Raw genomic sequence first — 71380 nt, 5'->3', positions numbered from 1 at the left:
GCATAGAGAAGCCTAGAGCAGTGGTTCTCAAACTTCCTAATGCCACAACCCTTTCATACAGTTCCTCATGTTGTGGTGACCTCCACAACCATAAAAAATATTCTCATTGCTACTTCATAACTGTAATTTTGTTACAGTCACCCTGTGCAAGGGTCCCACAGGTTGAGAACCATTGGTCTAGAGAGCTCTGCACTGATGCATTGAGTCACTATGAGTTGGACTGGACTAGAAGGTTCCTAACAAAAACACCAACAATCCTTTTTTACCATGACCTTGTTAACTCAAAAAGATTAATAAGCAAATTCACAAATGAGGACATCCAGTTGCCCCTCCAAACTAGAGAAGCATGAGTTAAATGGTGACCCTGACCCCACGGTGTCCTCCAGCTGGTGCCATGCTGCCTTTATTCCTTCTGCCTCTCAGTTCTGTGGAAAAGAAGGGGAAAGGGAGGGAAAGAAAAAGAAAGAAATGAAAAGATAATTTTTCCAGCTTCTTCACATCACTGAATTGAACTTTACTTTTAGTAAAAGTATTATGAAATGGAAATGGTGCTTTCACTATTTTGCTTTTAGGTTATATTCAGAGACATGGTGCTGGTAATTATTTGAGCCAGGGAGGTTAGTGTGCAGATTTTCTGAATATGGTTGAGCCAGCATGCCCCCTTCCAGCCCTAGCATTTCCCTGGGCTATGAGAAGTTATAGACAGTCTACCCTCTTCTTCCTCTGACTTCGCTGCAAACCATGGACACACTGGTTCTGACTTGACCTGGCTCCAGTACAGAAAAAAATATCCTCCTTGCATAATTGTAGTGCTTGCATTGGAAGCCACCCAGAGACAAATCTCTCTTCTGGTGGCATAATGGGTTATGTGTTGGGCTATTAACTGCAAGGTCAGCAGTTGGAATTCACCAGTCGCTCCTTTGGAGAAAGATGAGGCTTTCTTCTCCCATAAAGAGTTATAGCCTTAGATGAGTATAAAAACTCAAAATGCATTGGCAGAGATTCCACAGAGAAAAAGCCTCCATTAAATCCCCTGGGACCATTCACCAGGGATGGGATTAAACCCTGCTCACCGTCAGTACATCAGAAAGTGTATTGTTGCAGATATGATTAGGTTAAAAATTAACATCTTATCATTTGTCTTTACTCTTGACACGTTTTTCATTTGTTCTTTTTTTTAATTTTCTGCTTTCCTTTTTATTGAAAAAAGTAACTAATATCACTAAACAAGTAGAGAATTTGTTAAATGAAAATCTAATCGGTTATGTAAACTTTCACTGAAAACATAACACACTTTTATTTTTACAAAGAGTTATAGCCTTGGAAACCCAGGAGGCCGGAGTATTTTCTCTCGATTGGATTGTTATGCACCCAATGGCAATGAGTGTTGTTGGATTTTGTTTCTTTATTGTTTTCTGTAGCTATGGTGGGGTATAGGGGTTATGTGTTGGGCTGCTGAACGCAATGTCTGAAATGGCAAATTTGAAATCCCCAGCCACTCCAAGGGAGAAAGATGAGGCTTTCTACTCCCCTAAAGAGTTCCAGTCTCAGAGCAGCCAGTCCACAAAGAGAACAACATGGCTGGCCCCACTATGAGACATGATGCCCCTCAGTGACCAAGGGTGATACAGGGGACAGCACTGGAGACACAGTGTGCGAATTGCACCTAACCTGATTCCACCACACCGAGGCAAAGTGTGGTGGAGTGCAGTGGAACATCAAGGGAATGGAGTGGCAAGGTCCCCAGGAAATGCTGAAAGTGGACTTTGGGGCCTGGTTGTGGTGCCTCAACAGACTGGATTGGAAAACACTCCTAAGGTCCAACAAATGATCCTTGAACTAACTACAAGCTCTTCTTTCTTGATGTGTTTTGTTTTGTTCTTTGTCAGTGGTTTGTTTTTGTTGTTTTGTTGTCTGGTTGTATACTGTTGCTTTGTTTTCCTCTGTCTTGTTTTCGTGCATGTTAGTGTCTCCACAGGTCTATCTAAATAAGAAAGGCTGGATGAACTATCTGGAGGAAAAATAACAGGACCGACAGTTCCGGGGGCACTTGGGATAGGGGGAGGTGCGGGGGGATAAGGAAGTGGTGTTAACAAACACAGGGACAAAGGAACAACATGGGACTCAAAATGGTAGTGAGGGGGAAGTGGCAGGCCTGGTAGGGAATGATCAAGGGTAAGGTTACGTAAAGAAGAGGTATAGCTGTAACCCAGATGAGGACGGAGCATAGTAGTGGGAGAGGAGGAAAGTCAAGGGAGATGGAGGAAAGAGCTAGGAGTCAAAGTGCATTTATAGAGGTCTAGACAAAGACATGTACATGCAAATATAAATATCATACAGTTTCCTTTGTAGTGGTAGACCCCCAATCATAAATTTATATTCTTTGCTACTTCGTAACTCTCGTTTTGTTACAAGTTATGGATAGTGCCACCCTGTAAAGGGTTCGTCTAAGCCCCAAAGGGGTCACGACCCACATGGTGAGAACCGCTGCTCTAAATTTAGAGGAGTTTCTCTTAAGGTCTATTTCACCATACTGTTAGAAGCTCAAGTCCATTTGTTGTTGATGTTAGGTGCCGTCGAGTGGGTATGTCTCATAGCAACTCTACGCACAATATAATGAAACGCCGCCCTGTCCTGTGACATCCTCACAGTGGTTCTCTGCTTGCGCTCATTGTTGCAGCCACTGTGCTAATGCATCTTGTTGGGGACCGCCTCCCTTTTCCTGCCCTTTCATACCAAGATTTGGGACTTCCTCTAGAGCAGTGGTTCTCAACTTTCCTAATGCCATGATATTTTCATACCGATTCTCATTTAGTGGTGACCCCCCCAACCATAAAAATGATTTCATTGCAGCTTCATAACTGTAATTTTGTTACTGTTATGAGTCACGACACCCCTGTGAAATTTTCATTCCATACCCACAAAGGGGTCGCGACACACAGGTGAAGATCCCCTGCTCTAAACTAAGAGGAGATTCTCTTAAGATAGAATTCAGCATACTGGTAGATGCACAAGTTCTGTTGTTATTGGTGTTAGGTACCATCGAGTGGGTTTTGGCTCATAGTAACTCTATGCACAATATAATGAAACACTTTCCCATCCTATGCCATCCTCAAAGTGGTTCTTTTGCTTGTGCTCATTGTTGCAGCCACTGTGCTAATCCAACTTTTGGGTAGCTGCCTTTTTTTTGTGGCCTTTCAACTGTACCAAGACTTGTGTCTTCCTCTAGGGCAGTGGTTGTCAAATTTCCTAATGCCATGACCCTTTCACACAGTTCCTCATGTAGTGGTGACCTCCATCATAACATTATTGTTACTTCGTAACTGTAATTTTCCTACAGTTATGAATCATTTCACACCTGTGAAAGGGTCATTCGATCGCCAAAAGTGGTCGCGAACCACAGGTTAAAAACCGCTGGTCTAAACTAAGAGGAGTTTCTCTTAATATCTACTTCACCCTATTGTCAGAAGCACAAATCCTATAGTTATTTTTAGATTCTGTTGTGTAGCTTTCGACGCCTAGCAACTCTAAGCACAATATGATGGAAAGGTGTCCTCTCCTGCGCCATCCTCCCAGTGGTTCTTTTGCTTGCGCGGATTGTTGCAGCCACTGTTGTATTCCACCGTGCTGTGGGCTGCCTCTTTTTGCTGCCCTTCTACTGTACCCAGATTTTTGTCTCCCTCTAGGGCAGTGGTTCTCAACCTTCCTAATGTCATGACTCTTTCACACCATTCCTCATGTACTAGTGACCCCCCCCCAATCATAAAATTATTTTCCTTGTTACTCCATAACTATAAATTTGCTATTTTATGAATCAGGTCACCCATGTGAAATGCTCATTGTTCCCTCCTAAGACGTCGTGACCCACAGTTAGAGAACTGTTACTCTACACTAAGAGTTTATTTTAAAGTCTTCTTCAGCATATTGTTAGAGGCACAAATCCTGTTGTTTGGTGCCTTCGAATGGGTTTAGGCTCATGCCAACTCTATGCACCATGTAATGAAATGCTTTCCCATCCTGTGCCTTCCATACAGTGGTTCTTTAGCTCACACTCATTTTTGCAGCCACTGTGCTAATCCATCTTGTTGGGCACTGCCTCTCTTTTCCTGCCCTTCTGTACCGAGATATGTGTCTTCCTCTAGAGCAGTGGTTCTCAACTTTCCAAATGCCACAACCACTTCACACCATTCCTCGTGTTGTGGTGACATCCAACCATAAAATATTTGCATTGCTACATCATCATTGTAATTTTGCTTCTGTTATGGATCAGGCCACCCATGTGAAAGGTTCGTTAGTCTCCTCAAAGGCGTCTCGACACACAGTTGGAGAACCAATGGTCTAAACGAATAGGAGTTTCTCTTAATGTCTACTTCAGAATATTCTTAGAAGCCCAAGTTCTTTTTATTATTGTTTGGTGCCTTTGATTGTGTGTTGGCTCATAGCAACTGTATGCACAATATAATGAAACTCGGCCCCATCTCGTGCCATTTCACTGTGGTCCTTTGCTTGCGCTCACTGCTGCATCTATTCCATCTTGTAGGGGCTGCCTGACTTTTGCAGCCCTTCTGCTGTACCAACATTTGTGTCTTCCTCTAGGACAATGTTTCTCATACATCCTAATTCTGCGGCCCTTTCGTACAGTTCCCAATGTAGTGGTGGACCCCAAACATAAAATTATAAAATTATATTCATTGATATTTCATAACTGTACTTTTGCTACTGTTATGAATCAGGCCATCACTGTGAAGGGGTGTTTCGAAACACCCCCCACCTGAAAGTGTTCACGACCCAATGTTGAGAACCCTGCTGTAAACTAAGAAGAGTTGCTCTTAAGATTTACTTCAGCATATTGTTAAACACACAAGCCCTGTTGTTATTGTTGTTAAGTTCCGCGGAGGGGGTTTTGGCTCATCGCATCTCTGCACAATATCATGAAATGCTTCCCAGACCTGTGCCATCCTGACAGTGGTTGTTTGCTAGTGCTCATTGTTGGAGCCATATTGGGGGGGGGGGGGGCTGGCTATTTTTTGTTACCCTTCTACTCTACCAAGATTTATGTCTTCCTTTAGGGCAGTGGTTCTCAACCTTCCTAATGCCACAACATTTTCATACCGTTCCTCATATAGTGCTGACTGCCAAATCATAAAATTATTTTCATTGCAACTTTGTAACTCTAATTTTTCTACTGTTATGACTGGGCAACCACTATGAAAGGTTCATTCATCCCCCAACAGGGCTCGTGACCCAAAAGTTGAGAACCGCTGCACTAAACTAATAGGAGTTTCTCTTAAGGTCTACTTCAGCACATTATAAGAAACACAAGTCCTGTTGTTTTGTTGTCAGGTGCAGTCGAGTGGGTTCTGACTCATAGCAACTCTATGCTCCATATAATGTAACGCTGCCCCATCTTGTGCCATCCTCACAGTGTTCCCTTAGCTTGAGCTCATTGCTGCAGCCACTGTGCTATTCCATCTATTTGGGGGCTGACTCTATATTGCGGCCCTTCAACTGTATCAAGACTTGTGTCTTCCTGTAGGACTGTGGTTTTCAGCAATCCTAATGCCACGACCCTTTCATACAGTGCCTCGTGTAGTAATGACCCCCCAACCAAAAAAATTATACTGTTGCTACTTCATAACTGTAATTTTGCTACTGTTACGTATCGGCCCACGCCTATGGGAGGGTCATTTGAACACCCCCAAAGGATTTACCACTCACAAGTTGAGAACGGCTGCTCTAAACTAAGAGCAGTTTCTCTCAAGGTTTAGTTGAGCATATTGTTAGATGTATGATTCCTCCTGTTATTGATGTTCGGGCCGTGGAGAGGGTTTCGGCTCATAGCAACCCTGTGCACAATATAATACAGGCCTGCCCAGACTTGCATCATCCTCACAGTGGTTCTTTGCTTGCGCTCATTGTTGCAGCCACCGTGCAAATCCGTCTTGTAGGGACTTCCTCTCTTCTGCTGCCCTTCTACTGTACTTGCGTCTTCCTCTAGGACAGTGTTTCTCACCTTTCCTATTTCTACGACCTTTCCATACACTTCCCAATGTGTAGTGGTGGTCCCCAAAGCATAAAGGTTTTTTCTACTGTTTTTCCATAACTGTAATTTTGCAAGTCTTATGAATCTAGTCACCCTGTGAAAGGGTTGTTCAACCAACCAAAGTGGTCACAAATCACAGGTTGAGAACCGCTGTTCTAAATTAAGAGGAGTTTCTCCTGTGGTCTAGCTCAGTATATTATTACACGCACGAGTCCTGTTCTTATTGTTGTTAGGGGCTGTCGAGTGGGTTTGGCTCATAGTTGGCTCATAACAACTCTATGCACAGTATCATGAAACACTGTTCCATCCTCTAACACCCTCACACTTTTCTTTTGTTTTCGCTCATTGTTGCAGTCTCTGTGCTAATCCATCTTTTGGGGGACTGCCTCTCATTTGCTGACCTTCTACTGTACCCAGATTTGTGTCTTCCTCTAGGGCAGTGGTTCTCAAACTTCCTAATGCACGACTCTCTCACACCATTCCTCATGTATTGGTGACCCCCCCCCCAATCATAAAATTACTTTCCTTGTTACTTTATAACTAAAATTATGCTACTGTTATGAATCAGGCCACCATGTGATATAGTCATTCTCTCCCCCACCCCCCAAAAGGCATCACGACCCACAGTTTGAGAACTGCTATTCTACACTAAGAGGAGTTTCTTTTTAAGGTATGTTTCAGCATATTGTTAGGAGCACAAATCCTGTTCTTGTTTTTGGCTGCCTTCGAGTGGGTTTTGGCTCATACCAACTCTATGCACAATGTCATGAAACGTTGTCCTGCCCTGTGGATCCTCACAGTGGTTCTTCTGTTTGCGCTCATTGTTGCGGCCACTGTGGTAATCCATCTTGTTAGGGACTACCTCTCTTTTCCTGCCCTTCCGTACCAAGATTTGTGTCTTCCTCAAGAATAGTGGTTCTCAACTTTCTGAATGCCACTACTATTTCATACCAGTCCTCATGTAGTGGTGACACCCCAACCATAAAATATTTTCATTGCTACATCATAACTGTAATTTCGCTTCTGTTATGGATCAGGCCACCCATGTGAAAGGTTCATTAGTCTTCTAAAGGCACTGTGACACAGTTTGAGAACCACTGGTCTAAACTAAGGGGAGTTTCTCTTAAGGTCTACTTCAGCATATTCATAGAAGCACAGTCCTGTTGTTTTTGTTTGGTGCCTTTGAGTGTGTGCTGGCTCATAGCAACTCTATACACAAGATAATGAAACGTGACCCCGTCTCGTGCCACCCTCACAGTGGTTATTTTGCTTGTTGTCATTGTTGCAGCCATGGGCTAATCCAACTTTTGGGGGGCTCCCTCTCTTTTGCTGCCCCTCTACTGCCCTTTCATTCATTTCCTCAGGTAGTGATGAACCCCCAATCATAAAATTATTTTCATTGCTACTTCGTAACTTTAATTTTGCTACAGTTATGAATCAGGCCTCCACTGTGAAAGGGTCATTTGACCCCCCCAAAGGGCTAGCGACCCACAGGTTGAGAACCACTGCTCTATACTAAGAGGAGTTTCTCTTAGGATCTACAGCACCATATTGTGAAAAGCATGAGTCCTACAGTGATTGTTGTTAGGTGTTTCCCAGTGGGTTTCAACTCTCAGCAACTCTACGCACAAGATAATGAAACGCTGCCCTGTCCTGTGCCATCCTCACAGTGGTTTCTTGTCTGCACTCATTGTTGCAGCCACTGCGCTAATCTATCATCTGGGGGTCTGCCTCTCATTTTCTGCCTTTCTGCTCTGCCAAGATTTCTGTCTTGCTCGAGGACAGTGGCTCTCAACCTTCCTATAATGCCACAGGCCTTTTATACCACTCCTCATGTAGTGGGTACAATCCCAGTCATAAATTTATCTTCATTGCTACTTCATAACTGTAATGAAGCTACTGCTATGAATGGGGCCACCCCTGTGCAAGGGTAGTTCATCACCCTAATGGAGTCGTGACCCACAGGTTGAGAATCTCTGCTCCAAACTATGAAGAATGTCTCTTAAGATATATTTCAGCACATTGTTAGAAGCAAAAGTCCTGTTGTTATTGTATTTAGGTGCCTTCAAGTGGGTTTTGGCTCATAGCAACTCTATGCAAAATATAACGAAACGCTCCCCCATCCTGTGCATTCCTCACAGTGGTTCTTTGCTTGCGCTGGTTGTTTCAGCCACTGAGCTATTCCAACTTGGAGGGGCTGCCTCTCCTTTGCTGCCCTTCTACTCTACCAACATTTGTGTCTTCCTCTCGGACAGTGGTTCTCAATCTTCCTAATTCCACGACACTTTCATGCAGTTCCCAATATAGTGGTGGACCCCCAGTCATACAAAATTTTCACTGATATTTCATTACTGTAATTTTGCTAATCTTATGAATCAGGCAACCCTTGTGAAAGGGTCATTCAACCCACTCACTCCCCAAAAGGGTTCGTGATTCATAGGTTGAGAACCCTGCTCTAAACTAAGAGGAGTTTCTCTTAAGATCTACATCAGCATATTGTTAGAAGCTCAAGTCCTTTTTGTGTTGCTGTTAGTTGCCGTCGAGTGGGTTTTGACTCTCAGCAACTCTACGCACAATATAATGAAACGCTGCCCCGTCCTGTGCCATCCTCACAGTGGTTTGTTGATGGCACTCATTGTTGCAGCCACTGAGCTATTCCATCTTGTAGGGTCTGCCTCTCACTTGCTGCCCTTCTGCAGTACCACGTTTTGTGTATTCCTCTTGGGCAGTGTTTCTGAACCTTCTTAATGGCATGGCTCCTTTATACAATTCTTAATGTTGTGGTGATCCTCCAACAGTAATTTTTTTTCATTGTTACTCCATTACTGTGATTTTTCTACTGTTATGAATTGGGCAACACCTGTGAGAGGCTCGTCTGAAACCCCATAGGGGTCGCGACCCACAAGTTAAGAACCACTACTCTAAATTTAGAGGAGTTTCTCTTAAGATCTAGTTCAGCATATTGTTAGAAGTACACGTCCTGTAGTTATTGTCGTTAAGTTCCGTCGAGTGGGTTTTGACTCTTAGCAACTCTATGCACAATATAATGAAACGCTGCCCTGTCCTGTGCCACCCTCACCGTGCTTGTGTGCTTGGCCTCAGTGTTGCAGCCACTGTGCTAATCCAACTTGTTGGAGACTGCCGCTCTCTTCCTTCCCATCTGTACCAAATTTGTGTCTTGCCCTAGAGAAGTGGTTCTTAACCTTCCTAATGCCACTACCCTTTCATATCGATTCTCATTTAGTGGGGACCCACAACCATAAAATTATTTTCATTGGTACTTTGTCACTGTAATTGTACTACAGTTATGAATTGGGCCACCCCTGAGAAAGGGTCATTCTACCCTCCCAAGGGGCGCGACCCACAGGTTGAGAACTGCTGCTCTAAAGTTAAAGGACTTTCTCTTAAGTCCTACTTCACCATATTGTTAGAAGCACAAGTCCTGTAGTTATTTTTGTTGAGTGCTGTTGAGTGGGTTTCTGGTCACAAGAACTCTATACACAATATAATGAAATGCTGCCCAGTCCCGTGCCATGCTCAGAGTTGTTCATTTGCTTGTGCTCATTGTTGCAGCCACTGGGCTAATCAATCTTGTAGGGGCTGCCTCTCCTTTGCTGCCCTTCTACTCTACCAAGAATTCTGTCTTCCTCTAGGGAAGTGGTTCTCAACCTTCCTAATGCCACGACTCTTTCATACCATTCCTCATGTAGTGGTGACTGCCAAATCATGAAATTATTTTCATTGCTACATCATAACTCTAATTTTTCCACTTTAATGAACGGCCCACTGCCGTAAAAGGGTCATTCGTCCCCCAAAAGGGGTCACAACCCTCAGTTTGAGGACCGCTGCGCTAAACTAATAGGAGATTCTCTTAAGGTCTACTTAGGTACATTGTTAGAAAAACAAGTCCTGTTTTTTTTTTTTCTTGTGGGTTTTGACTCATAGCAACTCTATGTCAATATAATGAAACACTGTCCCGTCTTGTGCCAACCTTGCAGTGTTTCTTTGACTTGTGTTTATTGTTGCAGCCACTGTGCTATCCCATCTATATTGGGGCTGACTCTATTTTGTTGCCCTTCAACTGTATCAAGAATTGAGTCTTCCTCTTGGACAGTGGTTTTCAACATTCTTACTCACGACCCTTTCATCTAGTTCCTCATGTAGTCGTGACCAACCAACCATAAAATTATTTTTGTTGCTACATCATAGCTGTAATTTTGCTACTGCTATAATTCAGGCCACCACATGAAAGGGCTGTTTGACCCCCTAAGTAGACACGACCCACAGGTCGAGAGCCGCTGCTCTAAACAAAGGGGAGATTCTCTTAAGGCCTTATTCAGCATATTGTTAGAAGCACAAGTCCTGTTGTTATTGTTGTTGGGTGCAGTCGAGTGGGTTTGGCTCATAGCCACTCTCTGCACAATATAATGAAACTCTGGGGGTCTTAAAGGCTTGAAGGCAAACAGGCTGAAATCTAGCTCAGAAGCAACAAAGCCCACAGAGAAGAAGCACACAAGCCTAAGTGAACACGAAGTGTTGAAGGGATCAGGTAGCAGACACCAAAGAACAAAAATCATTATTGTGTGATCACCTTCCCCACATAAACGCTGAAGATGAATGTGTGCATAAGTAAGTGTGGTGAAGAAGGCTGATGGTGCCCGGCTATCAAGCGATATAGCGTCCCGGGTCTTAAAGGCTTGAAAGTAAACGAGCAGGCCCAGAAGCAACAAAGCCCACATGGAAGCATCACACCAACATGTGTGATCATGAAGGGCTGAGGGGACCAGTTTTCAAGCAACAAAGGCGGGAGGGGGGATTATATCATCGTGAATGAGGGGAGTGCATGACGGGGGACCAATGCCCACCTGTAGACAACTGGACATCCCTTGCGGAGGGGTAGTGGGAAGGAGATGAGTCACTCAGGGTTCAGTGTAGCAATAATGAAACCCACAACCTTCCTCTAGTTATTAAACACTTCCTCCCCCCACCTCTCATGATCCCAATTCTACCTTGCAAACCTGGTTAGACCAGAAGATACACAGCGGTACAGATGGGAACTGGAAACACAGGGAATCCAGGACAGATGAACCCCCCAGGACCAGCGGTGAGAGTGGCGATACTGGGAGGGAAGTGGGTGTAGAAATGGGAAACCGATCACAAAGATCTACATATAACTTCCCCCCTGGGAGATGGGCAACAGAAAATTGGGTGAAGGGAGACACCGCGCAGTGTAAGATAAGAGGAAATAATAATTTATAAATTATTAAGGGTTCATGAAGGAAGAGGAGCAGGGTGAGAGGGGGAGAGGGGAAAGGGGAAATGAGCTGATTCCAGGAACCCAAGAGGAAAGCAAATTTTGAGAATGATGAAGGCAACGAATGTATAAGTGTGCTTTACACAATTGGTGTATGTATGGATTGTGATGAGTTGTATGAGCCCCAATAAAATGATTTTGAAAAAGAAAAAGAAAGAAATGTCTATAAATGAATGAAGGCAAAATATGTACAAAATGCCTGATGCAATCAATATGGATTGCAACAAAAGTTGTAAGAGTCTCAAATAAAAGATTTTTAATAAAAATGTATATATAATAAATATTTTCCTAACTTATATAAATGACTAATAAGAATAAAATTAAGCAGCCTGGGTTTTTTATAGGAAAAAATAATGATAAAAGAACAAATGAGAGATTCAGCAGGAAGCAATGGATAGGAAAATATTATAAGGAAAGTTTTCTCTTATATGGAATGTACATTCTCTTACATGACAACAATCAGAATATGCCGTAAGAACCTCAGACCAAATACTAGAATAAAATAGAGGAAAACATTCCCAACCCTTCAATAAAATGCTATATGCTTTCGATGATTTTCACAAAAGGTCAAATTCTTTAACAAAATATTTTGTTCATTGAAATTTTTAATTATGCATAAATTTATGTCTACTTGCATTACATCTCATAAAAAGGCATAAGAATTGTTTTTTCACTATCTAAAACTAAATAGAAGATAGTGAAGGTGAAAAAATAGCTTTCGTGAATGTTGCTTTGAAATACAAATGGCATTGTCCTAAGAAATTATAATGATTTAATTTTTAAAAATCATTTTATTGGGGGCACATACAACTCTTATCACAATCCATACATACATCAGTTGTGTAAAGCACATCCGTACATTCATTGCCCTCATCATTCTCAAAACATTTGCTCTCCACTTAAGGCCCTGGCATCATGTCCTCATTTTTCTCCGCCCTCCCTGTTCCCCCCTCACTCATGAACCCTTGATAATTTGTCAGATCTTACATATTTTGTCTCCCTTCACCCACTTTTCCGTTGTCCATCCCCCAGGGAGGAAGTTATACGTAGATCCTTGTAACTGAGGTCTCAGAGCAGCTGGGTGTGATGCAGGGGAAGCTCTGGAAGCAGCTGCAGACACTGCGGGAGTTGGCAGCCCAACAGTGAGGGTCACTGCATCCGTGGGTACCAGAAAACTGGCTGGGGTTGCTTATTCCCCTAGATGCTACCCCTGCCTTGAAGAGAACCGTGACAGAGGCCTGTAGACATGTGTCAGGAAAAGATGAGTCCTGCACTGTTTCCTCTTCCCACAAACTTTTGAGGAGAGCCTGCAGGCAGGGGCTCAGCTCCCTGGCTCCAGTCAAATGCCCTTCCCCACAGCCACACCCTCGCCAGCCCCAACTCCCCATGCCCTGGGTTTGCTTCTTGAATCCAGAGGAGCAGCCTGGGCAAAGACCATGAAGAACCTTGTCCTTCAGGCAGCCCCTTTGATTGGGTCTCTTGACCTCCAGAGTGTGGACACATGTACACTAACTGTTGGGGGACTCAGGCTGTCACAACAGGGGCCAGGATCTGAAGAGGTTGCTGGCACTGCAGGGCTTCCTGAGCGAAGCCGAGGACTTGCAGAGCTGGCTGAGCAGCCAGCAGCAGGTGGCTAGAGGAGAGAGGACTATGAGCACACCCTAGTGAGGAAAGGGCTAGGGGCAAGGAAGGTGCCCTGGAGCCGAATGAAGACGGGTAGTGGAGGGGGGCTGCATGCACAAGGGGCTGATGGGGAACATCAGTCAGGACTGAGGACAGCTGTGGCTTCCTATTCCCCTCTCTGCGTAGAGGGGCAAGTTCTGTGGCTGTTCAGTGCTGCCCTGCCCAGTCACTCACTGAGGTGTCTCACAGCCCACCAGCCAGGGCCCCCTGTGACCCCTCTCCTCTCTTCTCAGCTCCTCTTAACCAAGTTTGCAATGTTTCGGCACCAAGTGAAGATGGGTGGCCACCAGGGGGCAGCCTGCCCCACTAGCGGAGAGCCTGCTGGAGTGGCGGCCCAGCACTGCCCCCAGGGCCCAGCAGTGGTGACAGGACCTACAGTGAGTACCAGCAGCCTGGAGCAGGGGTGAGTTGGGGAGGAGGTGCTGGGCATGGGATGAAGAGGCTTCCAGGGAGACCCTTGCTGTGCTGCGGCTCTGCCAAACCACTGTCTCTGGAGAGGGCCCGAGTTCAGGGAACCCATGGCAGCCCCTGCTGTCTGCGGCCTGTGGAGGAGGCAAAGCTGGGTCGGTGGATCAGGGAGCCTGGTCACAAAGCCCACTTAGCAGGGTCACTTTCCCAAGCCACGGGCTCAGTGCACCTGCAGGGGCATTCTGGGAAGAGTTGAGCTGGGCTGAGGATGCCCTGCACAGCCCCAGGCTGACCCAGGTCACAGTACAAGCTACTGCGTTTCCAGCCCAGATGGAGCTTAGGCGAGATCCCGATTTGCCCATGATCCTAGCCCAGAAACTGGCCCGGAGTTCAGGGGCCCGGCATTTGCTGCATGCAAGAACCATGGAGGGGTGCAGCTTCTACCTTTGAAGGGTGTGCAGTCTCCTCCAAACACACAGCATGCCTGGGTGGCACACAACGTGGCTACCTGCCGTGTGCCGGGCTTTAGAATGACCCCACCTGCTGACTCATGGGGATCCTCCAGAGGGTTTGCAAGTCAGTAAATCTTTCCAGGAGCAGGGAACCTCTTATTTCTCCTGAGGAGCAGTTAGTGGGACTGAACCAGGCAACAGCCCAACACTTCCCAAGCAGGCCTCCTAGAGCATCGTTAGAGCAAGGGGTAAACTGCTAGTGATAATGGGCTCCTGGGAGGAGAGTTTGCAGAAAGGCCTAAAGCGCCGAGCAAGATCTCAGGACGGTGGCCCTTTGGGAGCTTAGGACAAATTCTAAACCCAGCCAGGAAGCTGAAGGGTTGACCAGACAGAAGCTGAGGGGGAGGAATGAGCATGTTGGGATAACTGCTGACCCCCGCCTGGGGGCAGGGCTTCCTGGTTGGAGCTGTGGGAGCTGACTCAGGCCAGACCCCACCTGCTCTGAGACGCTGAGGCCACCCTCAAAGTTCACAGCCAACTGTCTCACGTGCTCGTCCGTATCCAGGTGGGTGCCTGGGGGAGGGGGTGGCTTCTGCAAGTGCTGCCACCCCAGGCCCAGAGTCCCACACTCAATGCTCGGGCCCTTGGCCACCATGCTGTCTCAGGAGAAAGCCACAAGCCTCCCAGATGCTGTGTCCCACTGGGTGGAGGCCCCCCTGAGGAGACATGGATCGCACCAATGAATCACACAATCTGCCTCTGACAACTTGAAGCCTCCTCACCCCCCACTATCATCACCCCAGTGCCGCTTCCCACTCTGGACTAGAGTGCATAGGTATTAGCAAGAGATAAAACTCACGACACATGGAACCCAGGAACAGGAATGGGAATAGAGATACCAAAAGGGTAGGGGGAAGGGAGGTAGAGGATGGGAGGAACGGGAACCGATAGCAATGAATGACATATAACCACACACCCCTCTCCGGGAGAGGAGCAACAGAAACCTGAGGATAAAAGAGACAATGGTCGATGTGAGATATGAAAATAATAACAATCTATAATCTATCAAGGAACCATGATTGGGGGAGGAGGAAAAAAAGAGGAGCTGAGCCCAAGGGCTCAATAGAAAGTAAATGTCTAGAAAAGAATGATGGCAATATACGTATGACTATGTCAGATACAATTGGTGTATGGATTGTAACAAGAGTTGTAAGAGCCCCCAATAAAATAAATAAATTTAAATTTTAAAAAAAACCACCAAAAACCTCCATCTGCACAGTGAAGCAGTGAAGGGACAAGAGTCCTGAGTCCCTCGGCTCTCACACAAGGCCACCAAAGGCTACCTCTAAGTGGGGGTCTGGCAAAGTTGTGGATGGGTGGGCAAAGCTATCAAGCGGCCCATGAGGGACTTCATTGGCCCTGGAGAACTGGGTGGGAAGGAGGGGTGGCGGGCAGAGCTGAGGCCGAGTAGACACTTGGTAAGGCTGTGGGATTGAGCGGCAGAGACATGGAGGTTTGGACATGAGTGGTGGTGGACTCAGGCCGGCTTTGACGCTGCCTCGGTACCAGGTCCCCTCACCCCGTGCTCTCCCGTGCTCTCCCAGGCTCCAGGTGCAAGACTATGCGTCCTGGGCAGCCAGTGTGCAGTGAGATTTGCAGGTGGTGGAGGAGCCCCAAGACCCCGGCAGTGGAACCCAAAGCTTCAGTGTCCACCAAGAGCTGCGGGCCAAGCTGGAGGCCCAGAAGGAGCTGCACCAGTGCGCCACCCAGCGGGGACAGCAGGTGTTCCAGGCTACAGGGCCATCCGTCGTGGAAGTCGGCTCCCCTTTCTGGCCCTCCCCCATCCCACTGGACCACCGCACCCTGGCCCCACAGGGCCAAGCACCTTTCTTTTCTATTTTTTTAATCATTTTATTGGGGGCTCGTGCAATTCTTATCACAATTCATACATACATGCATTGTGTCAAGAACATATGTACAGGCTCTTCCTCTAACTGTAGCGGCCTGAGGTGACCTGCTAAAATGGTTCGCTACTCATTTGATCCAGAAAACCCTACAAAATCCTGAAAATACAGAGGGTCGAATCTCCGGGTCCACTTCAAAAACACCCGTGAAACTGCCCAGGCCATCAAAGGCATGCACATCTGGAAAGCCACCAAATACTTGAAAGACGTCACTCTGCATAAGCAGTGTGTGCCTTTCCGACGGGACAATGATGGTGTTGGTAGATGTGCCCAGGCCAAACAGTGGGGTGGGACCCAGAGTTGGTAGCCCAAAAAGAGTGCTGAATTTTTGGTTCACATGCTTAAAAATGCAGAAAGTCATGCTGAACTTAAGGGTTTAGATGTGGATTCTCAGGTCATCGAGCACATCCAGGTGAACAAAGCCCCCAAGATGCACCACCGGACTTACAGAGCTCTTGGCTAGATTAATCCACACAGGAGCTCCCCCTGCCACATTGAAATGATCCTGACTGAGAAGGAACAAATCGTTCCCAAGCCAGAAGAGGAGGTTGCACTGAAGAAAAAGATTTCCCAGAAGAAACTGAAGAAGCAAAAACTCATGGCTTGGGAGTAAATTAAGCTTAAATAATAAAAGGGTTCTTTTTTTTTTTAAAGAACATATGTACATTTGTTGCCATCATCATTCTCAAAACATTTGCCTTCTACTTGAGCCCTTAATATCTGCTGTTCATTTTCCCCCTCCCTCCCCACTCCCCCCTACCTCACGAAACCTTCATCATTCATAAATTAATATTATTTTATCATATGTTGCACTGTCCAAAGTCTCCCCCTTCCTTCTTCTCTGCTGTCCCTCCCCCAGGGAGGAGGCTATTTGTAGATTCTTGTAATCAATTTCCCCTTTCCACCCCACATTCTCTCCACCCTCCAGGCATCGCCACTCTCACCACTGGTCCTGAAGGAGTCATCTGTCCTGCGTTCCCTGTGTTTCCAGTTCCTATCTGTACCTATGTACACCCTCTTATCTAGCCAGATTTGTAAGGTAGAATTGGGATCATGAGAGTGGGGGGAGGAAGCATTTTAGAACTAGAGGAAAGTTACATGTTTCATCGTTGCTACCCTGCACCCTGACTGGCTCATCTCCTCCCCACAACCCTTCAGTAAAGGGTGTCCGGTTGGCTACCAATGGGCTTTGAGTCTCCACTCTGCACTCACCCACATTTTCAATGATATGATTTTTTGTTCTTTGATTCTTGATACCTCATGATCCCGTCGACAGCTTGTGGTCACACAGGCTGGTGTGTTTCTTCCATGTGGGCTTTGTTGCTTCTGAACTAGGTGGCCACTTGTTTATTTTTGAGCCTTAAAGATCCCAGATGCTATATCTTTTGACAACCAGGCACCATCAGCTTTCTTCACCACATTTGCTTATGCACACGTTTGTCTTCACTGATCGTATCAGGAAGGTGGGCACCCACTGATACGATTTTTAGTTCTTTGATGTCTGATAACTGGTCCCTTCTACACCTCGTGGTCAGCCAGGCTGGTGTTCTTCTTCCATGTGGGCTTTGATACTTCTCAGCTAGATGGCCGCTTATTTATCTTCAAGCCTTTAACACCCCAGACGCTATATCTTTTGATAGCCGGGCACCGTCAACTTCCTTCACCACATTTGCTTATGCACACATTTTTCTTCAGCAATCGTGTCGGGAAGGTGTGAATCCTGGAATGCCAATTTAATAGAACAACGTGCTCTTGCATTGAGTAAGTGCTTGAGTGGAGGCCCAATGTCCATCTGCTGCCTTAGTACTAAACCTATAAATATATGCACATAGATCTGTTTCCCTACACTCATATAAATATATTTACATATGTACATTACAGTCTTTGGACCTCTATAAATACCCTTTGTCACCTAGTTCTCTCCTCTATTTCCTTTTACTTTCCTCTTGTCCCACTATCATGCTCAGCCTTCATTTGGGTTTCAGTAATTTCTCTCGGTTACCTTGCCCTTGCTGAATCCCTACCAGACCACTCACACCCTCCTTGCTACTGTTTTTGGATAACTTATAGCTCCCCTGTCCCTGGGTTGGTCAGCACTACCCCTTTGCCCCCTTCTCTCCCACTCCCCTATTCCCCCGGAACTATTGGTCCCCTTGTTTTCTCCTCCAAACTATTCATGCAGTCTATCGTATCTAGATAGGTCTGTAGAGATAATAATATGCACCAAAAATCAAGTCATTGCAAGATAGGCAATGAGTGAGAACACAGCAATGACAACAAAAAGGAAACCAATTACCCATAGAAGAATAAATTAATTTTGGAAGGCAAATGCTTTGAAAATGATGAGGGCAAAGAATGTACAGATGTGCTTTATACAACTGATGTAAGTATGGATTGTGATAAGAGTTGTATGAGTCCCTAATAAAATGCTTTTTTAAGAATAAAATAAAAGAAAAAAATTTTAAAGAAAGAAAAACCTATACATAGATGAAGGTCTGATTTTTAATCTCTAGGTGTGTCCTTCAGTCAGGTCCAATGGGGTACCATGCTTTGGCCCCAGAGTCTGTCCTTTGTACTACCTCAGGGGCTCCCTGCTCTGCTCCCACGGTTGCTCTGCCACACACTTTTAGAGGTTTGCCTCAGTGTCATAGGATCAGTCTGGGCCAGTTCTAACCCTGAGTCTCCAGTGTTGTCCCACTTAGGGCCCTGGGCCATCAATGGACGGTGTGTCTCGTAGTGGGATCAGCCACATTGTCCACTCTGTCCATTGGCTGTTCAGAGCCGGGATATCGTCCTCCAGGCTTGATGGGCCAGGATGTGCTCCACTCTCTCTTTCTCCCCCTTCTTTGCTCCCATTTGCTCTGATCAAACATGCCCCTCTCTCCTAGATGCAGCTTCAGTGCTGTCCTCTGAAGTAAATTCTTCTTGGGGCAGGGGCAGTTGTCCACATAGCTGGTATGGGAGCCCAGCCCTCAGGCCCCTCCACTGGCTCCCCACTCCGTGCGGGCACACTGCATTCATCTGGCACTGGCTTTATATCTGGTCCCTCTTTCCCTGTGGAAACACAAACAATACCCTCCCCTTGGGTGGGACAGTCAGGCACCTTTTCTCTGGAGCTTCCCTCAGCACCACCTTCGGTTGTGTCCATGCCCATGCCCAGGTCCAGGAAAGGCTATGCACCATGCAGGATGCTTGGGAGCAGGTCTTTCAGGCCTGGGAATGGAAGCAAGGGAGACGGCAGGCCATGCACCGCAAGCAGCTCTTCCTCAGACAGTGTGGCATCTGGACAAGATCCTGCAGGCCCAGGAGACAGCTCCCCTCACCACACACAGACACACTGACCCTAGGACCTCCAGTCCTCCTGCAGTACCACCCCAATCCCCCTTGCTTCCTGGATCACTGGCTGCTATTCTGATACGGAGCTAGATAGTGTGTCTTCCCAAGTGGCCAAGGGGACACCTGAGCCTCAGGTCACTCAGGGCCATCTCCTCCCCACACCTGGCCCCGGCCAGCCAAGCCCTACACGGTTTGGTTGGAAATTGATGGGGCTCCTCCCCACCTCGTCAGAAGTTGGGATGTTCCTAACGGCCCCCAGGTTGGAGTGCTCTTCTTCCTCAGGTTCCTTCCCCTCCTGCTCAGCACCCACCTCCCCACCCCCAGCCGCAGGCCCCTTGATGCACCCCCAGAGAGCCCAGGCTGTAAACCAAGGTTCTGGCAGATGTTGCTGTCTAGGGTTCCCTTTGAACTACAATCTGTTCCCCCGATCCCCCCCACCTCTGTGTCACCTCCATGGCTGCCCCAGGTCTCCCAGGAAGCCAGTGCCCTGGAGGGCTCTGTGGAAGAGGTGGAGAGGCTGATCCAGAAGCATGGCACCTTCCAGAGGTGCTGAGCACACAGGACAGGGTGGTGATGGCCAGGACGGTCATGGGCGTGACCCTGATAAGGCCGGGGTATCCAGACTGTTGGGGGCACACGGGTGAGGTGTGTATGCACACCGAACCTGTGCTGGTGGGTGAGGGATTACCAAGGAGCCAGGGGCTCCAATCCAGGCCTGGTGACCAAGCCGAGGTGCCCAAGCACCCAGAAGCGCATGGGGATGGGTTAGGCCACACTCTGGGGACCACAGAGGGCATTTGGATCTGCCCATATCACATGGCCCCTGCTTCCTTCTGCCCAGGAGCCTGGCCAACCCTCAACTGCAGAGCTGTTAGTGAGGGTTAGAGACTTATAGTGAGGGCTATGGGCTGTGAGCCAGCCCCAGCAGGGGTACACTCGGTACTCAGGGCTGGGTCCACCTCCCACCTCCCACTACGCGGGCGGCTGCTCTGAGAGAGCAGGCCAGGGTGCTGCCAGGCCCCTGGGTTCAGGGCCTGCTGGGCACGATACGAGAGCGGCCTTCTTGAGTGGAAGCCCTGGGAGAAGGTCAGCGACACAAGCTTCACACCTCTCTGATTACTGCCGGCTTTCTCATGGCTGCTAGCCAGGTCAGAGGGCACCCCACCTGAACCCCATTTTACCTTTAAAAGTGACCTTCAGCCCCACTAGGTGCCAAGGGGCGGCCTGCGGTGGAACGGGATGTGGAGAGTTTAATGGCTTTTCCAGGGGCAAAGCTAGGACTGGAGCCCAGGGTCCTTGATTCTCAGACCCGTGTGGACACCTGTCATCCTGATGGGCAGAGTAGACAGGGCCCCAGGGGTGGGTGAGGGGCACCCTCCACATGAGAACCCACCCATGGCCCCTGCCCAGCCACTTCCTAGATCTGAAGACTGATGGGCCTGGGCCCTGTCATCTTGGGGGAAAGAAAAATTATTGTGCTGTCCCTGAGCCTGGTCAGCATTTCACTCCTTGGCACAGCCCGAGGGGTAGACGGGGTCACCGCTTGGGGCCAAGGCAGTATGAACATCAGGGCACTCATGTCCCCACCATCACACAGGACGGCGACTGGATCCAGGGGTGGGGTCAGCAGCTGGAATAGCCTGTCCCTCTTGGGGACCACAAAGAGAAGCTGATGCGGTTTCAGAAACACCTGGCCTATGAGACAGAGACCCCATGGAAGGGAGGCAGGAAGGGAATTGACAGGAAGACCTGGGACCCCTGCTAGGTACTGGTTTTCCATCCAGCAGCCTTGTCCCCAACACCCGCAGTGTCACTGTGCAGACACTAATCAGACTCTGTCACCTGCCCGATGCCAAGGCCAAGACCAGCCAGGAAGAAAGGATCGAAGAGAACCCTGGGCAGAAGGGCAGAGGCCAAGCCGATAATGTGCCCGTCCTCCACAGAGTGCCCTTGCTAGAGTCCTGGACCTTGGGAAGGATCTGGAGAGCATGGAGAGGCTGCTGCACAGACACGAGGCCTTGGAGCAGGAGATGGGCCTCCTCCAAGTTCAGGGGCAGGTATGCCACTGGGTCTAGCATCGGGGCCAGGCCAGGGGACCTCTTCTGTGGGACCCTGCAGAGGAAGAGCTGAGCCAGTATACTCCCATGCCAGGGGCCTCTTGAGCACAACCTGATCCCCTTCCTCAGCCTCCGGACATCCCCCATATCCCGGAGCAGAAGGCAGCCTCCTCTGCCAGAGAAGCCTGGGGTCAGCCCGCAGCCTTAGCCACAGGTGCCAACAGTTTATGGACAGCTGGCAACAGCTCCAGAGCAGAGCCCAGAAGTGGTATGGACACCCTTTGGGTCCATTTCTTTACTCCTGCCCCCCTTCAGCAATCAAGTCCCATGCATCTCCTTGACTCCTTGTTTTAGGGTACAAAAGAGACCTTCAGGACAAACAATGTAAAGAAAACATCGATCAAGTCTTAAAAGAGACCACGACCACACAATGACCCAGACACATCATACGTGAAACAAATCCAGGGAGACTCATATGTGTGTAAGAAAGAGGTCTACTGGCGATATCTAAAACAGATGGAAATAGAGTTACCATATGACCCAGCAACCCCCCCACCCTTACTGTGCAAGAAACAAACCAAGATCAGACATCTGTGCTCCAATGTTCATTGTGGCATAGTTCACAATTGCAAGGAATTGGAAACAACCCAAATTTCCATCACCTGACAAATGGATTACAAAGCTGGGGTACCTCTACCAGCGGGGATCAACGATGTAATGTCACACCGGAAGTTCTCGGCGCCCCAGCATGGGTCTCTGGGCTTCCTGCCTCGGAAGCGCAGCAGCCGGCACGGTAGGAAGGTGAAGAGCTTCCCCAAGGATGACACCTCCAAGCCGGTCCACCTGACAGCCTTCATGGGCTACAAGGCCGGCATGACCCACATTGTGCGCGAGGTCGACAGGCCAGGTTCCAAGGTGAACAAGAAGGAAGTGGTGGAGGCCGTGACCATCATGGAGACCCCTCCCATGGTGGTAGTGGGCATCGTGGGCTATGTGGAGACACCTCGCGGCCTCCGGACCTTCAAGACGGTCTTTGCGGAACACATCAGTGACGACGAGTGCAAGCGGTGGTTCTACAAGAACTGGCACAAGTCGAAGAAGAAGGCTTTCACCAAGTACTGCAAGAAGTGGCAGGATGACGAGGGTAAGAAGCAGCTCGAGAAAGACTTTAGCAGCATGAAGAAGTCCTGCCCGGTCATGTGCGCCATCGCCCACACCCAGATGCGCCTGCTCCACCTGACGGAGATGCAGGTGAACGGGGGCTCGCTCCGTGGCTGAGAAGCTGAACTGGGCCCAAGAGAAGCTGGTGCCAGTGAACCAGGTGTTCGGGCAGGATGAAATGATCGACGTCACGGGGGTGACCAAGGGCAAAGGCTACAAAGGGGTCACCAGTCGTTGGCACACCAAGAAGCTACCCCGAAAGACCCAGCGAGGGTTGCGCAAGGTGGCTTGTATCGGGGCCTGGCATCCCGCCCGTGTGGCCTTCTCGATGGCCCGCGCTGGGCAGAAAGGCTACCACCACTGCACAGAGATCAACAAGAAGATCTATAAGATTGGCCAGGGCTACCTCGTCAAGGATGGCAAGCTTATCAAACAACGCCTCCACCGACTACGATCTCTCTGACAAGAGCATCAACCCCCTGGGCGACTTTGTCCACTACGGGGAAGTGATCAATGACTTTGTCATGCTCAAGGGCTGCATGGTGGGCACCAAGAAGCGAGTGCTGACTCTGCACAAGTCCCTGCTGGTGCAGACCAAGTGCCGTGCCCTGGAGAAGATCGTCCTCAAGTTCATCGACACCACCTCCAAGTTGGGCCATGGCCGTTTCCAGACCATGGAAGAGAAAAAAGCTTTCATGGGACCACTCAAGAAAGACCGGATTGCCAAGGAGGAAGGCGCATCACAGATGGTACAGCTGGTGGGATCAGAATAAAGACTTCTTTTTCAGTGGGGGGGGGGGGGAACTGTGGTACATACATACAATGGAGTACTACGCATCGCTAAAAAGTAGTGATGAAAGTTTGAAGCACATCACTGCATGGGAAGAACTGGAGGAAAGCATGCTAAGCGATGTAAACCAAGCACAAAAGGACAAGTACACATTGAGTCCACGGAGGTAAGCTTTAAAAAAAATGCAAAAGGGACATAGAGGAAAAGCTACTGTATGAACATTCCTGGGGTGAGGACCAGGTAATATGGCAGGGACCAGACCAAATTCAAGGATACACATGGTAGACAGATAAAAAAGAGGCGGGGAAAGGAAAAGTAATAATAATAATAAATAAATGGGTAGCGGGGTCACAGGGCACTAACCCGCCCAATGGTGCCACCGTGAACCCGTATATCTCCGATCTGCCTGCATCTGTGCCTTTGCCTGTGCTCACCCTTTCTCTACTTGACTCGGTCCTACACCTGTTCTTTTGTGTCTGGCTTATGTCATTACCAGCAGCCCTGCTGGCGTAGTGGTTACATATTGGACTGTGATCTGCAAGACCGGCAGTTCAAGTCCACCAGCTGCGCCTTGTGAGAAAGATGAAGCTTTCTATGTCTGTAAAAGAGTTACCATCCCCGGAACCCGTGGGGGCAGTTCCACTCTGCCCTTTAGGGTCACCATGAGACAGAGTTGACTGGATGGCAGTGATTTGGGAATTTTATTTATTTCATTCCCAGCATGTCTTTTCAAAGTTCATTTGTGACCTGACATTTATCCCCCTATTTTAATGAAAGGACACCACTCCATTCTAGAACTCGAACTCACTGACTTGGTCCATCCATCTGTCCACGGACTCAAAGGCGGCTTCCACCTTTGGCTGTCGTAACTATAATGCAGTGATGTCCATAATTTAAAAGAACGCGTTTTGACATGATGTTTTTAGGGGACACAGTGAGACCAGAGCATTTGTCCCTGCCGGTGAAGGGACTGGAGGTCAATTCTTTTTTTTCCTTCTTTTTTAAGTGTCTCTATTCCCATCTACAAAAGATGGACCCCACTCAGGACTTTATATGGTTTCTCTCCTTGAAACAAAATAATCCATTGTTGTGCCCATTACATAGAGGGGGGCACGAAGCTTACAAGCTAGTGCCCAGAACCTACAGCCACAAGGCTGGTGGCTGGATGAGGTCTGTGTGCTCACTGTGGCTGCAGGAGGGACAGAGGGGCCTGCAGGGGGGCCACTGGGCCTCAGAGACCTTCCAGGCGAGGCTACAGGAACTGCAGCAGGTCTGGAGCGAGCTGAGGGCCAACTGTAGGAGGAAAGAGGCCACGCTCCAGGAGGCCTGCAAGGTAGGACTGTGCACGCCCTGGGCCAGGTTGGATGGGACCCCAGGTTGCCCAGTGCCCACTGCTCACCCCACGTCCTGCCCCAGGCCCTGCGTACGGGGGAGCATCTGGGAGATGGAGAGCTGGCTGCATCCTGTGGAGGGGGAGCTGCGAGTCCCTGGCAGTGTATAGGACCGTCCTGGGGTGGATGAGCTCCTGGGGGCACAGGCAGACGTGGAGGCAGCAGTGGCTGAGCATGCTCAAAGGGCACGGAGTCTGCTGGCCCGGGCCTGGGCCTTCATTCCTGAAGGGCTCAGCCTCAACGTGGAGGAGCCTGCCCGGCTGCTGCTTCAGAAGTAGATCTGCCTGTGCCCCCTCCTCCTTCCCTGCAGGAATCCCACCCCTGTCCCCAGCACACCCACTCCCAGCGCTCCTGTGACCAGCATGAGGAGCTCACCTTAAGACTGTCAACCCTGCACCACCACCACCCCCTGACCCCCCCACCCCCACCCCTCACCCCCACCCCTCGCACTGACAGCAAGCTAGAGAGCCTGCGGGAGCCCTGAGGCCCGGAGCCTCCTTTCCCAGTTCTGTAGGGACACTGATGAGGAACTGGCCTGGGTGCAGGAAAAACTGGCCCTGGCCACAGCCCAGGACAACGGCCAGAGTCTGAGCGAGGTGCAGCACCTGCAGCAGCAGCACCAGGTGCCAGCCCACCCCAGGATCAGAGGGGAGGGTGTCTTCCCCAGCAGGGAGCAAGCACAGGGCCCTGAGTGACCACTGGAGACTACGAGAAGACACAATGTGGGGCCCAAGGAGGAGCTTCTGCCTCAGCAGGCTTTGGGACATCCTGGGCTCTTTGCTGACCATGGAGACAGGGTCCATGTCTATGGGGCCCCATAAGGCTTCAAGGGAGTCCCCCAAGGAATGGCCTGTTCACATAGCAGCCCTGGAGACCTTGCGTACTCCACAGAACTTGGAGCAAGAGCTGCACAGCCGGTCCTGGCCAGGATGGTGGAGGACACAGGGCACAAGCTGCAGGCCGGCACTTTGCCACCCAAGAGGTGGCAGCCGAGGTGCAGCAGCTGGAGAGCGCTATGCTCTGCCTGTGCGCAGAGGCAGAGCAAAGGAGGCTGAGGCTACAGAAGGCTCAGGAGGCCCAGCAGCTGCAGATAGATAGAGGTGAGGGGCACGAAAAGTGGGGGTCTGCCCGGTGTCCAGGGCTCAAGGGGACTCCTATGGGGGACCCAGACTCTCGATGTGCCTAGCAACTCCTCTAAGCGCTCTCTTGTTCCAAGGCCTCTCTTCCACACGTGTCCAGAGATGAGACCCACTGGGTCCTTTAGCTTTGCTTTCCTACTGAGGCAGAATGGACCCAATGGCAGTGGGTGTGGGGGTGTCTTCTAAGCCGGTGGCTCTTCTCAGTCGGTTATTGCATTCGAATGTCCTGGAACTTTGAAAAGATACGGACATGCAGCCTCCAATCCAGACAAAATCTGAATCTACAGGGGTGGGGCCTAGGCAGAAGCACCTTTTAAAGCTCTCCTGCCAACCCCGCGGGGAGGAGGCAGCACACCCAGGTCCAGTGGGGAAACAGATAAGCCACTCTGGACAACCGTCTGGCCGGAACCACCGTGTTCTTGTGACACGGGAGAACTTCGTGGGAAAGGGAAAAGAAAAGGCCACAGGGCTGCAGGGGACCTCGGGGAAGGAGCTGTCTTGCTTCCTGAGAACCAAGACTGCCTTCAGAGTAAACTGTGGGAAATAAAAAAGAAACAGGGGGCGGGCTTCTAAAGAGCAGCCAGGTGGGCCATTGCACTCCTTCTCAAGGCTGCAAACCCAGTCTGGAGGCCATGGCCTGCCCAGCTGTCACCCCAGCTCCTGGAGGCAGAATCCTGGCTGGCAGAGCAGGGCTGTGCCCTGGATGGCATGAACATGGGCCTCGTGCACCCTGATGCCATGGTTGGAGGCCACCCAGAGCGAGCTGAAAGGGTTCTGCGGGCACCTGGAGGATTTGCAGAACTCAGACAGGTTGGCAGGGGGTGGGAAACCTAGGGAGCAGGGGGTGGGCAGCCAGAGAGGAGAGGGCAGCAATCCCCTGTGACTTTCCTGATGCAGCCCCACAGTGCTGTCCATCTGTGGGCGGTGAGGGAGGTCCACGCAGTACGACTATGGGCAGCGGAGGCCCAGGGGTAGTGCCAACTGGAGGGAGAAGCCCTGCTCCTCCACGCCTGGCTGTACAGCAAGGTGGCCACTGCCGAGTCCCAGGACTGTGGGCAGGACTTGGAGGGTGTGGAAGTGAGTCGTGCCGGGAAAGTGGATGGAGGAACGGAGGGTAGGATAGATGCTGGGTGGGCTGAGGGGGCAGGAGATGCCCTGCGGAGTTCTAGAACCAGGGCTGAGGGATGTGGGAGCTGTTGGGGCCAGCTGGCCCTTTCGTGAGTTTTAGGAGCTGCCTGAACCCTATCCACATTGACCCTCTCCAGCCCCACCTTTGGCAGATGCTGGAACAGAAGTTCAAGGTCTTCCGGGAGAAAGGGCAGAGTGTGGGGCTGCCAGGGTGCAGGCTCTGAGGGAGCTGGCAGGTGTCCTGGAACTCGCCTCCCCCAGCTCCATAGCCCAGAGTCAAGTCCACAGTAGCTGCGTTGAGGCCACATGGGTGAGGCTGGACAAGGCAATGAAAGCCCGCACAGAGGTGGGTGCCTAGAGGGACAGGCCAGCGACAGCCAAGGGGCTCGGGACACAGGGGCCTACCCCAGATGTGTGTGCGTGTGTGTGTGTGCTCATGTGTAGGGGTGGGCATGTGGGTGTGTGCATGCGTACTTCTGTGTGTATTCTCGTGTGTGCATGTGTGTATGAAGGGGCATGGCTGACTCCAGCTCCCAGCATCAATCAGCCTTCCCCGTCCAACCACGCTCCTTCCTGCCCCCAGTTTGGAGTCCTTCAGCGCAGGTCACCCCTTGTGGCAGGAGCACGAAGTGGACTCTCCCAATGCTCCCTGAGCACAGGCCGCAGTTTCGTTGGGGGCACAGGCCCTGCTGGTCTTCTTGCTGACCGCCACTCTTAGAGCTCCCTGCCTCCCCTCCCCATACCCTCCTTTCTCGAGATCTGGTGTCTCAGTGCACTGAGCACCTGACAGGTCCTGCAACCGAAATCCTGGGGCATGGTGACCCCGGGGCCAGCCCTCTCCTCACTGACTGTTGGAGGTGCTACAGGCAGATCCCCTGACAGGCAGCCCACTCGCTCCCTGAGCCGCCATCCTCATGTGCTCAGGGCTCCCCATCTTTTTGCCTTCCACCCAACATGCGTGTCAAGACCCTTTCCTCCCTCGGGCCCTGCCTGTGGCCCCCGGGCCTCATCAGGAACCTGCTGTGATCAGAGGAAACCATCTTCTAACCACCAAAGGGCCAGAAGGCGCGAATGTACAGCGATGATAATAGGTAAAGGTCACGGTAAAGTCACAGAGGACAGGAAAGACAGGGGCGAGAGAATACAATACAGAGTCAGACATGTTTTATTAGGCATGCTCACTTCAGCTCCTCTTGATGGACCACGTGGAACTGGGAGAAGTGGAACCTTTGCTATCTTGGGACGTGTATAGGGAGCCTGGAGACACATCTCTTCAGTAGTGACATGGGTCACAAGGTGGGCGGTATCTATCGTAAGGCCCCTGTACTTGAGCTCACCAAGGTGAGGAAAGCTAATACCTGCATTGGGGGAAGCTACAAAGGGGGCTGGGTGTCACGGTGGGAAGAGAGGGCAAAAGGATCATATCTGCTTCTACACAGAGATACAATCAGCCATGTGCTCACGTTAAGGCAGCCTAGCTGTTAACGGAGAATCCGTGGGAATGATTTTTAAAGTAAGATAATGTACTTGGACTTTACCTCTAACTTACCAAAGTAGAGGCTTTCCTACCGTGGAACACCAGCTTTCCAGATTCTCACTGTTATAAGTTAGGGAATAGAGTCTTCGTCCTATTTCCCTCCGTGTTAACGCCCCACAAATCCCCAAGCCACAGTCTTTGCTCAAAAGGAGGTGGCCCTGTTCTCAGGGAGAAAGTTGCTGGCCCTCCTTCCCGCTGTGCCCTCGACTTCCACAAGGCGGCGCTCGAGCTGTGGGGCCACATGCAGAAGGTGGTCCTGGTGGAGGGTGCTGTCCTTGGCCACGACCTGGCGTCTGTGGAGGTCCTGCAGCGCCAGCACCGCCTCTTGCAGGGAGGGCCCCAGTCCCTCCCCCCCCCCCACGTGAACCCCTCTTTGTAGGCAATGGATGGATGAGGAGCCCTCGCCCCCAGCTGACCTCAGGCAGGACTACAGCCTGCCCCTGCCCCCTCTGCGATGGGGGGTGACGAGCCTGGGCTTGACCTAGGCTGGGGTACAGCCAGGATGGCCTGCAGAGTCCTGGGTGGAGAAGCATTCAGCCTGCTCTTTGCCAGCTGCAGAGGGAGCTGGTGGCTGTGGACGAGGTGGTGGTTCAGATGGGGATGGAGGCCATTCAGGTACACCCTGCGGTCCAGGAGGGCCTGGCCGGGCAGCTGGCTGAGGTGCAGGAGGCCTGGGCCACCTGGACATGAAGGTCTGGGAGCAGGGCCAGCAGCTGGAGTGGGCAGCCCATGGCCATGCCTTCCTCAGGCACTGCCAGGAACTGCTGTATGTGCCACCCCACCTGGATGGGGGCTCGCTCTGTTCCATGCGGGTGGGGGCACCCAGATCTTCCCTGCCTCCTCCCTGTTCTGCCCTCCTGGCCCTAAGACCTGTTCCCATGCCCTGTCCCCCACCCAGCACTCGGGCTCAAGAGAAGCAGGCGCTAGTCTATATCCTCAGAAGGGTCAGCTGGGGCCAAGGAGACACTGGGGCAGGAGCTCTGCCTGAGAGCCCAGGCAGTGCGGCCGGCGGGGTAGCAGCTGCTGGACACCAGCCACGTCATAGCCCCAGAGATGTGCGCACTGAGGGCTAGGGCCAGGGTGGTGCGTGGTCAGAGCCCCCTTTCCTGCTTCTCCCTGCTCCACGGTAACTCAGTCCTGCCCCACCCAGGCGACACCCTGCGCCCCTCCCAACAGCCCTCTGCCCCCCAGGTCACAGCGTCTCCGGGAGCTGAACAGGCAGCTGCAGGAGCTCCGGATGACCTGGGCCCTTCACCAGGAGCACTGCTTGGTGAGCCAGGACCAGGAGGACCTTCGGGGAATGCTGGGTCAGGCTGAGGTCTGGCTGGCCTCCTGAGAGGACCTCCTGCTAGACCCTGACTGTGGGGTGAGCAGGGATCCACCCCTTAGAGGGCCACATGCCTGGCACCAGGACTTGGAAAGGCAGCTGGCGGCCCAGGAGGAGAAGCTCACCCAGCTCCAGATGTAGGTGAGGGTGTGGAGGGCGGGACGGAGGAGGGGTCGAGGGGCCTCCACCTGCGGTGGGGTCTCCAGAGCATTGATCCGCCCTGAGGGGCACCCCTTCGAGGAAACAGCCGCAGGGTCCTGTCCTCCGTGGGCAGTCTGGCTCTGTGGGGTCCATCACAGCTTCTTCTGCCCAACTGCTCCCTCCCCTCCTCCTCCTGGTTTCCCCCTCTGAGAGCTGCCCCCAGAGCAAGCCCTGTGGGACACAGAGGGTCACTATGGGTGGAAACCAATCAATAATCTCATGGGTGCAGAGCACACTCTGAGGAACACAGGGGAGGTGACACTAGCTACAGAGAATCTGAGTGGAGTGAGGGTTTGTAATCCTTGTGTAGGCTGAGGGCGGGGCTGATAGGGGGGGGTTGACACCACAGGATCCTGTGGGACTGAAAGTGAGGACCTGAGGGTGGACGGGCAGAGGGAGTGCCCCATCCTCTGAGGCAGGAAGGTGGTCAGCTAGGGTGAGCACGGAGGAAGATGAGCAGGGGCTCTGCAGTCACACAAATGTCACCTAAGAATCTCACTTTAGTATAAAATGTTTGTCTCCATTGCAAAGCCACCTCTAGCAACTAGGATCCCCTCTCTCCCCATCTGGAGCAGACAAGTGAAGAAAATCAAAAACTGAAGCAAAGCAGTCCACAGGACTAACGGACCACCAACACCACAGCCCTCCATCCTTGTCCTGGAGACCAGGAGAGTTAGATGGTGCCCAGCCACCACCTCAAACTGCTCTGGTTGAGTTCAAACTGGCAACTTGTGCACAGCTTGAAAGCCAATGGAAGTCGACTTCATGAAGAGAGGGCATTACAAGTTTGACAGAGACTGCTGGAACCCCGAGACCAGGGCCCTTCAAATCCAAAACAGAGCCCAGCTCCGGGAATCACCCCTGCCCAAGCAACAGTCGAGCTGATAGGTGAACGCATGGCACCTGTGAGGCACTTGCTTCCCAGAGCAAAGGGGAGCATTTGCCCTCAAAGTTCAGGAGGGAGGGAGGGGCCAGGGAGGAGGCAAGAAGAGTGCTGTTTTATATTATGAGGGCTGCAAACAAAATGTGTAGAAATTGTTAAACTGCTCTGCATGTTTCCACTTAAAAAAACCCTCTATATTAAAATTCATATATATATGTGCATTATATGTGTGTATATATATATTAGTCAAACCCAAGGTCAGAAAAAGGCATGCCCCGGGCTGCTGCTCGTGGCAAGGTCAGTGGTCTGAAACCCATCAGAAAGACGCGGCTCAGCTGTCTGCTCCCGTAGTGACAGCCTCAGAGAGCCGCAGGGGCCATCGTGTGCTGTCCTACAGGGCCTCGATGATAGAAATCGACTCGATGGCAATGATTTGAGTGCTTTGAAGGTCAGAAACTGTAGACAGTGATCTATAAACGTCCTTCTCTCCTATAAGGTGTCTGTAACACAATCAAAGGAAAACAATCGGTCTGCTCTCCAGATCTTCAATGGGACCATTTCCAGGGAGCCAGGCCACACACTGCCAGGCTGTGCCTTCTCAGATCCGCTGGCACTGCTAGGAAGGTTGTGGGCCCTGCAGGGGTGGGGGACTCTCCAGCCTGCTCCCCAGCAATAGAGGCACTAGGCCAAGACTGGAAGAGCCCCGGCGGGGGGAGAGTGGGGAGGTTGAGGCAGTCACTGTGCCCTGCTTCTGACACTCTTCATGTGGCTGCTATGGTCACCCTTGACCTCAGGGAAGGCCAAGGGTCACCAGGGCAGAAAACACTTCCTTTTTACGGTGAGGGCCATATCGGGTCTCAACTCCACTGCTAGTTAGCTGTGGTCTCTAGCAAGTAAGCCAGCCTCTCGGTGCACCCAGTTTCCCCAGTGCTATCTGGAGTCCCCAGAAGGGCCAGGTACAGCCAGGCTGCTTGCAGCTGGGCCAGAACCAGCAGCTGCCCTCACCGTGCCCTGAAGCCAGAAGCCCAGAACTCAAAGGCTGAGCTTTGCTGAAGGTCGTCCGACAAGGCCTCTCAGCTTAAGTAAGGGGTCCCAAGCTCCAGGCTGCACAAGTTGCTCCCTGGAACACGTGGCCCGGGCCCCCAATGTGGGCACACAGAAAGCCAGTTCACCTCTCAGGACAGTGGTGGTGTGACTGGATGTGGACACGCCCGCATCGCCCGCTCGGGGCTCCTGGAGCAGGGTCCCCATCTGCTCTGCACCTCCCGTACCAGACGCCCACTGCCCTGGGACCAAGAGAAGCCTCACCCCCACCCGCCAGGGAAACCCATGGTCCCCGGGCAGCTTCTGGACCATGTCACTCCCTTCCCCAGACTTGACGGCTGTCCCACCCACGGGCTCAGCCCTCTGCACTCATGCCTGTCCATGTGTGCATGTGTGTGTGCGGGCGCACCTGTGATAGATGTTCACGTGTTTTTGGTAGATGCGTGTCCATCGGTGTGGTGTGTGTTCATCCAGGTGTGTTTATGGTATACATGCCTGTGGTATGTCCATCCATGTGTGTGTGTCTGTGTGGTGTGCGTCCATGGGCACACACACACATCTGCAGACCCGTGCGATCCTTCAGCTTCCTGCTGCTGGCTGGTCTGCAGAGAAGAGCAGGCCCTCTCGGAACGCCTTGCCTACTGGAGCAGCACGGGGTTAGGGCAGCCTCTCTTGGCATAGTCCCAGCAAGCTTGCCTGGACTTGGCCTCCTGCAACTGTGCCCTTTGGCCTGCCTTCTCCTCTTCCCTCTCCAAACCAACCTTGGCTCATGGGCAGCCTGCTGCCTCCCCGTCCCTTGCTGTCACAGTCCCCTGCAGCTCTCCCAAGGCACGGGCCCCGTCGCCCTCCAAGGGGAGAAGAGAATCTAGTCAGGGGTCAGAAGGTGGAGGCAGAGAAGGCAGCGCAGGGCAAGGCTCTCTCTCTCTCTCTCTCTCACATGTGCAAGCAGGAGCCCCTGTTCCCCCCTACTCCCACCCCCCAGAATGTGCAGCACCCCTGAGCCCACCACCCTCCACCAGTGGAAACATCTTGGGGCACCATCTCCGCTGTAATTGCCCACCTCCACGCACTCTCCCATGGGGTCCAGTTCATGAATGGGATGAATGGCTGGGGTGAAGCCTCATCCTGGACACAGGGGTACTGAGCAGTCACTCCTGCCCTGACTGTCACTCTGTGCCCAACCTGGGAGTCACTCAGCCATGCATTGGGGGCAAGAGGGAAGGGGAGTGTCATGGGAATCCACGTGGTTACCAATGCTAGAGGAACGTTGGGTATTGTCAGGGAGGTGGTGGTGGGGCAGGTGTGACCCAGGGACCCAACATTCATTCACTGGGCCTCGCTGCTCCTCCACAGGGGTGGGTGGGGCCAGAAGTGACCCTGGGGCTGTAGGTGAGTGGGTGGGCCCAGAAGTGACCCTGGGGCTGTAGGTGAGGACGTGCTCCATCCAGGTCACCACATGGAACCAGCCACAGACTGCCCATGCAGGCTCGCCACAGTCTAGCCAGGCCACCACGCAGCACCCTGGGAACGGGCAGCTCCTGGTAAGAGGCAGCCCTTCCGAGGTCACACCTTCCTAGGCTCTTCCTCAAGGTGCTCTGACCCCCACCCGGCAAAGAGGGCAGCTACTGGCTGGGAGGGTGGGGCAGGGGTGCCCGAAGCAGACACCTCCTACGGGGCTTCCTGCTGGGAAAGGGTGGCACAGCACCAAGAGGCTGGCAACTCTTTGCGGGGCCAGGGAGATGTGTCCTTGTCTTGTTTCCTAAACTGGTCTTTGATGGTGGTACCAAAGGTCTCCCCATTCGTAGCAGCAATGACATCCTCAGACCGTTGGTGGGACGAGTCCTGTAATGTGTGCAGCCCCCGAGTCCCTGCGTACAGCATTCAGAGCCGCAGGGCGGGGGAGCCTGGGACCCTTCCCCCAGTGCCAACACTCTACACCGGGCCCAGCCACCCCGAACCCCAACCCCACCCCATTTGCACCCCGGCTGCCACAGCACCTCTGCACCCCACCTCTCCCGGTGCTTGGAGAAGAGGCCCACTGTGGCCTGCTCCAGGGGCCCAGGGCCCAGGACCAGAGCAGCTGCTGAGCTGTGGCAAGCCCGCAGTCACAGCTTCGGTTCACAGTGCAGATGGCCTCTGTGAGGTGCTGGCAGCTCCTGCCCCGTCTGGGGTACCAGGGCATACTCCCAAGGCTAGGAAGGGTGCCGCTGGGGCCAACCAGGCCCTCCGAGGCCCCAGAACACTGGGGGATGGCTCTCTGAGACTGAGGCATGGCCGGGCAGAGCTGCAGCGCTGTCCCTCCATGGCGTCACTCAGGGCGGGCTGTCAGCGCTGCCTCCTCCTGCGCAGGGCAGCCGGCAGCGGCTCCTGGTTGTTGCAGATGTTGTAGTGGGCCAGGCCCAGAAGCTTGTCCAAGTCCTCCTGGCTATAGGTCACTTTCGGGTAGTGGTAGGGGGAGTCAGACGGAGACAGGTTCACCCGGCCGGCCTCCTGCTCCTCAGGTGTCCTAGGGACCCCTGTGCAGAGAGCACATCGTGGGCATGGAGGGGCAGGGTGCTGGGGTGGAGGGCGGGTCTGCTGGGTCGGGGAGGCTGGGACACCAGGAAGGGGGTGGCAGCGAGCTGGCTCACCAGGGGCCGAGTGGTCCCGGAAGGAGTCGTTGACCAGGGGGAAGTGCAGAATGACTGGGGCCTCAGGCCGGCCGGGGTCGGAGAACTTGTGGCACTCCCGAGGCTGGCGCTCCTCCTCGAGGCTGGGAGAGATGGGCGGGAACGGGATGCCCTGCTCTTGGCACATGCGGCCCACCAGCTGCAGCTGCTGCAGGGGCACAGAGGGCAGGAGAGGGCTAGCCTCGGGCTCCCTTGGTCCTGGACACTGACGTCACACAGGACCAAGCATCAGTCGGAGTGGACAGCCGTGCCGCAGCCCCTCAGAGCTCCACCAAACGGACTGTAGCCATCGCTGAGGCCAGCCATAAAGGGCACACACCTCTCACTAAATTAACACAGAAACTAAACGCTGGGGTGTCGACGGCCTGCAACCAGCCGGGGTGCAGGTGCAGCCAACCAGATTCACCATCACATCCTCTCCCCATTGCAGAGAAAGCCCCCTGAAGGAGCGTGAACGAAACCCCAGTTCTTTTCACAGGGAGCGCTGGTGGTGAAGCAGTTATGTGCTGGGCGAGGTTCTGCAGGGTCAGCACTGGGAAACCACCCGCTGCTCCATGGAGAGAGGGCCGAGCACCACGTTCCTGAACTTGTGTCTCCACGTTGGTAGCCACAGACTCTCCCTTAACAGCCATGCTGCCTTCAAGTGAGCACATGGCTGGTCTGATCTCCCTACAGAGGCAGACATCCTCTGGCTCTCTCTTCCTGCTGTCGCCCAGCCCCCCTCTCAGCTTCCCCCAATGCAGCTGTTAGGTTTCCTCACTTGTGAGCTCAGGACGTTACTGTCGATCCCACCCACCTTGTGGCGTATGTAACTACTGAATATGCATGTCTTAAGGCTACCTGTAACTACCCCAAGATAATACAGATGCTCTCTCTTCCCCCACTTCCACGTGGTCCATCAAGAGGAGCTGAGGTGAGCATGCTATCATAAAACGTGCCTGACTCCTTTATTGTACTCTCACTCCCCTATCTCTCCTAGCCTCTATGACTTTACTAGACCTTTACTATTTTATCGCCATACAATTGTGCCTACTGACCCATTGGTTGTTAGAGGCTGGTTTCCTGTGACAAACTGCTCCGTGGGCATTTTTACTCCCGTAAGCAGTTCGATCTCGGAAACACACCAAGGGGGACCCGGTGAGTCAGCATGGACTCCATGGTGGGGATCCTGGTTTGGTTCTTTTGACATGGTGTGGTGGTTAGATATTATGTCCACTTGGACCTGCGTGAAAGTGCAGGGGTGGAGTCCCACCTGTCACTCAGGTGGAAGCCTGGTAATCCCTCCTTGGAAGGAAGGGGAGATGCTATGAGCCTCTTCCTCCTCACTGGGATTCTGTCTCCAGGGACGGCCCCATGGGGCCACCAGTCTGGAGAGCCGCCGACTCGGCCGTGTTCACGCCAGCCTGGGCATTATCTGCCTGCAGCTACACAGAGGCTGAGGAAGGTTCTGACTAGCATGGTCTTGAATCACACTGGGCTGGGATGCCTTGCTGATCTAAAATGACTTCTTGATCTAAAGCTCTTTCTTTCTACACAGAGGAGTGTTGCTGCTTTTGTTTCTCTGGACAGCTCAGCCCATATCATGTGGGTCCCTGTCTCGTATGGTTGGGAGGAAGCCAGCAAGGCACACACTGTGAAGCCGCCCTAGCATCCTCGGGTGCCACTCATCAGCTCCCCCACCTGAAAGGCGGCATTTAAGTTGTAGTCCAGCGACAGGATGAGGTCCACGTCCCGGGTGGGCTGCAGGAGGGGCGGGCAGCTGGTGTTGATAAAGTAGCCCACGTCCAGCAGGCACAGGCGGGGCTCCCCAGGGGTCAGCTGGTTAGGGAGTCCATCCAGTTTGGTGTCTGGAGAGGTGGGCGGGGTGGGAGGGCAGCCTTGAGCATGGGTGCTGAGGACACCACGCTTGCTCCCCTGGTCAGTGGTAGTCACTGGCTGCTCCTGGAAAAAGACTCCGCCCTCAGGCCCCACCCACCTGGCCCCAGCCCGGAAGCAACCTCCAGCCCCAGGTGAAGGAGAAGGCAGGAAACTCTACTTCCCACATCCCGTGGGGCCACACATGGAAGGCCTGGAGCCAAGGGGTGGGGTGAGGGGCCCAGGAGGGGCCTGGAGCCAAGGCCCACAGCTCTGGGAAGACATCAGGGGTCTGGGCCCCGGTGGGAGAAGCTACCTTTCCAGGAGGAGAAGTGAGGGTGCTGGAAATAGTCTTTGTGGAACTGGAGACCACGCAGAAAGTTGTGGGTGGCCTGGGCAAGCGGGCGCCACGTCAGGAGGCCAGAGAACAACTCCCCGATCCTCCCAGCCAGGCTGGGTGGCACTTCCATCTTCAGCACTGGGACCTGCTCCTTGTCTGCACAGCCAGGGAGTGGGGCGTGGGTGCTAGCCCAGTCTGAGGGCAGTGACCCCGGAGAGGGAAAGAGCTGAGACCAGTGCCCCCACCACCACACACACAGAGCTGGGAGTCACATGCCCACCCCCAGCACCAGCCCCGGAGCCTGGGCACCTACCCAAGCTGGTCAGGGTCTGAGCCCAGCGATCCCAGAACGGACTGGGCTCCGAGGACCAGTATAAGCTGTCTTGGAGGCTGGCTGCATATAGGTTGGTCCAGATACCTGGGAGCGCAGACACAAGGGGACGAGAGCCCCCATTCCTGTCACAGCCTGACCCTTCCCTGCTGCCCGCCTCAGTGATGGGGCTCCCCCAGAAACATCCTCCCCTCCCCCATTCTCTCTCCAAGACCCCCTCACCTTCCAGGAAGCAGATGCGGGACTCAGGCATCCTCTTCATCAGCCGCCCCATGAAGAACTCGGAGCTGAAGAGCTCGGAGGGGATGAAGGCACCTTACTTGGAGAAACCGAGCTCGTAGGGGGAGAAATCACACCACTCTGCGGTGGGAAGGGACCGCTGTTGGCCACCACCCTCCTGCCCACCCGAACCCACGCAGGGCAGCCACAAAGGATGGGGCGACTCCCCTCCAGTCCAAGTGACTCTGGGGTCATGGGTGTCTGGATTCACTCGGGTCCCGGACCAGAGTGTAAGGAGAAGGGCATGAAAAACTGCCTCCCCACACCATCCCAACCACCCCTTCCCCGACCCCTGGCCGCCCGGGGCCTCAACCAGCTGCCTCGACCTGCCTCCAAATTCGAAGGTGGACAGGCCGTGCCCCTTAGTGTTGAGGGCATAGTACATGGGGAGAGGTTTCTGGCCGTGCCTCAGAGCCTGTCGCTGCTCCGAGAGCTGTGGTCATCAGGCTGTAGGGAGATACCTCCGTGTAAACCCATTGCTGCCTGGTCTCTGGAGATCTCCCCTCGCCCTGCTACCCAGCAGGGCTGCCTCCAGGTCCAGGCCCATCCCCGTGGGCCGCCCTTCTGTACCCCATCATGTCGCATGGCCTCATTGATGAGGGCCCAGAGGTTGGTGAAGCAGGCCGGGTGTCCCAGGCGAGCGCGCTCCTCCAGCTCCTGGTAGTACCATTGCAGCTGGCTGGGAGCCAACATGCCCAGCTTGTTCTTGGTTACCTGCGTCTTCAGCAGTACGGTGGCGCCCCCCAGGTCCTTCTGCGACCACTCTGGATCCTTGTAGAGGTTTTCTAAGGTCCTAGGCAAAGCCAGAGGTCGGGGGCAGACAGGTTCCTCTAAGAGTCCCCCGAGATCTCACACCCCTTCGGACCTTCTCTCCCAGGGCAGCAGCCCGCAGGTGCCTTCCAGCTCCATGGAGAGAGCCGAAGCCCATGGGGCACCTTGGGCATATCGCACCTGCCACCTGCCTCCTCGCAGACCTTCCAATCTAGTCAGGGAGGCCAAGGGGGCACTGGAGAAGCCTTACCACAGGCACCCCTGCCTCTGCCCACTCACCCCCAGATCCCACACTCAGCCTGCTCACCAAGTGGAGCCCGAGGCCCCTGTGATGTAGGAGACGCAATCCAAGAGGCCCAGCTCCCTGAGGCCGGTCAGCTGCCCATACAGGGAAGTCATTGTCCGGACCCCTCCACCAGTAGCCATGATTGCCACCACTGGGACCTGGAAGGGCAGAGTACAGCTGGGCTCAAGGGAGGCCCTGCGGGGACTTCCAGTTGGTGGAGGGGAGGTCAGGGTGCGCCGGGCAGTAAAAACCACAGAAGGAGAACACAGCAAGTCAAGTGGCCACTCAGTCCCCTGCCCCTGGCCCCACCACCAAGTTAGCGTAGGTCAGAGTCTGGTGGGGACCCATGGAGCGGGTCTGAGTCAGAGCAGCTGAGGAGAGTCATGTCAGGATAACCTCCTTCAGCAGGGTGGGTCCTTTCGGGTTTTGAAAACTCCAGGGAGCGTACAGGCCACAGGCCTTATCTCCCCATCCCCAGCCTGGGGAGTACGGCGGTCACTTCTTAAAAGACGCAGGCTCACCTCAAAACCCCCAAATCAGCGTCCCTCTCCCTTTGCAAGGAGCTCATTTCCTTAGGAGCCAGCCCAACCAGCAGAGAGGCCTGGCCAGATGTCCACCGAGTTGTCTGAGAGGCCCAGTCTTAAAAGCAGCTCCAGGCCAAGGGCCAACGCCCAGAGAAGGGTAGCTACCCCTGGTGGGGCCCGTGGTTCTGACACTGCTCAGCCGCATCGGGCCCAAGATAACATCAAGAAAGCTCCGGGAAGTACAAGGGGGGTAGGTGGGCAGACGAGAGGCAAACACAAGTCCGCCTTACAACCAACCCTGGTCGGGCAATGGAAGTGTGGAGGCCCACTCAGCTCAACACTCTGCCTGAGACCCCCACACTCCTGCCCAGCCCGACAGACCTCGTCCTCCTGCAGGTCTCCCTCCAGCTGCAGGGCCTGCTGCAGGGCCTTGGCCACCACTTGCTTCCTCCTGCTCAGGAAGGCCTGCTCCTCAGCACACAGCTCGGCCACGGCCAGCTCCCCTGGTCTGGGGGTGGGGTGGGGGGATGGACGGACAGTGAGGCAGTGCTCATCCTCGTCAGAAAAGAGGACACTGGGCCCATCTCCCTGCAAGATCCACATCCATCTCTTCTCTCCCTTCAGCCTGCGTGCTGAAGCTTGGAGAGTGAGGGGGGGATGGTGGGCCCAGAGCCACACCAACACGCCTGGCATGACAGCAAGGCCAGCCGGCAGATGAGGGTGTCCCTGTGGCCAAAGGTGGCCCTGAGTCTCAGCTTCTCCCTCCCCTGCAACGCTGGACCAGGGCTACACTGGGGAGGGGGCACGGGGGCTGGGAAGGAACAAAGGTCTTTAAGTTGGGCTGCTTATGCTCCTAGACACCGAGGGCCAGCAAAAGTTCTTGAAGGCCCAGCCACGTTGCTTCCACCCAAAAGGTTGCTTCCTTCTGGTCTTTGTGCTCCTCAAACCAGGCGTGTTACTCTCCTCAGCCCCCACCTCTCTCCCACCCAGTGAGGCCACACGCAGACTACAAGGCTGAGGAAGGACCCTCTCTGCTCTGAGCACCTTCCCAAGCCTGGGAGCTCCCTGCTGCAGCCACCCGCTTGCTTCCGGTCCTCCAGGCCACCCAGCTGCACGTAGCACCCTCCCTCCCCCGGCTGCTCTCCCCCAGCCCAGCCTCTCACCTGTCTTCTTTTCTCAGCTCCACCTTCATCAGAGGCTCCTGCAAACCAGCAAAACACCACTCAGAAAGGCTGGCACCTCCACCCCAACTCCGGCCCTGGGATGCCCCAGCCATCTCCACAGGGATGCACCCCCACAGCCCAGCCCAGGGGCTTGGCCAAAAAGAAAAGGGAGAGAAGGAGTCACCCCTGCCCCCACCCCCGCACTGGCCTGAGGCCCTGTCCCACCCCCACATCAAGGTCTCTTCCTCTGAGTGAAGAATACCTGGGACGTAGGGAAGACCAGCCTCACGAGCTGGTCTGATGGCAGGGCCCTGAGTGGCACCTTCAGTTGTTCCTGGGGGGCGTTCTGCAAGGGGACCAAAACTGTACACTTACCCGAGTCTCAGAGCAGGGGTACCACCCGGCCCTGTGGGCCTGAATTCCAGGGGGTCAGTAGGGGGAGGGGCACCCTACCTGCAGGTGGATACTCAGCTCCTGCTCCCAGCAGGTGGGGAAATGGAAACGGAAGGAGTCACTGCCTACGGTGGCCTCCTGAGATCCCTCGTAGGACCCGGAGACCACAAGCTGAATTTTTCCCTTTGACTCTGGAGAAAGGAACCGAGGTAGGGGTGGGAGGGGGTTCCCTGCCCGTGAGGTGTCTCCCGCCCCTGTGGCTGGCAGAGGCTGGGAGGAATTACCCCCAGCCCAGCCCCCTCGGAGCAGGGTCATGGGAAAAGACCAGGTCCTGGTAAGCCCGGGCAGTTTCACCCCCAGCCCCTAGCCTTCGGAGGCTAAAGGTGGCTGGCAGCTTCTTCCAGGATGGGCAGCTGAGGAATGGGGAAGACATAGGCTGAGGGCCAGGGCTGTCCTGGTGACCTGGGAGACTCACCCTTCTGGTCCCCGGCCTCCTCCAGCCGCACATGCAAGCGGGAAAGCTCACGGGCCTGTGTTGGGAAGAGAAGATTCATATGCCGCCCCTCCCACGCAAGGATACCTCACCACTACCCTTTCCCCTGCAGCCCGCGGTTCCTGCTCCTCAGTCCCATGTCCTCTGGAAATCATAGCCCCTCCCACTTTGCTCTTTCCTGGTCCAGACAGACTTGAAGCCAGGAGGGCAGGTGAGCAGATGGCCTGAGGGAGGGTGTGTCACTCACCACTACAATCCCAAAGCACTACTATGATCCCAAATCACTACTATGATCCCAAATCACTACTATGATCACAAAGCACTACTATGATCATAAAGCACTACTATGATCACAAATCACTACTATGATCCCAAATCACTACTATGATCACACAGCACTACTAAGATCCCGAATCACTACCATGATCCCGAATTAGTACCATGATCCTAAGTCACCATTACCATCCCAAATCACCACTATGATCCCGAATCACTACTATTATCCTGAATCAATCACTACAATGATCTGACTCATCACTAGGACACCGTTGCTGGTGAGCTGCTCCGCACAGTCTGTCCTGGGAAAAGCCATGAGCGGGGGTCAGGTTCTTGCCCCCAAGGAAGCCTAGGCAGTCCTTCCAACCACAGAGGGTCCCCGGGGAAGGACACCAGCCCTGAGCGCACGAGGCTCTCTCCTTCCAGAAGGGAGAGATTTGACCCAGAGCCCCTCTCCCTACCTCGCAACCCCCAACTCCCCTGACCCCCGCAACCCCCAACTCACACACTCCGCAGGCGGAATTCAACGTCAAACCGCTCCCCACCCTGAAAAAGCAAGTTATAAAGGTAAGACGTGTGCATGTATGTGGGCATGCATGTGAGTGGTTGTGTGCACATGTGAGTGTGTGTGCATGTGTATCCACATGGCTGTGAATGTGTGAGTGTGACAGTGGTTGAGTGCGTGTGCTTGCGTGTGAGTGTACCTGTGTATGTGTGTGAGGCTGCGTGTGGGTGTGAATGTGAGTGTGAGTGTGTGTGCCAGTGTGGGTATGTGCAGATTCCAACCCAGATGCCAGCCAGGGGTGCCAATGCGGGGAGGGCTGCTGTCCATAATGTGGCCCCGAGGAGGGGGCCGCTCCTCGGGAAACAGGTCCTGGTTGACAAGGGCCTCGGGCACCAGGGAAACCTGACCTCATGGTCTGTAAACAAGTTCTTTGAAGAGGGGCATTTAAGCAACATCCTGTTGGTGGTACCGAGGGTGGCCGCCCATGTGGAGTCTTGCCTGCGGGCTCAGCAAGAAGCTCTGGCGGCGGAACTCCCCAGGCAGCAGAGTGCCCACGTCAAACAGCACTGACAGCACGGGGTCGTCGCTGGTCAGCAGGTCCTGGTCAAAGACTTTCAGCTCCACCATGTTCTGGAAGGGGAGCAGCGGGACAGGGCCATGGGGTGGGGGGTGGGGTGGGGGTGGCGCTGGGGGTACGCAGGGCTGGGCTGAGGCAGGCCCACCTTGATCTGGCTGTGCACCCGGAAGTGGAAGCTCTGGTTCCAGACAGGGTTTCTGCAGTTGTTGACCGTGCGCATCTGGAGCCAGTGGTTGCAGGTCGTGGGCAGCCACAGGGTCACATAGAAGTCAGGGTGGGTCACTTGGAGGAGAAGAAATGAGGGCCAATTCTCCCCCAAGCCAGCCACGCAGAGTCCACCACCAGAGGGATCCTTGGGGACGCACCAAGCCCCACCCTCCATCACCAGCCCTTGCCCGTCACTCTTTGCAGCCCCTCCTCCCAGGACCTCGCAGGCCCAGCCCTCCTGCCACCTCCCACCGTCCCTGCCCTGCTCCAATTGCAACCTTAGTTCCCTTCTCCTCTCTCGGTCAACTCACCCACGTCCCTAGCAGGCAGGCTGTGGGCCTGCAGCACACGAATGGTGAGCAGGCAGGTCCTGGGCAACTTGGCCTGCAGAGCAGCGGGGAGGGGACAAGCTTGCTGTGGGATGACATGACCAAAGGCCGCAGGCGATGGAAGGGAGGTTGGGGCACCTGTGAGGGCTCACCCTGCACAAACAGGGCCAAGGCCACCCAGAACCCTGAGTCTAGAAGAGACGGGGCACGTCCATAGGAACTTACACAATGCCCATGACAGGTCTGTCCCTAGGGCTATCCATACATTAACTCAGCCGACTACTACGCTGCCTCACGAGGAGGCGGAGGCATGGAGAGGTGACCCAGCAACTGGCCGGAGACCCAGAGGCAGGATCGCTGTGCTCTCCGCTTCCCTCTCCTGGAACCAGCAGGCTCCCATCTTGCCACCTGTCTGCCCCAGCCCATGCCCTCGCTTACAAAGCTCTGGGTGGGCATACAGAAGGGCATGGAGGGAGCGGCCTGCTAGGACTAAGCTCCTGCTTGCTCACTCGCTCCTCCCTGTGCATCCCACCCCTGGTCAGGGGGCAGTTCTGGAAGCCACCTCTGTGCTGGGGCAGGTGGGAGGTTACCAGGCCAGGCAGCCCATGGGCGCCAAGCCCTGTGCCCTCCAGGTTCTCCGAGGGCAGAGAAACAAAGGACCCCAGGACTCCATCCCAAACCACCCCGGGCTCTGGTCTGAAGCCCTGCCAGGTGTGCTGGGGCCAGGGAGCGTGTGTCAGCACACCCTTTCACTGGCCTCCCAGCTGCCGTTGGAAGTCCCAGCTGCATGCGGCCAGGGGTTCCTGGCAGAGGAAGAACCCGGGAAAGTCACCCATCTCATCAGTCTCAGGCCCCGACAGCCCAGGCAACTGACTCAGAGGGAGCAGGGGAGCAGCCAGGAGCCTCTCCCTGCCTAGAAGCTCTGTGGATCCCCAGCCCAGCCATGCCCCTACCCAAAGCTGGCAAACACGCCCCCTACACCTGAAGACCACCGCGGCCACAGCCCTCCAGAGAAAGCATTAGCCAGGACTCAGGTGGGGAGCAAGGGTCAGAGTGGGTTCCAGTGCCACGCCAGTCTTACCAGAGCCATGAGGCTGGGGGTCCCAGGCGGGGCGAGCAAAGGCAGCAGTAGCCACTGGGCCGAGGACTGTGGGGTTTTAAGCCAAAATCCAAGTATGTCCCAACTGGCCTCCCTAGCCCCTCCCACCTGCATCTTCCGCTCCGCCCAAGCCCCACACCCTGCCCAAGAAATGAGGCACCTCAGCCTATACTGGGGCTACTGACACCCTTCCATGGGCTCAAGGTCCCCCACCCCTGCTGGGTTCCTGGAAAACCCACTTCCCCCAGCAGACACCACCTGGGCCTGCCCAGCCGGGTCCTGCTTCCAGGACAGCTCACCAACCACCCGTGTGAGCAGGACAGGAAGGCATGGCTTGGAGGGGCCACAGGTCTGGGCAGCCGCCAGAGGTAGGGCAAGGGCAGAGTCCCCACCAACAAGGCTTGTAGCAACATCCAGGTACCAGTAGGACAGGAATGCCCAGTCTCCACTGAAGCAGACCCGGAGGAGGGGTGTATCCGGAGCCTATCATCACAGCAGGGGAGTGGCTGTTACTAAAAACAGCTCTTCAAAGCCAGGGCCTGGGCCACCTGGGTCCCCAGAGATGGCCAGGACTGGAGCTCCAGGTGGGCACCCAGGGGAAGGGGGCTCATCTCCCCTTTTGTGGGGGCAGCATGAGAAAGCCAGTTCCTTCTGCAGAGGAGCAGCCCAGGGGTGGGGGTGGGGCAGTTTCTGTCCCCTGGTCCCTGTGCTGGTTAGGAGACACAGGCTCGTCCCCAGGCCACTAACCCCATCGCGAAGCAAACCAGAGTCCCAGTCAACGAGCCCTGGCAGAGAGTTAAAACAGGGTTGGCCTGCCGGCCAGACCGGAGTACAAGCTGTGGTCCCTGGACAGACAGGGAGCTAGCTCCTCTCTCTGATGTTTCCATCTGAACCCTCCCCGCCCTCCCGGAGACACAGAAAGCCACAAGGAGCAGGTACCACATGGAGCCTCCCCGGCTTTATTGAGCATGTCCTTCGAGCGAGTGAGCGGGCCCTTACAGAAACCCTCTCCAGGCCCCAGGGCAGCCAGAAAGGTAGGGACCATCATTATCTCCACTTCACAGCTTTACAGAGGAGGGAGGACGCCGCAGCTGGCCTCCACCCACAGGGCTGCTTCACCTGCGTGGCAGCTTTCTGGGAACCCTGACCTAGACACCTGCCTGGCACTTCCTGGTCCTCCTCCTATCACCCACGATAGTCTCCAGGGTAGGTCCCAACCCAAACGGGGTTATGGGTCAGACAGACTGCAGGGTGTCTCTGTTGGGGCCCATCTGGGGAGGAGCCAGAGTGCCCCCTGAGCTGTGGGGGGGGCACGTTCCCTGGGGGCTCCACTAGTCCAGGCCTGAGGCCTTGGTGAGGGTGTTGAGTAGTTGGAAGTAACTATACTTGAGGTCATACTCCATGTCGTACCAGAAGTTCACTGTGGGGAGAGCAAGCACATGAGTGGGTGGCCCAGCTCTGACCCAGAGCCTCCCCAGCCCACCCGCTGTCCGAGGCCGGCAGCTCCTCACCAGCAATGCAGCCCTGGGACTGCTGCACGTGGTGGAACCACAAGGCTGGCAGGTAGAGCATTTCGCCAGCCTGCATGGTGCAGCGGAGGGCCTGGGCCCCACGGTACTGTGGGTACCGGGACAGATCTGGTGCCAGGGGATCCAGTGGAAGCCAGGGCACCTGGGGACGGAGCAGGACCGGGGAACTCGGCCTTTGGCCTTGCCAACGGTAAGGGCCAAAGGTCCCCCTCCACTCCGCCCTGGGAAGCCAGCCCCAGAAGGCGGGACCTTATGGAGGAAGGGGCCACCTTCCCAGGACCTTTGGGGCCCGCTTGCTCCTCGGAGATGGATGAGCTCGCCCCTCCCTGAGGCCCAGGGCCAAGATGGACACCTTCTCCATGGCCTCTTCATCCACCACCTCAAAGGTGCCCGCCTCAGTGAGTCGGTAGGTTGCTGGGGTGTACAGCTCTGATGCCAGAGAAAAAGGGGGAGCTCAGCAAAGAGTGCTCCCAGCCCCTCACACCTCCTCCCAGCCTCTACTGTTGGCTGCCTGGCCCCAGGGACACAGGCAGGGAAGCCTCGCTACCCTTCCTCTGGTTTAGGGCCCATGCGTAAGGCAGGCCCCAGCCCTACCATAGGGGATGAAGGGTCGGTCGCTGGGCGGGTGTAACAGGAAATGTTTCTCTCCAGAGAGGACACAGTAGAGGTTTTCGTAGTGGTCCTTGTGCACTGCCAACACAAAGAAGGTCCTGGGCAGATTTGGCGGAGCAGGGCACATGAGAGGCAGAACCTGCCCACCCAGAGCCTTGCGCCTCAAGACAGCCAGGGGTGTAAAAACGAGAAAGTCCTGCGAATAAAGATTTCAACCTTCCATCCAAAGTGTCCCCTGATGTCTCCTTTATGCCCAGTAGTAGTTCAACTTAGCCAGTAAAGGATCTCCATCCCTCTGCCATGAGCATGGTGCTCTTTTAAACTCCATCCGGGCTCAGACTGAAAACAGCCTCTTCAAAGAACAGCCAGGATCCTGGAGGACAATGAATTTATAAGGGGGGAGGGGGAATCCCATTATTTTCTACACAGTTTCTGAAGCCCCCTCATTTCCCTCAGGGAGAAGAACTCGGTAAGGGAGGGTGAGAACATTTGAACCAACTAGAGGGACTGAATCAATGTCACTGAGCTGTCGGTGTAGAAGCTTGGTGTGTGCTTTTGCTCTGTGTATTCTCAACGACATAGACAAACCAGACTCCAGGAGATGCCCAGGGGGGGCTGGGGTGGAGGGCATTCCAGATCCCAGCCACCAGGGACTTGGCACTCACCACACCCCCCATGCGGGTCATCTCTCCAAAGAGGTAAATATCCACGCATAGGGTTCTCCCAAGTTCACCTCCGGGGCCAACGTGCCCTCTGAGAGATGTCTAGTGCGCCCGCACACCAAAGTCATCCCACCCACCACGCTGCCACGCCGCTCCTCCTCTCTTCACAGAATTGTAGACCGACCCTCCAGGCCAGCCTCCCACCCTTGGCCCCATCCTGGCTCCTCCCTGTCCCTGCATCCCAGAGACACCTACAGGACTTCACTGCGGCCGCCTCCCCCAGCCAGAAGTTCACCGCGTCTGGCATCTTCCCTGCAGGACAGAGGAGGAGAGTTAGGAGCGGTTGTCCCCTGCAGGTCGGGTCTGGGATAACACCCAACAGGATGTGGGCAGGGGTGCTGCGTGCGAGCGAGGGGCATCCCAGGTAAAAGTGGCGAAGAGGCCATGGTTTGGAGGGCTTGGGGAGTGGGCCCAGCCCCCCACAGGCAAAAATTAGAGCACTAATCCTTTGCAGTCGGTCAACAGTCAAGGCTTCCAGGGCGGCAGGGCCTGACCCTGGCCATGGGGTGGTGGGTGTGGGCCAAGACAATCAATGTCACTGAGCTGTCAGTGTAGAAGCTTGGTGTGTGCTTCTGCTGTGTATTCTCAACGACTGCCCTCTGCCCCAGTCGCCCCCTCTCACCCAGAGCCTCGGAGGCCCAGGGCACGTGGGGCTCCAAGTCGGGCAGCAGCTGGGGCAGCTCGGTAAGCAGGTTAGAGCACTGCTTCTGCACGTAGAGCACGCCAGGGTGCCAGGCCCTGCCCTCCAGGACGTCCAACACACCTCACAGGGGCAGCAGGCGCTCGGCTGGCATCACGAAGTGGTCTCCGCGCACGGAATCAGCATAGCCATCTGGGGTCACCGCTACGCTCACCTCCGTGGCGCCCACCGTGGCCCTAGGGGAAGAGACTCTAAGAGCATGCCCACATGCCACAAGACAGCTCGCCCATCACCCTAGCCCAGCCCAGAGCTGCACCCACCTCAGATAGGGGAGCGACCACTTCTGCAGGGCATTGCTCACGATGCAGGGCCTGCTGGGGCAGACCCAGTCCCGGTAGAAGTGCAGTGGCATCGGGGCCTCATCCAGGTAGGGCACGGTTGGAGGCACGCCAAGCTCTTAAGTGGGGTGGGAGGTAGATGTTGACATAAACAGCACCCAGCCACTTACGGATGAGATGCCCTCTCTGGGAAGGCCACAGGTTATCACTGGGCAGTGCTCACTGGGGAGGGACCAAGAGACTCTGGACCACCAGAAATAGAAGGGGATTTTCAAGGAGGAGGCTGTCGCACGCCTACTCCAGGAGGGGCCACACAGCCCAAGAGCAGGTGAGCAACATACTCTGGTGTCAACTTGTGGAGGGGTGGAGTCTAAGCTGTCATTCAGGTTGCAGCTTGATGACCTCATTTGGAGGTGCCCACGGAAATCAATAGGTCCCTTCCTGTGAGACATTCCTGCTGACAAGACACACAGAGCTACACTAGAGCCCTGGGGCCGCAGGGCTCACTTGGAGACCCCTGCTAGCGCTGGGATGCCTCCACCACCACTGGGTCCACAAGGCTTTCCACCCACTGGCCTGTGATCTTCCTGCATCAGCATCATTGCTTGTGTTTCGTGAGTAGGAAGAGGGATTTATAGACTGGTATCGGACATATGGGCTAATATCAGACTTAAGGACTTGATCTGGACTGGGCTGGGATATTTTCTTAATGTACAATTTTTCTTTGATATAAAGTTCTCTTTTAAAACACATATAAGTGTCTATGAATTTGTTTCTCTGGTCAACTGGGGCTAACACAGCGGGACTCCTGCTTGGCCCAAACCCCAGTCCTCCCTGGGGCCAGACCCTTGGTTAGCTTCCCTAGCTGCGGTGGCGGACCTCTAGCGAAGTATAGAAAAGCAGCCTCAGGCACCACGCAGGGAGCTCCCCGTGACTGGGGGCAGCAAGATGAAGGAAGAATGCCTTCCAACTGCGAATATTCACTGAATATTTTGGAATGTGCTCAGCACTTGGCTTGGCCAGTGTGAATGGGTCCTTTCAAGATGTTGACAGCCTCATCGGGGAGACATGCCTATAACCTGAACGCCCTGGGTCTTCCATGATGGTACCGTGCTGTGTGCTGCCTGGGTGGCTTTCTCTTGCTGCCCTTCATCGCACCCTTCATAAACATCACTGACTCCCTGTTGTGCTCCTGGCTGGCTCCTCGTCTCACCGAGTCTACCTACAAACACTCCCAACCTCCCTCGCCCTCACCTTCTCCCTCTCCCATGCCACCTCCTTTGGGGCCCCTCCACTCACAAGTCACCCCAAGAGCCTTCCTTCCCCCAGCTGGCTATCCTTCTTCTTTAGGAACTTGTGAACCTCACCACTCACCGCCCACCTCCACCCACCCCCTCCCGGCCCCAGCCCACAACCATTTCTAGTAAACAAACAACAGTTGCCCTCGAGTCGATTCTGGTTCCTGGTGACCCGGGATGTCAGAGTGGACCTTTGCTCCACAGTTTGTGGCCCTGACTTTTCTGAAAAGGATTGCATTTCGTTGGGGATCCTTTAGGAGTAGGCAAAGTGCACCGACCTTCCCATTAGTAAGACAAATGCTTAACCATGGACACCACCCCAGGGCTCTGAAAAACTCCTCATTCCCTTCCTGCGTGCATGTCCACTTGACCACCTGCACCGTCAAGCACACTATCTACGGGCCCTGGTGGTGGCACGATGCTTAAGCATGCGGCTGCTAACCAGGAGGGGGTTGATCTCAGTCCACCAGGTGCCCCTCGGGAGAGAGACGTGGGGGCCAATCTGTTTCCTCAGACACAATACGGGGCAGTTCTACGACTCCAGTGACAGGTTTGCAAACAGGTTAATATACTATCTACTCAATTGATTTCCACTGGATAGCTGTCTCTGTCCCCGGCTAGAATGTGATCTCCATGAGGGTGGGGGTGTGGGTTACGCCTTCCCAGGATGGAGCACAGTGCCCAGCACGCCCATGATCCCCAGTACACACTGGCTTAATGCCTGGATGAAAGGCTTACAATATCTGCTGCCACAGTGAACTAACTGGTTCCCCTGGCTTAACTCCCCTCCTTCCAAAAGCATTTATCACCCCAGCTCCAGACATCTTCTTGAAAGGCAGCCTCATGTTGTCACTCTGAGAAAACCTCCTTTGATGACTTACCACTTGGAGAATAAAGTCTGCCTGGCCTTGGTAACGGGGCCCAACCCATTCTTCTCCTCTGATTAGCCTCTGCCTGGAGCCGGCCCCTTACCACACACCCTCCCTGCTCCCTGGCCCTGCAGCTCCCTCCATTCTTTCCCTTGGGTAGAGAGGAAGGTCCCCCCTGTGCTTCAAGGCCACTGCCCTCCCCCTGAACCACAAGGTCGCGCGCCTCTGGTGAAGTCATCCGATTAGTCTCACGGTCAGTGGGAAAGTGGGGATGTCTTTAGCTAGATCAGAAATTGGAGCTGAATAGGAAGGTCCCAGGGGACCTGGGAAGGTGGAAAGGGAAGAGCTGATTGGTACTTGAAAGTCACTGGCAAAGAGGCAAGAAGGATCCTGCCTAGTAGATACAGGAACGTGGAGGGGTGACACGTGGCCAAGCTGTGCCAGCCCACTGTAACAGGCACCCCGGAAGATGACTCAGTAAACCCCTGAGATTCTCACAGAAATTCTTAACAGAGGTGGTAACTTCTATTTTTAGCCCCTTTATGTTTTCTACTCTTCTTCCATTTTGATTTTCTTGCATTTGAATAGATTTCTTTTGGGGTACGGTCACTCTTCTATCCCAGGGCTTTGAAATGAGAGAATTTCAAAGGAGATCTAGACAATTCCTTTGACCCCACAATTCCTCTGCTAGGAATTTAACCAACCAAAATACACATGGGCAAAACGCTTCCCTCTCCCGAGCGCACCAACCTCTCTCCGACTCAGGGTGTTTGCCTTCCGTGAACTGCCCCCGCATGTGTCTGCACACTCCCTCCCTCCCCGCCCTTGAGTCTGTGCCCAAGAGCCACCTCCTCATTGAGGCCCGCTCTACTCACCCTATTGAACCTCCATCCCGGAGCCCCTCATTCCACTTAACTGATTTCCCCACATTTATCTTCTAACCTACTGTCTCTTCATTTAGTGTGCCTACGGCTAACTGTAAGGAACCCCGGTAGCTGCTAACAGCAAGGTCAGTGGTTCAAACCCATCGGCCACTCCTCAGGAGAAAATAGACGCTGTCTGCTCCCTTAAAGAATTTCAGCCTCACTAACCCACCCAAGGGGAGCGGGTATTGTTTTTATCTCAACAGGGAAAGAGGGACCAGACTTCAACCCAATGCTCCAAGATGTGAATGCAGCATGCCAGCATGCAGTAGAGAACCAGTGGAGAGGTTTGGGGGGCCGGTCCCAATCCCAACTACTAAATGGACACCTGCCCCTCCCCCCAGAAGAATTTATTTCAAAGGGCGGCATTGAATCTGAAGCTCCGGGAGAGGGACATATCTGATCGGAGCACACGGGAGCAGAGGAAGGGGAATGAGGAGAGTGGAGCACATCCTGGACCACCAGGCCATGAGGACGATATTTCCAATTAGAACAGCCAGTTCACAGAGAGGACCACATGGCCAGCCAAACTAGGAGACATGGCGCCCCTCACTGACTCATAGCCCTACAGGGGACAACAATGGAGACATAGTGTGGGAATTGCACCCAATATGATCCTGCCACACTGAGGCAAAACACTAAAGGGGTGCAACAGCAAGGGATTGGAGTGGCGAGGTCCCCAGGGAATGCTGAAGGTGGACTTTGGAGCCAGCATGGTGCCCCAACAGACTGGACTGGAAAAGACTCCTAAAGGCCAACAAACAATCCTTGAACTAACTACACGCTTTTTTTTTCTTATTGTGTTTTGTTTTGGTTTTTGTCATTGGTTTGTTGTTGTTTTGCTGTATATTGTTTCTTGGTTTTGCTCTGTCTTGTTTTTGTGCATGTTATTACCTCCTCAGGTCTGTCTAAATAAGATAGGCTGGATGAACAATCTGGAGGAGAAAACAATGGAACCAACAGTTCCGGGGGGACATGGGAGAGGGGGAAGTGGGGGAAAAGGTAGTGGTGTTAACAAACCCAGGGACAAAGGAACAAGTGACCCAAATCGGTGGTGAGGAGGGTGTGGGAGGCTTGGTAGGGCATGATCAAGGGTAATGTAACCAAGAGGAATTGCTGAAACCCTGGTGGGGACTGAGCATGATAGTGGGAAAGGAGGAAAGTCAAAAAAGGAAATAGAGGAAAGAGCTGGCAGGCAAAGGGCATTTATAGAGGTCTAGATAAAGACATGTACATAGGCAAATATGTTTATATATGAGGATGGGGAAATAGATCTGTTAGGTAGCTTAGCCTAGGTAATTGGGAAGTCCATTTACGCATGCCCAGGAGAACCAGCAAAGGACAAAGCTGGATTTTCCCGCCAGTGGGTGGAGATGGGCGTTACACCTGGAGCAGCCCACCTGGGCCAGGTTACTACAATTCAGCCAATGGGGTCGACCTGGGGTCGTTCACCACGCCTCCCCCAGGAACCCTTAAGAAGGCAGGAACCGAGAGGGAGAGGGTCTTGCTTGGGTGGTCTGGTCATCTCCGTGGGAGGGGAGAGATCGTTGCGTGTCCCGGAGCAGTCTCTGCCAGGCCGCATGGTCAAAGGAATCCTATGGTGCCGTGTAAAACCTGATGCTTCTTTGAACTTTCATTAAATTCACTTGGATCACGAGCCCAGCTTCGGCATAAAATCTTTCTCGCGCGGAGCCAAGGACCGAGGCTGAAATCTAGTCCCGGACAGAGAGACCTTACAGATCTATGTGCATATATTTATAGGTTTAGTATTAAGGTAGCAGAAGGACTTTGGGCCTCCACTCAAGTACTCCCTCAATGCAAGAATACTTTCTTCTTTTAAATTGACACTCTATGAGGCTCACCTTCCTGATACAACTGCTGAACACAAAGCGGGTGAATAAGCAAATGTGGTGAAGAAAGCTGATGGTGCCCGGCTATCAAAAGATAATAGCGTCTAAGTTCTTAAAGGCTTGAAGGTAAACGAGCAGCCACCTAGCTCAGAAGCAACATAGCCCACATGGAAGAAGCACACCAGCCTGTGTGATCAAGAGGTGCCGAAGCCATCACTTATCAGGCATCAAAGAACAAAAATTCATATCATTGTGTGCTCACCTCCCTGATTTGATCGCTGAAGACAAATGGGTGCATAAGCAAATGTGGTGAAGAAAGCTGATGGTGCCCGGCTATAGAGTCGGGGTCTTAAAGGTTTGAAGGTAAACAAGCAGCCATCTAGCTCAGAAGCAAAAAAAGCCCACATGGACAAAGCACACCAGCCTGTGCGATCACGAGGTGTTGAAGGGATCAGGTATCAGGCATCATCAGAACAAAAAATTATATCATAGTGAATGAGGGCTGGAGTGCAGAGTGGAGACACAAAGTCCATTTGTGGGCCACTGGACAACACCCCCTTACAGAAGGGTCTCGGGGAGGAGACAAGCCAGGCAGGGTGAGCTGTAGCAATGATGAAAAATACAACTTTCCTTAAGTTCCTAAATGCTTCCTCCTCCCCCACTATCATGATCCCAATTCTACCTTGCAAGTCTGCCTAGACCAGAGGATGTACACTGGTACAGATGGGAACTGGAAACACAGGGAATCAAGGGCAGATGACCCCTTCAGGACCAGTGGTGTGAGTGGTGATGCTGGGAGGGTAGAGGGAGGATGAGTTGGAAAAGGGGAACCGATTACAAGGATCTACATGTGACCTCCTCTCTGGGGGACGGACAACAGAGGGGTGGGTGAAGGGAGATATCGGACAGGGAAAGATATGGCAAAATAATAATTTATAAATTATCAAGGGTTCATGAGGGAGGGGGGCACAGGGAGGGAGGGGAAAAATGAGGACCTGATGCTAGGGGCTTAGGTGGAGAGCAAATGTTTTGAGAATGATGAGGGCAATGAATGTATGGTTGTGCTTTACATAATTGATGTGTATATGGATTGTGATGGGAGTTGTATGAGTTCCTAATAAAAAGATTCTTTAAAAATCTGTTGTGCTTCCATACACCAGCAGCAAACAATCGGGAAAGGAAAGAAACAGAACAACTCCATTTCTAATACCATCTAAACAACTAAAGGACTGAGGAATATTTTTTTAATAAATCGTTTTATTGGGGCTCATACAACTCTTATCAGAATCCATACATACATCAATTGAGTAAAGCACCCTTATACATTCGTTGTCCTCATCATTCTCAAAATTCGTCTTCCACTTGGGTTCCTGGAATCAGCTTTTTCCTTTTTTTCCCCTCCCCTCCCTCTCCGCTCCCCCTCCCCCTCCCCATGAACCCTTAATAGTTTATAAATTATTATTTTATCTTATCTTACACTGCCCCGTGTCTCCCCTCACCCACCTTCGCATTGCCCATTTCCCAGAAAGGAGGTTACATGTAGATGGGACTGAGGAATAATTTAATGAGGGAGACAAATACTAAAAATACTTCTAAGAGAATTTAAAGAAGACATAAATAAATTAGAAGGCTTAATATTGTTAAGATGACAATATGACCAAAGTGATCTGCAATCCCTATAAAAATTCCAACAGCTTTTATGTTCCTTTTAGGGGAACGGAAAGTCAATTCTCAAATTCACATGATTGCAAAGGGCCTCAAATAGTAAAAATGATCTTGAAAAAAAGAAGAACAAAATAGGAGGTTTCAAAATAAAATAAAAAATAAAATTTTAAAAATAGGAAGTTTCATCCTTTCCAATTTAAAAATGTACTGTAACGTTGTTAGGCAGACTAGCGCAGGGATGGGATGTCCCTTAAGCCATGCCCAGAGAGCCAGGCAAGGGAACAAAGAGCGGCACACTGCACATGCTCAGAGGCTCAGGTTTCCCGCCAGTGGGATTGGGTGGGTGCTAAACCTGAATCGGCCCACCTGAGCCAGGTGAATTCAATTCAGCCAATGGGGTCCATCTGGGGTCATCCACCACGCCTCCCCCTGGAATCCATGAAAAGGGAGGGGTGTGGGAGGGGGAGGGGGAGGAGAGAGAGAGAGAGAGAGAGAGAGAGAGAGAGAGAGAGAGAGAGAGAGAGAGAGAGATCTAACAGAGAGTCGCAGGGAAGGAGAGATCTTTGCGTGACTCTGAGCAGCTTCAGCCAGGCTGCAAGGTCGGGAGGAGTCCTATGGGTGCCGTGTAAAACCTGAAACTTCTTCTACCTCTCATCAAACTCACTTGGTTCACGAACCAGGCTCCGGCGTGAATTCTTTCTAATAAGGTACAACTCGATCTCCCGAGAGATCTAACAAAGCCACAATCATCAAAATAATGTGGTACTCCTAAGAGGGCAGGCCAAGGAATAGAAATGAGAATCAAGAAATACACCCGTACACCTATGGTAACTTGTGATTTGACAATTATGTGAATGGGGGAAGACTCACTTATTCAATACACAGTGCTATGACCACTGAGTCGCCACATGCAAATGAATGAAGGCAAATGGACCGATACCTTACATCATGTATGTGGAATTATAAAGAGACTTCTCCCCAGCTTTGTCTCCCCAAAGACATGTCAAACACTAGAGCCTATTTGCCAGCATATGGTGGGAGGCCAGATGCTTGGAGACATTCTCCCTGAAGGCAGTCATTGGCCAGACAACTGTCTGCTCCCAGGGCAGGTAGAGGCCCCCCCCCTCCCTGCTGTTAAGGACAATGGGCTAGTTCTCCCTAAATGCTTGTGACCATTAGCTTGGTTCCCATAGGAAGAGTTTACACCCTACTGATAATGGTTTCTATGGAGACCCAGAAAACAGGTCAAACCAGCTCAGTGACATTCAAAGTTAGGCTGCCATCCTGAATCTAGGATCCGCCCTTGTCACATGTGTGCCCCCAATCCCTCCTCTTCCTATTGTGTATATCCCTAGATTGTCCCCCTCTCATTGCTGTATACCCTATAGTGCAACCACTTCCTGTGATGTATGTCTTTACCTGTAATTACTGGTCTTGCACATCCCCCAAAGATATATAGGCCTGGGTTAGCAATAAAGAGCTCTCTTGGGTTCCCTTCTTGGCCTCTCCTCAGTTCTCCCTTTCCCTCTCCCCTTTGCTGGCTCCCCTGTTCCCTTTCCCCTTGTCCTCCCCCCCTCCCCCTATCTCCACATGGACCACCAAGTGAGGCTGAGGTGAGCATGCTACTATGAAATGTGTCTGACTCCATTATTTCAATCTGTCTTCTATCTCTCGTGTTCTCTAGGACTTTACTATAATCTTTATCTATTTTAACCATACAATTGCGTCTATCGAACCCACCATTAGTTGTGGTGGGCTGGCCCTCCCCCCCACATGTATCAAATGGATCAATGACCTGAAGGTAAAACTAAAATCATATAACCTTAGAAGAAAGCAAAGCTAAAGCTTCAAGATCTTATTCTGGACAATGAATTTTTAGCTATGACATAAAATGCATCTAAATCAGAATAGAACAAACATAATCTCCATTTGCATATGACATGAGCTTGTGTACACAGAAAATTCTGAAGAATTCATAACAGCTACTCCAAAAAATTGGATGTGAGGGGAAATATATATATATCCATACACACGTAACAAGGAAGCAGGTGGACTTTGGGTCTCTACTTGAATCTTGCTACAGTACAAGAACTGTTGGTTCTAATAATTTGGCACTGTGTGGTAGCCACATTTCCGACATAATTTGTGAAGACGATGAGGGTACATAAGCTAATGGGGTGAAGAAAGCTGACGGTACCCAGCTATCAAAAGGCAGAGCGTCTGGGGTCTTAAAGGCTTGTAGTTAAACAAGCAGCCATCTAGCAGGAAAGCAATAAAGTCCATATGGGAAAAGCACACCAACCTGTGTGATCATAAGGTGTCAACAGCAAGAGGTATCAGAAGTTCAAAAACATGCAACCATATTGATGTGAAGGGGGAATGGATGTAGAAGACCCCAAAATGCACCAAGAATTGGACAGGCTCTCTCAGAAGGGCCACATGGAATGGAAGAGAAATCCAGAGAACAGTGTGGCAATGATGAACCACATAACTATCCTCTAGTTAAGATTTTATCCCCTTGCTCCTAAGGTTTTTATTTGTTTTACCTCATTAATTGTTATATTTGCATATGTCCATTTGCATATTTAAGATAGTTCGGACATGGAAGTCAAGATAGATAACTCTTCAGAAACAGCTTATAGGAGTAACAAGTCCCTGAGGGTATGGGAAGGGGTGGGGAGGGAATGGGGAGCTGACAGCATTGATGATGGGGTTGAACCACAGAACTGTACATGAATGGATATACTGGATTGTGTAAGATGTCAATAAAACTATGGTTTAAAAAAATCCAAACTCATTATCATCCAAATGACAACTCAGAGCAATCCTATGGGACAAGGTAGAATTGCCCAGGGAAGTTTCAGAGACTGTAATTCTTTACAAGAGTAGAAAGCCCCACCTTTCTCCTGAGTGGTAGCTGATGGTTTTGAACTGCTAACCTTGCACTTTACAGCCCACTCTTAACCATTACACCACCAGGGATCCTTCAAAAACGCTGCCAGAGCTAATGAAATAATTGGTCAAAATTCCAAAATCACATAATTTTCAAAATACATAAGCTACTAGCCCAAATTTTATAAAAATACAAACCCAGAAACAACAAGTGCTGGAGAGGACATGGAGAGATTGGACCTCGAGTGCACTGTTGGTGGACTTGTCAATACATACAGCTACTGGGGAAAATGATATAGAGATACTTAAAGCAACTGGGAATTGAAATCCCAGGTGATCCAGCGATACCACTTTTAGGCATATACCCTAAAGAAATACAGACACAACACGAATGGATGAATGCTCCCCCATGTTCATTGCAGCACAGTTCACAATAGCAAGAAACTGGAAGCAGCCCAAATGCCCAACACTGGAAGAATAGAGAAGCTATGGTACAGACACACAATGGAATATTACACCCCCCTGAAAAACGGTGGTGAAAGCACGAAACACCACATGACATGGAAGGACCTGGAAACCATTGTGCTGAGTGAAGTAAGCCAATCACAAAAGGACAAGCATTGTATGAGTCCACTACTATAAGGAGAAACACCAATTAAACAAATCTTAGAAGCCAATTCCTGAGCAAAAGGGGAGAAACCTACCTACTCGTCACGAACCACACATCACCTCCCTTTCATGCACTTCCCAAGAGCCACCTGGAGGGAGGAGACCTCACATGGTCTGGGGTCGACCCCCTGAAGAGGGGGGATGGGAGATGGCCATCCACAGGAGGCTGTACAGCATCAAGACAAGGCTGGGGCAAACCAATGGGCCCCACAGGAGGGGAGGAGACTCCTGTCCGAAAAGCAAACGAAGACCAGGGGAGGGAGCATCTACATTTTGGAAGAGACCCTGATAGCTCTGTTGGTGAGTGTGGTGGGTGACTGGGGAGAAGTCAACTCACATTGGGAAGGGATGCTAAACAAAGATTGTGGGGAAGTTAGGGGGACAATGGACCTGATTTCCTGTTCCTGGGTAGACTCTACAAATACATTTCTACCCAACCCTAGTTGAACCACACCATGGACTAAACACCATGATGACCTTGGATGCCGACCGTGCAGGCAGCACGGCAGAACACAGAGGCTGCACCAGAGGGGCTTAACATAGAGGTCCTGCTGAATGAACTGAGCTCTGCCTCCAAGTTGCCTGCACCCTTGGACTAGGGATGAGGGTACTCTGGTGGGAGAAGAAGCGGAGAGGGGCTGCTCCTGGGCTGGGGAAGCAGCAGTCATTAGACCTTGGGGGAAACCCCCAGCCTGGTGGATGTCCAATGGAAAAGGACACCACATATTTAGTACCTCGAAGCCTCCCTAACAGTGGCACGACAGGTTTGGATCTATTGTGTCGGGACCTGCACTTGGAAGAACTGATCAAGGAAGGCTGCCCCTAACACCAAGACGGAGGTTGAACTGCCAGGCAAGAACTCGTGGCAGCTCAGAGTGGATCTGTTCTCCCACAGACTCCTCAAACCGACAGTGGGGGTCACTGGGAAAATTAATTAGTTGCCAGTTCAATCGCCTTACACCCCAGGGGCATGATTGACAATGTACTTTTTGTTTACTGGGGTTTTTGTTTTCCTGCCTTTAGCTTGAGTGTTTTTTGTCTCTTGTTTGGGGGATTTTTTTTTTTTGAGTGTTCTGTTTGTTTGCTAGTGGATTTGCTGCTGTTGTTGGTGTTTTGATTTTATCATAAGACAACTGCCAAAATAAACCAGAGTCATGTATCACCAACCCATGGGGGAGCACATGGATTCTGGTCTCCCATTGAACTCTTAGCCCCAATCCAAGAACAGTTAGTTCTGATCACATGGCCCGGCAGGATACATGCCTTCAGGAAATGATAACTGAAGATAAGGGTGCTACAGAAAAGTGTGGTGAAGAAAGCAGATGATGCCCAGCTATCGATCGCAATAGTGTCTGGGGTCTTAAAGGCTTACATTCAAGCAAGCAGCCATCTAAGTGACGAGACAACTAGATCCACAGGGAAGAAGCACACCAGCTGTGTGATCCAGAGATGACGAAGGGAAAATGATCAGAGCTAAAACTGTGAACACTCAATTTGTGGCAGGCTATGGAGGGCAGCGGGAACTCCAAACCCATCTGCAGAGTGTGTAGTCAGATTAAGCCCCTGGCAGATCCCCTCTAGCCACTGGCAAAGGTCTGGAACAGCCTTACTATCAAACATAGAACACTATAATGCTGATTGTGCTGGGTCAAACTTGATAGCTGGCTAGTTGACCTCCATCTAGAGAGTCTAGATCCAACCTGAATTTGTTCTAGGTGCAAGGATCTCTTGCTTGTTGCATGACAAAAGTTTCTTCTGTGACCTTTAACATATTGGTGATGGTCTTTTCTTTCTTACCCATTGTTTGTATTTTTATCTTTACATTACTATTGTTTTATCCTTACTAAATAAAAAATACAAAATGATTTTTAAAATACATGTTAGATTTCATCAAAATGAAAGAAAAAAAAGTTCATGAAGAAAGCAAAGAAATGGGTGTCAACTAAATCCACATGGAAAACACAACAGCCTGTGTGATCCAAGGACTGTCAATAATTGAATTCACATCTAAAGGAGGGACTGGCATTAGAGCTTAAATTGTGAACACCTGGTTTGCAGAAGGCTATGGATGACGGTGAAAGCCCAAATTCCTTCTGCAGGGTCCACACATAGATTAAGCTTCCGAAAACATCCTTCTATCACCGTTAAGGGATATGATTAGCCCTATTATCAGACAGAGAGCATTATAAAGTCAGTTATGGCCAACGTACATAGGCTAAAATGTAAACTCTGATCATTTGATCCCCTGTCCACCATTTCAAAGCTATTTGTTTGTTTGCTATTTTTAAGTGAAGAGGAAATACATGTGGATGAAGCCCCTGAATAATCCCCTCTGAGCCTGCAACAGGGATGTGAGCAGCCTGCTGGCACGCAGGGTGCACTGGAAGGTGGACGGCTGCAGATGCAGTCAGGCTAAAATCTAGCACCCTATCATTTGATATCCTTTATGATCCATGTAAATTCACTCTAGTTTTTAATATCTTCTGCTTTCTTTTCAATTGAGGTACTTATCTTTTCTTTTCTTTTCAAACCATTTTATTAAGAGCTAATCCAGACAACCATTCCGTAGTTCGGTCACATCAAGCAGTATTGTAAAATTGCTACCAAAATTAGTTTCAAAACATTTTCTTCCTTCTTGAACTCCTTGATATGAGCTCATCAATCCTGGCTTTTCATATACCGAAAAACAGTTAAAAACACAGAGCAAAGATTCAAGATTGCTACCCACAGTAACAAACTACAACAGTGATAAATCCCAATATGGGGGGAAAAACACCAGAAAATATTAAAAACCATCAAGCACAAAATATATCAGAGAGGGGATCGAGTGACAAGGTTTGAACTGTTCGAATTGAATTTATCATTTTAATCTACTATAGTCATTCCTACAACACTCTCTGTCAGGTAACCAGGTCATCCCCCTGTCTCCATGGTGGTCAAGAGGGCAAGCACTGGAGGCTTAGTCCCTATTGTAGATCCTGCAAATGTGTCTGGGGCTTCCACTGCCATCCACAGCCTCCTGCAAGTCAGGGTCTCACCATTTCAATTCGGATACTACTCTCTTCTTCTTCGGATTTGGATTCGATAATTTACATTGCAAGGATCACACATGTTGGTGTGCTTCCTCCGGGTGGGCTTAGTAGATATCTCACTTAGATGGCTGTTTGCTTGGAAGACCCCAGACACTGTTCTATCTGAGAGCTGGGTACCATCAAATTTCTACACCACAGAAATTTTGCTATAGCACTCCTATCTTCTGTGTTTCCTTCATGAGGGTGAGTACTGAGCGGGGCCATGGTGTAAGAACTAATTGCTCTTAGGTTGAAGCTACGATTAAGTGGAAACCCAAAATCCATTCATGATCTATGATTTGCAATTGGCTCTGGCTCACCTTAGAGACATCCCTGTTAATTTACAATTGAGGTTTCTATCTGTTTTATAACTTTGTTATTGTTGTTAGCTTTTTTGATTTTTAATGTTTCTCTATATAAGAAATGTAGGATAGGTAAATCTAGAGATGGTAACTGGATTAATGGTTCCTGGGGGTATGGCAGTGGAGGGTGGTGGGAAATGGAGAGCTAATAAGGATGGGTACTAGACTAAAGAAAATGCCCTAAACCTGTGGTGATAATTGTACAACTATGATTGAACTTACTGCATTGTTTATGTGAGTAGATGCCAATAAAACTGTTAGGAAAAAAGTAAAGATTTCATCAACCTATAGAGCAGAAAGAAACCTAAACAACCTGTAGAACAGGAAGAAAACATTTGAAAATCTTGTATCCAATGATAAGGGTTTGATATCCAGAATAGATAAAGAATCCCTACAAATTCACAACAAAGACAATCCACCCACAGTCAAAATCGGCCAAAGACTCAAGCTTGTGATTTCTACCAAGAGGCTATCTACACATGGCCAAGCAGCACGTGGAGAGCTGACCGACAGCATGAACCATGTATTCTTTATGTGTGCCACGGAGTCGACGCAAACTGACGGGAACTCTAAGGAGCCCTGTTGATGTAGGGGGTCACACGTTGGGCTGCTAACCTCAAGGTCAGCAGTTTGAAACCACCAGCCACTTGTTGGGAGAAAGGTGAGGCTTTGTACTCCAGCACAGATTCCAGGAGCAGTTCTGTTCTGTCCGACAGGGTCTCCATGAGTCAGAAATGACTCCATGGCTGTGTTTGATTCTTTCTTTCTTTTTTCAGGAGCCCTGGTGGCTGTGGAATAGGCATTGGACTGCCCGCAAGTCAACAATTCAAACCCACCTCCTGTTCCAGGCGAGAATGAGGCTTCCAGGAAAGACTGACAGTCCTGACACCAAGGGCTCAAGTAGAAGGAAAATGTTTTGAGAATGATGACGGCAACGCATGTGCAAATGTGCTCGGCACAGTGGATGGATGGATTGTGATGAGAGGTGTACGAGCCCCCCAATAAAATGATTTTAAAAATAAAAATAATAAATTTTAAAAAGAAGAAAATCTTATAGGACTGAAATAAAAATAAATAAAGACCAGCAATCTTGGAGACCCCGCACTGGGTCGCCGGAGTGGGAGCTGCGGTGACAGCAGTGGGCTTGGGTGGGTATGGAACGAAGCAGAACTGCCCCCGTCGGGTCTCCTCAGCTGCCCTCTTTAGGGCAAGACAGCCTGGCAGCTAATGGGGAGGGAAGGTCAGCGGTTTGAATCAACCAGCTCTGAAACCGGACAAAGATGACATGGTGGCGCTCATGTAGATTTCGTCTTGGAAACCCTGTGGGCTTCAGGGGCTCTAAGCCCTCATGGGAGCAGAGAGCTTCAAGTTTCTCCCTTGGATAGGCTGGTGGTTTTGAACCACTGAACAACTCATAACTCACTCTGCCACCATGACTCTGGTCGCTAAGTCATTCATAAACACAAACATAGCAACCCTATCACCCTATCAGACATTGTCGAATGGCACCAAGGGGTTCTGAGACTGTAATTCTTTACTGGACTGGAAAGCCTCCGTTTTCTCCGGAGGAGCGGCTGGTGGGTTAGAACCATAACTTGCAGGTCACAGCCCAATGGCCTAACCCACTGCGACATGAGGGCTCCTTTATCAGTCATTGAGCACAGTGACATCAAGTACATTCTGGCTCTGTGGGCTTCCATGACTGCAACCCTTTACAGGAGAGGAAAGTCTCATCTTTCTCCCACAGAGCTGCTGGTGATTTCAAATTGCTGACCCTGGCATTAGCAGCCCAATTCATAACCTCTTCAGTCACCAAGGCTCCTTCATTAGTCACTGCTGGGCTAGCCAGTCAGTCCCAACCCATAGCAACCCCGTGTGCCACAGAAAAAAACATTGCCCAGTCTGGTACCAGCCTCACAATTGTTCTCATGTCTGAACCTATGGTGGCAGCCACGGTGTCAACCCATCTGGTCGCAGGCCTTCTCTTTCTCTGCCCCTCTACTTTCCCAAGCAGGGTGCCCTTCCCCAAGGACTAGTCTCTCCTGACGACATGGTCAAAGCTTCTCCATCCCTGAATCTAAGGAGCATTCGGACTATACTTCCTTTAAGACATACTTATTTGCTCTTTTTGGCAGTCCATGGCACTTTCAATATGCTTGGCCAGCACCAAGTTCAAATGCAGATGCTTCTGGGGTCTTCCTCCTTTTCAGGGTCCTGCTTTCACATGGATAGGAGGCGACTGAAACATCTTGACTTGGGTCAGGCACACTTTAGTCCACAAAGTCGCATGGGAGCCTTTCAATACTTTAACGAGATGCAGCACAGATTGACATTAGGGAAATTCAAATTAAAACCACAATGAGATATTGCATCACACCCACTAGGATAGATCTGGTCAGGAAAAAATGTCAACTATGTTTTGAGAATGATGATGGCAACAAAGGTACATATGTTTTTGACACAATGGATGTATGTATGGATTGTGATAAGAATTGTACGAGCCCCCAATAAAATGATTTTTTTAAAAAGAAAGAAAGAAAAAATGTCAACTAACAAGCGTTGGTAAGGATATGGAGAAATTGAAACCCTTTTGTACTGCCGGTGGGAATGTAAAATGGGACAGCCTCTGTGTTCCTCAAAAGTTACATGGACCCAGCGAGTCCATTCCTAGGTATACAGCATAGTCTAGACACTTGAAAGTAAGGACTCAAACAGACATGTGTTGCCAATATTCCTGTCTTAGTATTAAGAAGCACCAAAAGTATAGAGAGGAACCGGAAACACAGGGAATCCAAGAGAGATGATCCCTTCAGGACCAGTGGTGACAGTGGCGATACGGGGAGGGTAGAGGGAAGGTGGGGTAGAAAGGGGGAACTGGTTATAAGGATCTACATATAAACCCCCACCCCAGGGGATGGACAACAGAAAAGTGGGTGAGGGGAGACGTTGGACAGTGGAAGATATGACAAAACAATAGTAATTTATAAATTATCAAGGGTTCATGAGGGAGGGATGAGCGGGGATGGAGGGAGGAAATAAGGAGCTGATATCAAGGGCTTAAGTAGAAAGCAATGTTTTGAGACTGATGATGGCAACAAATGTACAAATGTGCTTGACACAATGGATGGATGTATGGATTGTGATAAGAATTGTATGAGCCCCAATAAAATGATTTAAAAAAAAAGGAGAGCCAAAATGCAAAAACAACTCAACTGTCCATTAAATTAATAAATATCTTGTTTATTCACTCATCTGCACATTCAGCCATAGAGAGAAGGGACATCCTGCTACATGCTATCACATGGATGAACTCTGAAAACATGCTAACTGACAAAGATGCTAGATGTTATTATATGACCTATCAAGACTAGGTAAATTCACATAAACCGAAGTTCATTAATTGCTCTGTGTGAGAAAGAAGAGGCTGTCTGCTCCCGTCATGAGTGCAAGTCTCGGGAACACAAAGGGGTGCTTGTCCTCCGTGTTCTGAAGAGAATAACAGCAGTGAATTAGTTTGGGGTTGTTTGCTTTTTAATAAAGGAGGGAATCCGTTGAGGGGGGTACCAATTTTCTATTTTGAAATAACTTAAAACTTTAAATGAATAGTGGTGATAGCATAACCTGATGAATGTTGCTGTCACCAAACTGTATTCTTAAAAATGGCATTTTGGGTTATATATCTTTCACCATAATAAAATTTGTCAATATATTTTGGAAGACAGCTACTTGGTCAACTGACTGCAAGAGATCCCTACTGGTACTCATTCCAAAGAAAGGTGACCAAACAGAATGCTCAAGTTATAGAACAGTATCATTAATATCATAAGAAAGTAAAATTTTGCTGAATATTATTTAAAGACTGTTGCAGCAGTACATTGTGAAAAGAGGCTGTCAGAGGGTTAGGCCTTACTCAGAAGAGGACCTGGAACAAGGACGAGGAACAGTGCAGATCCTCTGAAAGCAGACGAGTCCGTTTCCTGGTGTTTTATTGACTATGCCAAATGCATTTGACTGTGTGGATCATATAAAAGTATGGGTAGTCTGAAAATAATTAACAATCTATAATCTATCAAGGGGCCACAGGGTTGGGGGTTGGTGAGGAGGGAGGGAAAAGAGGAGCTGATCCCAAGGGCTCAATGGAAAGTAAATGTCTAGAAAAGAACGATGGGATATATGTACAAATATGTCAGATACAATTGATGTATCATTTGGAACAAGAGTTGTAAGAGCTCCCAATAAAATGGTCCAAAAAAAACCTACGGGTATCCTTGAGAAGGGTAATTTCAGAACACTTCCCTGAGCTCATGCCGAACTTAACTTGGACTTGGGTCAAGAGGCAGAACAAAAGGAATACTGCATGGTTTAAACTCCAAAAAGGTGTGTGTCAGCGTTGTATCCTCTCACCATAATTACACATTCTGTATGTCAAGCAAGTAATTAGAAATGCTGGATTACAAGAAGAAAGCTGCATCGGGATTGGAAGACGGCTTGTCAACAACCTGTGATATGCAGGTCACACAACCTTGCTTGCTGAAAGTGAGGAAGACCTGAAGCCCTTGCTGATGAAGACCGAGGATTGTAGTCCTCAGGGTGGATTACTACTCAATGTAAAGATCAAAATCCTCACAAACTGACCAATAGGTAACATCATGATCAATGAAGAAAGGGTTGAAGAGGTCAAGGGTTCGCCTTGCTTGGACCCACAATCAATGCCCATGGAAGCAGCAGCATTTCTGAATCAAATGATGCATTGCATTGGTATATCTGCTACACAAGACCCCTCAAATGTTGAAAAGCAAGAATGTGACTTTGAGGACAGACGTGCACCTGACCCAAGCCGTGTTATTTTCAATCCCCTCCTGAGCAGGTGAAAGTTGGACACAGAACAGGGAGGCCTGTTCTAAGCAGCCTGGGTGCATCTGAATGATGGTCCGGGATGGGCAGTGTTTCATGCTGTTGTACATGAAGGGTCATTAAGAGTCAGAACCGACTCAGAGGCACCGGACATGCTTTCAGGTCAGGAAAGGCCAGGAAAGGCTAAAGGCTGGGGAGTCCCAGGCCTGGGGCTCCCTAAGCCTAAGGGCTGGGGTTCCCCAGGCCTGGGGCTCCCTAAGCCTAAGGGCTGGGGCGCCCCAGGTCTGGGGCTCCCTAAGCCTAAGTGTCGGGGAGGCCCAGGCCAGGTGCTACCTAAGCCTAAGGTCGGGGGCGCCCCAGGCCTGGGGCTCCCTAAGCCGAAGGGCTGGGGCGCCCCAGGCCTGGGGCTCCCAAAGCCTAAGCGCTGGGGGCCCCAAGTGTGGGGCTCCTAAAGCCTAAGGGCTGGGCCGCCCCACCCTGGGGCTCCCTAAGCGTAAGGGCTGGGGCACCACAGGCCTTGGACTCCCTAAGCCTAAGTGCCGGGGCGGCCCAGGCCAGGTGCTACCTAAGCCTAAGGGCGGGGGCGCCCCTGGCCAGGTGCTTCCTAAGCCTAAGGACTGGGGTGCCCCAGGCCTGGGGCTCCCAAAATCTAATGGCTGGGGCGCCCCAGAACTGCGGCTCACAAAGCCTAAGGGCTGGGGCGCCCCAGGCCTGGGGCTCCCAAAGCCTAAGGGCTGGGGCGCCCCAGAACTGTGGCTCCCAAAGCCTAAGGGCTGGGACGTCCCAGGCCTGGGGCTCCCTAAGCCTAAGGGCTAGGCCGCCCAGGCCTGGGGCTCCCTAAGCCTAAGGGCTGGGGCTTCCTAAGCCTAAGGGCTGGAGCGGCCCAGGCCTGGGGCTCCCTAAGCCTAAGTGCCGGGACAGCCCAGGCCAGGTGCTACCTAAGCCTAAGGGCGGGGGCGCCCAAGGCCTGGGGCTCCCAAAGCCTAAGGGCTGGGGGCCCCAGGGCTGGGTCTCCCAAAGCCTAAGGGCTGGGGCAGCCCATGCCTGCGGCTCCCAAAGCCTAAATGCTGGGGCGTCCCAGGCCAGAGGCTCCCTAAGCCTAAGGGCTGGGCCGGCCAGGCCTGGGGCTCCCAAATCCTAAGGACTGGGGCACCCCAGGCCTGGGGCTTCCCCAGCCAAAGGCTGGGGCGCCCCAGGCCAGGTGTTCCCAAAGCCTAAGGGCTAGGGCGCCCCAGACCTGGGACTCCCAAAGTCTAATGGCTACGGCAACCCAGACCTGCGGCTCCCAAAGCCTAAGGGCTGGGACGCCCCAGGCCTGGGGCTCCCAAATCCTAAGGGCTGCGGCGCCCCAGACCTGGGGCTCCCAAAGCCAAGGGGCTGGGGCGTCCCAGGGATGGGGCTCCGTAATCCTAAGGGCTGGGCCGCCCAGGCCTAAACTCCCTAAGCCTAATGGCTGGGGCGCCCCAGGCCTGGGGCTCCCTAAGCCTAAGGGCTGGGACGCCCCGGGCCTGGGACTCCCAAAGCCTACGGGCTGGGGCGTCCCAGGTAGGGCTACCTAAGCCAAACGGCTGGGGTGCCCCAGGCCTGGGGTCCCCTAAGCCAAAGGGCAGGGGCGCACCAGGTTTTGGGCTCCCAAAGCCTAAGGGCAGGGGCGTCCCAGGCCTGGGGCTCCCTAAGCATAAGGGCTGGGGCGCCTCAGGCCTGGGGCTCCCTAAGCCAAAGGGCTGGAGCGCCCCAAGTCTGGGGCTCACAAAGCCTAAGGGCTGGGGCGCCCCAGGCCTTAGGTTCCCAAAGACTAAGGGCTGGGGCGCCCCAGGCCTTAGGTTCCCAAAGACTAAGGGCTGGGGCGCCTCAGGCCGGGGTTCCCAAAGCCTAAGGCCTGGGGCACCCAGGGCCTGGGGCTCCATAAACCTAAGGGCAGGGGCGCCCCAGGCCTGGGGCTCCCTAAGCCTAAGGGTGCGGCGCCCCAAGCCTGTGGCTCCCTAAGCCTAAGTGCCGGTGCGGCCAAGGCCAGGTGCTACCTATGCCTAAGGCGGAGGTGCCCCAAGCCTGTATCTCTCTAAGCTGAAGGGCTGGGGCTCCCCAGGCCTGGGGTTCCCAAACCCAAAGGGCTGGGGCCCCAGGTCTGGGGATACCTAAGCCTAAGGGCTGGGGCGCGCCAGGCCTGTGGCTCCCATCGCCTAATAGTTGTGGCGCCCCAGGCCAGGACCTACCTAAGCCTAATGGCTGCGGCACACAAGGCCTGGGGATCCCTAAGCCGAAGGGCTGGGGGCCCAAGGTCTGGGGCTACACATGCCTAAGAGCTGGGGCGCCGCAGGCCTGGGGCTCCCACAGCCAAAGAGCTGTGGCGCCCCAGGCCAGGGGCTCCCTAAGCCTAAGGCCTGGGGTGTCCAAGGCTTGGGGATCCCTAAGCCTAAGGGTTGGGGAACCACAGGCCTGGGGCTCCTAAGCTTAAGCGCTGGGGCGCCGAAGGCCTGGGCTCCCTAAGCCTTAGGGCTGGGGCGCCTCAGGCCTGGTGCTTTTAAGCATAAGGGCTGGGGCGCCCCAGGCCTGGGGCTCCCTAAGCCTAAGGGCTGGGGTGCCCCAGGCCTGGGACTTCCAAAGCCTAAGGCCTGGGGCGCCCTGGCCTGGGACTCCCAAAGCCTACGGACTGGGACGTCCCAGGCCTGGGGCTCCCTAAGCCTAAGTGCTGGGAAGGCCCAGGCCAGGTGCTACCTAAGCCTAAGGGCTGGAGGCCCCAGGACTGTGGCACCCAAAGCCTAAGGGCTGCGGCGCCCCAGATCTGGGGCTCCCAAAGCCTAAGGGCTGGAGCGCCCCAGATCTGGGGCTCCCAAAGCCTAGGGGCTGGGGCGTCCCAAGCCTGGGGCGCCCTAAGCCTAAGGGTTGGGCCGCCCAGGCCTGGGGCTCCTTAAGCCTAAGGGCTGGGACGCCCCTGGCTTGAGACTCCCAAAACCTACGGGCTGGGGCGTCCCAGGTAGGGCTACCTAAGCCAAACGGCTGGGGTGCCTCAGGCCTGGGGCTCCCTAAGCCAAAGGGCAGGGGCGTACCAGGTTTTGGGCTTCCAAAGCCTAAGGGCAGGGGCGTCCCAGGACTGGGGCTCCCTAAGTGTAAGGGCTGGGGCGCCTCAGGCCTGGGGCTCCCTAAGCCGAAGGGCTGGAGCTCCCTAAGTCTGGGGCTCACAAAGCCTAAGGGCTGGGGCGCCCCAGACCTGGGGTTCCCAAAGACTAAGGGCTGGGGCGCCTCAGGCTTGGGGCTCCCTAAGCCTAAGGGCTGGGGCACCCCAGGCTTGGAGCTCCCTAGGCCTAAGGGCTGGAGCGCCCCAAGAATGGGGCTACCAAAGCCTAAGATCTGGGGCACCCTAGGCCTGGGGCTCCCTAAGCCTAAGTGCTGGGGCGCCCAAGGCCTGTAGCTCACTAAACCTAAGGGCTAGGGCACCCCAGGCCTGGGGCTCCCAAAGTCTAATGACTGGGGCAACCCAGACCTGCGGCTCCCAAAGCCTAAAGCTTGGGGAGTCCCAGGCCTGGGGATCCCAAAGCCTAAGGACTGGGGCGTCCCAGGACTGGGGCTCCCTAAGCCTAAGGGCTGGGCCGCCCAGGACTGGGGTTCCCTAAGCATAAGGGCAGGGGCGCCCCAGGCCTGGGGCTCCCTAAGCCTAAGGGTGCGGCGCACCAGGCCTGTGGCTCCCTAAGCCTAAGTGCCGGTGCGGCCAAGGCCAGGTGCTTCCTAAACCTATGGGCGGGGGCGCCCCAGGCCTGGGGCTCCCAAACCCTAAGGGCTGGGGGGGCCAGGTCTGGGGATACCTAAGCCTAAGGGCTGGGGCGCGTCAGGCCTGTGGCTCCCATCGCCTAAGAGCTGTGGCGCCCCAGGCCAGGGCCTCCCTAAGCCTAAGGGCTGCGGCGACCAAGGCCTGGGGATCCCTAAGCCTAAGGGCTGGGGGCCCCAGGTCTGGGGCTACATAAGCCTAAGGGCTGGGGCGCCCAAGGCCTGGGGCTCCCACAGCCAAAGGGCTGTGGTGCCCCAGGCCAGGGGCTCCCTAAGCCTAAGGGCTGGGGTGTCCAAGGCTTGGGGATCCCTAAGCCTAAGGGTTGCGGCGCCACAGGCCTGGGGCTCCTAAGCTTAAGCGCTGGGGCGCCGAAGGCCTGGGCTCCCTAAGCCTAAGGGCTTGGGCGCCCCAGGCATGGGGCACCCATGCCTAAGGGCTTGGCGCCCCGCCCTGGGGCTCCCTAAGGCTAAGGACTGGGGAGACCCAGGCCTGGGGCTCCCTAAGCCTAAGGGTTGGGGCGACCCAGGCTTGGGGCTCCCTAAGCCTAAGGGCTGGGGCACCCAAGGCCTGGGGCTTTTAAGCCTAAGGGCTGGAGCGCCCCAGGCCTGGGGCCCCTAAGCCTATAGGCTGGGGCGCCCCAGACCTGGGGCTTCCAAAGCCTAAGGGCTGTGGCGCCCTAGCCTGGGACTCCCAAAGCCTACGGACTGGGGCGTCCCAGGCCTGGGGCTCCCAAAGCCTAAGTGCCGGGACGGCCCAGTCCAGGTGCTACCTAAGCCTAAGGGCTGGGGGCCCCAGGACTGGGGCTCCCTAAGCCTAAGGGCTGGGGCGGCCCAGGCCAGGGGATCCCTAAGCCTAAGGGCTGGGCAGCCCAGGCCTGGGGCTCCCTAATCCTAAGTCCTGGGGCGCCCTAGACAAGGTGCTCCCTAAGCCTAAGGTCTGGAGCGCCCCAGGCCTGGGACTCCCAAAGTCTAATGGCTGGGGCGCCCCAGACCTGCGGCTCCCAAAGCCTAAGGTCTGGGGCGCCCCAGGCCTGGGGCTCCCAAAGCCTAAGGGCTGGGGCGCCCCAGACCTCAGGCTCCCAAAGCCTAGGGGCTGGGGCGTCCCAGTCTGGGGCTCCCTAAGCCTAAGGGCTGGGCCGCCCAGGCCTTGGGTTCCCTAAGCCTAAGTGCTGGGGCGCCCCAGGCCTAGGGCTCCCTAAGCCTAAGGGCTGGGGCGCCCCAGGCCTGGGGTTCCCTAAGCCTAAGGGCTAGGGCACCCCAGGCCTGGGGCTCCCAAAGTCTAATGGCTGGGGCAAGCCAGACGTGCGGCTCCCAAAGCCTAAAGGCTGGGGAGTCCCAGGCCTGGGGCTCCCAAAGCCTAAGGGCTGAGA

General features: G+C 52.8%; 1 pseudogene; it reads right to left on the bottom strand.

Moving 5' to 3' along the window:
• Positions 1 to 34183: 34183 nt before the first annotated feature.
• LOC142446046 (cytosolic phospholipase A2 beta-like) lies at positions 34184 to 49787 on the bottom strand (annotated as a pseudogene).
• Positions 49788 to 71380: the final 21593 nt, after the last annotated feature.

This window comes from Tenrec ecaudatus, chromosome 4 (genome assembly GCF_050624435.1).
Source record: "Tenrec ecaudatus isolate mTenEca1 chromosome 4, mTenEca1.hap1, whole genome shotgun sequence".
Lineage (NCBI taxonomy): Eukaryota > Metazoa > Chordata > Mammalia > Afrosoricida > Tenrecidae > Tenrec > Tenrec ecaudatus.
This window is presented reverse-complemented; position numbering and strand designations above follow the sequence as displayed.